The sequence below is a fragment of the Haliotis rubra genome, unplaced genomic scaffold (assembly GCF_003918875.1).
Source record: "Haliotis rubra isolate DU_JTF1 unplaced genomic scaffold, ASM391887v1 Scf1130, whole genome shotgun sequence".
Classification (NCBI taxonomy): Eukaryota; Metazoa; Mollusca; class Gastropoda; order Lepetellida; family Haliotidae; genus Haliotis; species Haliotis rubra.
Window position 1 is genome coordinate 112,653 of NW_025765038.1, and position 72,089 is coordinate 184,741.

Here is a 72,089-nt window from a genome sequence, read left to right on the forward strand (position 1 = left end):
CACAAGGTGAGATATAGCATGTATGAAAGATATGCACACACCACAAGGTGAGATATATCATGTATGAAAGATATGCACACCCACCACAAGATGAGATATATCATGTATGAAAGATATGCACACACCACAAGATGAGATATAGCATGTATGAAAGATATGCACACACCACAAGGTGAGATATATCATGTATGAAAGATATGCACACACCACAAGTATGAGATATATAGCATGTATGAAAGATATGCACACACCACAAGATGAGATATATCATGTATGAAAGATATGCACCCACCACAAGATGAGATATATCATGTATGAAGATATGCACACACCCACAAGGTGAGATATATCATGTATGAAAGATATGCACACACACCACAAGATGAGATATAGCATGTATGAAAGATATGCACACACCACAAGATGAGATATATCATGTATGAAAGATATGCACACACCACAAGGTGAGATATATCATGTATGAAAGATATGCACACACCACAAGGTGAGATATATCATGTATGAAAGATATGCACCCACCACAAGATGAGATATAGCATGTATGAAAGATATGCACCCACCACAAGGTGAGATATATCATGTATGAAAGATATGCACCCACCACAAGGTGAGATATATCATGTATGAAAGATATGCACACACCACAAGGTGAGATATATCATGTATGAAAGATATGCACACACCACAAGATGAGATATAGCATGTATGAAAGATATGCACACACCACAAGGTGAGATATATCATGTATGAAAGATATGCAGCCACCACAAGGTGAGATATAGCATGTATGAAAGATATGCACACACCACAAGGTGAGATATATCATGTATGAAAGATATGCACACACCACAAAGGATATCAGATATATGCACCCACCACAATGAGATATATCATGTAAAGATATGCACACACCACAAGGATGAGATATAGCATGTATGAAGATATGCACCCACCACAAGGTGAGATATATCATGTATGAAAGATATGCACCCACCACAAGGTGAGATATATCATGTATGAAAGATATGCACCCACACCACAAGATGAGATATAGCATGTATGAAAGATATGCACCCACCACAAGGTGAGATATAGCATGTATGAAAGATATGCACCCACCACAAGATGATATATCATGATATATGCATGATATATCATGAAAGATATGCACCCACCACAAGGTGAGATATAGCATGTATGAAAGATATGCACCCACCACAAGGTGAGATATAGCATGTATGAAAGATATGCACACACCACAAGGTGAGATATATCATGTATGAAAGATATGCACCCACCACAAGGTGAGATATATCATGTATGAAGACCGCCTCCGTGGTGTAGTGGTTAGAGCGTCCGCCCGGAGAGCGGAAGGTCGCGCGTTCGATCCCCGACCGCGTCATACCAAAAGACGTTAAAATACGGTACTTGTTGGTCCTTGCCTGGCGCTCGGCATTAATGGGTACAACAAGGACTGGTCGGCTCGGACTCAGTATAATGTGTCAGAGTGGGGTATTCATGCTTCACTGCGGCATGGTATCTCAGTCCCTGGTCCCTGCCTGGCGTTCGGCATTAATGGGTACAACAAGGACTGGTCGGCCCCGGAGTCAGTATAATGTGTCTGAGTGGGGTATTCATGCTTCACTGCGGCATGGTATCTCAGTGGGCTAGCACTATAAAACCAGCTTCAGTCTGGGCAAGTACAAGCAGCCGCACATACACATACACTCGCATGCACGTCGTCATATGAGCGAAATATTCTCAAGCACGACGTTAAACCCAATTTTACCTTACCTATCATGTATGAAAGATATGCACACAACACAAGGTGAGATATATCATGTGGGAAAGAGCATCTATAAAACATGATATAGGATATAAAATGTGTCACAAAAGACGTAGTTATATGAGTGAGCGAGTCGTGTTTTTACGCCTCTCTTAATACTATTCCAGGAATATCATCTCGGGGATAGTAGTTAGTAAGTTTTATGAATCATTTAGTATGATGTGTAACGAATACAGCAACAGGGATAATATGTGAAGTAAAATATGCACAGTATGGACTGGGATGCATAAACATATATAAAACATCAAGTAAGGCTATAAAACAAGAATAGAGTTATATAACGAATGAAGTAAGATGCATAAAACATGAAGTAAGATGCATAAAGTGCGAAGTAAAATATAAAAAGTATGAAGTCAGATATATTATACATGAAGTAGGGTGTATAACGTAATGTCTGACAGTCTATGTGGTGAGATGTGAATGTTCTTTATTTGTACTAAAATGTGAAAGCAGGTATCACATCGGAAGGATTCTGCTGTTTGGTATCGGACATGACTCTCAGTGCCAATGCTTCTCAAGACAATCTACATGCCAGATCTTCAATAGTTGTCACAGCTGATGATATCCTAATCGATCTGCTGTGTTAACACTAAGTCTTTTGACAAGCGTCGAGTTGGTCCTTTAGAAACAATTTAAGGTAATTTTATTCAGTACTAAAGAATGCAGATTAAAATCTACACGACAACAATTACCTTTTGTGCTGTCTCTTTAAAGTCGGAAACCAAAACCGATGGGAATAAAAAGCGACATTTTTGTTGCTGCAAGTCTGAAACGTGAGCTGCATGCTATGGTGTACTCAGACAGATAGGCAGAGGGACATAACAATACTTGTGTTTCAAGATGAGCAAACATGTAATTAGCTGCTATCTGAAAGTGGAACCTATTAACGACACGCTTAGCCATTACCCAAGAGCTGGCGTATACACGCGGAGTGAGAGCTGTCAACGCCATGCAAGGTACAGATCTATGAAGAGGCTAGCATTGCAATGGTTGACCAGCCCGTGTGGTTGTGGTCAGACCAGCGAGCTCAACCCGTCCAGCTCTGACCGAGGTCTGCATGTTTGCCTGACCGGACATCGAACAAATGGGCAGTTCCTTCCTGTATGTCTTTCATCCAAAGAGTACAAGCTAAACGGGTAACTTTTTCAGAGGTTGTGAACGCACGTGTATGAAGGAACCAGAAAGAGTCGACCCTTGTCCGGGTTACGATCCGTGAGCTGACAACACTATATAGGTGCTCCTGGCCAATTTGTAGAACGTGCATCACGTTTACATTTCCGTCTGATATGAAAACAGCACACTGTGAAATCACTACACTATTGTTCAAAGTGACTTTCAATCAAACTCACTTACTCCATGAATATAACGGTTGCAGCAGTGCCATGGGAGGCCAGCTTGATTCAGATGCTTCTGTAATGAGAGGCTGTCACGTCAATCCCGTCACTTCCGGGAGACCATTGGCTGCAACCTTGGCCGTGTGCGTCTTTTTCCCGCGTTTCCGAGTGTCCTATTTGTCACGGACCCCCGCCACTCTCCCCACTCTTCCAATTTCCTCATCATTATCAGTTCTTTTCGCAGTCCAGTGACCACCCCTCCACCGCCCCATCACTCACTCCGCCCGAGAACCTAACACCGCCATCACGTGACCTGTCGCCTCTCATCTACCCTCAACGGACAAGGTGTGAGTTTCAACAATTTTCGCAGTTATCCGATTCTGCGCATTAAGATGTCAGACGGAACTTCCCCCAGTGATCTCATAACACGAGTTAAGCTGTGACAGTTTGTAAAACACAGAGACATTCACTTCCTTCTACCATTTCCTCATCGTCTTTCTTTCTTCTACCATTTCCCCTCCTAATCAACTTTCTCACTCTCCCTGTCCAGAATGTCCTTGGCTTTCCCAGTGCCTTTCTCTCTTCATGTCTTTCAGCAAAAAGAGAACAACTATTTCTGTTTCATACGTTTTCAACTGAAACTTCCAGCGTAGCGTTATGCTTGTGATCAACGCCATTCTCAAGTCTCTGGTCTGCCTGTTCCATTCACCCAATCTCTCTATCCCTTCTTCCTCGCTTTCCCTCGCCCAATCTCTTTGTCCCTTCTACCTCGCTTTCCCTCACCCAGTCTCTCTATCCTTTATTCCGTGCTTTCCCTCACCCAGTCTCTCTATCCTTTATTCCGTGCTTTCCCTCACCCAGTCTCTCTATCCTTTATTCCGTGCTTTCCCTCACCCAGTCTCTCTATCCTTTATTCCGTGCTTTCCCTCACCCAGTCTCTCTATCCTTTATTCCGTGCTTTCCCTCACCCAGTCTCTCTATCCCTTCGTCCTCGCTTTATCCTTACCCAATCTCGTTGTCCCTTCGTCCTCGCTTTCCCTCACCCAATCGGTCTACCCCTATCCCCTCTTCTACTCCACTATTCTCTCTATCCCTTCTTCTACACCACTAGTTTCTCTATGCCTTCTTCCCCTCTATCCTCACAATCCCCTCTTCTACTCCACTATCCTCACTATCCCCTCTTCTACCTCAATTTGCTCACCATCCCCTCTTCTACTCCACTATCCTCACTATCCCCTCTTCTACTCCACTATCCTCACAATCCCCTTTTCTACTCCAATATCCTCACTATCCCCTCTTCTACTCCACTATCCTCACTATCCCGCTTCTACTCCACTTTGCTCACAATCCCCTCTTCTACTCCGCTATCCCCTCTTCTACTCCACTATCCTCACAATCCCCTTTTCTACTCCAATATCCTCACTATCCCCTCTTCTTCTCCACTATCCTCACTATCCCGCTTCTACTCCACTATCCTCACTATCCCTGCTTATACTCCACTATCCTCACTATCCCCGCTTATACTCCACTATCCTCACTATCCCCTCTTTTACCCCTCTATCCTCACTATCCCCTCTTCCACTCCACTATTCTCACTATCCCTCTCTTCTACTCCACTATTCTCACTATCCCCTCTTCTACTCCACTATTCTCACTATCCCCTTTTCTACTCTATGCTCACTTCTCTCCTCTACTCTATGCTCACTATCCCCTCTTCTACTCCTCTATTCTCACTATCGCCTCTTCTACTCCTCTATGCTCACTATCCCCTCTTCTACTCTATTGTCACTATCCCCTCTTCTACTCCTCTATGCTCACTATCCCCTCTCCTAATCCACTGTTCTCATTAGCCCTCTTCTACTCCACTAGTCTCACTATCCCTTCTTCTACTCTATGCTCACTATCCCCTCTTCTCGTCTTCTATGCTCTCTATCCCCTCTTATACTCCTCTATGCTCACTATCCCCTCATCTACTCCTCTCTGCTCACTATCGCCTCTTCCACTCTACTAGTCTTTTTATCCCCTCTTCCCCTCGCTCCTCGTAATCTACGACAAAACAGTTTCGTGACGTAATTAAGATATTTGTTCAATGTTATGTTTCTTTATGATTTTTCAGCTTCATTGTGACAGATACCACAAACAATTTCCAGTTGAACATGATACGTATTTCCCCTGCATTCTCCCAGCCGGAAATATCCTCCAAGTCTGTGTGCTCTCTGACAGTACCGTAGACAATGCAAGGCAGTTTTTTTTAAAGTTTGACTAGAATATTTTCAAATATATTGTCAAAAAATTACAGCCTGTCATGGACGGTCTAAAACTTTGCAAAAAACAATGATGCCTAAAACTAAATAATCAAAACGTCTGTTCAAACCTTATTTTTGGAATTCACTTTTTATTGAATAATCTTTAGTGTGATGGCCACTTCACTCGATACAGGTTTTACTCAGCCAAACGTTCACTGCGAATTTGCAACCAAATTGCGCTATTTGCCCATTTCCAAACTTTTCTATTGGTTTGCGGCATGCGAGGCCATTGCTCCCTCTTTCCGCGCCATTTCGCTTCAATTTCCGGCGAGTCACAGCGAAAGTGTTGAGCTATTTAGACAACTTCCTCTGCCGATTCATCCCTGAATGCCGACTCTTTGCCTCCAAGAGATTTAAGATTCGCTCAGCTACTGTATCCTGTGGCGGTAATTAATCCATACACAAGGTATTTGCCCCGCAATTAACAAGACAAAAGATCTGTAATACCTTAAGGAGGCGAGATGAGATCATCTAAGTGCCTCCTGTATTCTTCATGCAGGCGACCCTCACTCCTTTTCCTGGAGCAGGGATCTGCGCGCTCCCCTTGACCATTTCCAGGCACGCCAACAGCACCGCAGGATACTACCACTATGAACAACGGCGTCCTCGCGGTACCCGCACTGTCCGTTAGTCGGGTAACTGTCCAAGTAGTCTGTTACCGTGTGGTGTAGCAGGAAGTATCTAGCCGCTCTGTCATGTAGTCTGTTACCCTGTGGTGTAGCAGGGAGTATCTAGCCTCTCTCTCATGTAGTCTGTTACCCTGTGATGTATATATACACCAACAATAGTTTGTTGTCAGACATATACTACATATACACCAACAGTATTTAGCTGTCAGACATATACTATTTATCACCAACAATAGTTAGTTGTCAGACATATACTATTTATACACCAACATTAGTTAGTTGTCAGACATATACTATGTATACACCAACAATAGTTAGTTGTCAGACATACACTATATATACACCAACAATAGTTAGTTGTCAGACATATACTATGTATACACCAACAATAGTTAGTTGTCAGACATACACTATATATACTCCAACAGTAGTTAGCTGTCAGACATATACTATGTATACACCAACAATAGTTAGTTGTCAGACATGTACTATATATACACCAATAGTAGTTAGTTGGCAGACATATACTATATATACACCAACAGTAGTTAGTTGTCAGACATATACTATGTATACACCAACAGTAGTTAGCTGTCAGACATATACTATATATACACCAACAGTAGTTAGTTGTCAGACAGACACTATATATACACCAAAAATAGTTAGTTGTCAGACATACACTATATATACACCAAAACAGTAGTTAGTTGTCAGACATATACTATCTATATACAAACAATAGTTAGTTGTCAGACATACACTATATATACACCAACAATAGTTAGTTGTCAGACATATACTATGTATACACCAACGGTAGTTAGTTGTCAGACATACACTATATATACACCAATAATAGTTAGTTGTCAGACATATACTATGTATACACCAACAATAGTTAGTTGTCAGACATTTACTATGTATGCACCAACAGTAGTTAGTTGTCAGACATATACTATATATACACCAACAATAGTTAGTTGTCAGACATATACTATGTATACACCAACAGTAGTTAGTTGTCAGACATATACTATGTATACACCAACAATAGTTAGTTGTCAGACATATACTATGTATACACCAACAATAGTTAGTTGTCAGACGTATACTATATATACACCAACAATAGTTAGTTGTGAGACATATGCTATCTATATACAAACAATAGTTAGTTGTGAGACACATACTATCTATATACAAACAATAGTTACCTGTCAGACATATACTATATATACACCAACAATAGCTGGTTGTCAGACAGACACTATGTATATATAAACAATAGTTGGTTGTCAGACGTATACTATATATACACCAACAGTAGTTAGTTGTGAGACATATGCTATCTATATACAAACAATAGTTAGTTGTGAGACACATACTATCTATATACAAACAATAGTTACCTGTCAGACATATACTATATATACACCAACAATAGTTGGTTGTCAGACAGACACTATGTATATATAAACAATAGTTAGTTGTCAGACATATACTATGTATACACCAACAATAGTTAGTTGTCAGACATATACTATATATACACCAACAATATTTATACACAAACAATAGTTGTCTGTCATATACTATCTATATACAAACAATAGTTAGTTGTCAGACATATACTATATATACACCAACAATAGTTGGTTGTCAGACAGACACTATGTATAATAGTTGTTGATTGTCACACATACATGTGCGGTGTGTACACAGACACCCTTGACAGTTCAGCATACGTTGTGCTCGCACGGCAGTTGTTACCATGAAGACGGCTGCTAATTGTTCACGTCATGGTAAAACGATCAAGCAGTAAAATTTCAATCCAATTCTCCTGAGACATTCCCTGCGTCCCTACAGTCATGCAATATTCAGACCATCGAGGTCAGCTTAGTCTGTTATTTGTCTATGTCCGGGGATACATAGGACTGTCGACATCTCCACTATCGGTGTTTAAAGTTTAATAGTAAGCTCAGTCGACGAGGGACGGCACTAAACACTGTTATCACTTCGTGCACACCAATCATTTATGCCGCTATTCATAATATGCCGCGTGGAACGCTACAGTGTTTTGACGCAATCTAAGTTCTTCTCGCGATCGGACGTGTGAATAGCATGGAATATCCGAGGCCGATTAGACGATACAAAAGAGCTTTAGTTAGTGATCATAGGGAGGTTAATATTTCATATGGGCGATGTGACATCGATTCGATTTATATGAGTGAACAATGAGTGAGAAGCCAAGTGTATAACGGACGAGGGCCCATGGGGGATACAGAAAACCCCACACAATACACAACACTTTTAAACATTTTTAAAGATGCAAGACAAAATAGCGAGCTACCGACTGACGCACCGGTGTGACTATTACTGGAATTTGCCGCTAGATTAGTTGGATCCCCTACTACCTTAACGGTGCCCGACCCCAGTCGCTGCAAGGTTTCCTAATAGTCTAGTTCTAATGGCAACACTCTATGCCAGCTATTGACTTACATTAGGGCATTACTAGCACCTCTGCGTCCACATTACAGGGTGTCCACATACATTGGTGTGTAATAGCGCGTGGTCTGCAGGACAAAAGCACGTGCGACACGTGCTAAATGACAGTATCGCGCGCCGTAGAGTTTGTTGTCATCCATTTGACGTCGAGGTGTTATAATCAGTTTTATGTTTGTATGAATATACGACAGGAGTCATATGGAACGTAGAACGTAGACTATGTTTCAAATCTCCATGATCCTTCCATTTGTCTGAAACATGACATTGTGAAGCATGACGCTAATGTATGAGTTCTTGTGAGACATCATGTGTAAGTTATTGTGAATCATTACGTTATTGTGTGAGTTAATATGAGTGAGTGAGTGAGTTTAGTTGTACGCCGTTTTAGGAATATACCAGCAATATCACGGCGGGGGACACCAGAAATGGGCTTCACACAGTGTACCCATGTAGGGAATCGAACCCGGGTCTTCGGCGTGACGAGCGAACGCTTTAACCACTAGGCTACCCCACCGCCCTGAGTTGATATGAAACATTACTTATTTGTATGAGTTATTGTGAAACATCATGTGTAAGTTGTTGTGAAACATTACGTTATTGTGTGAGATAATATGAAACATTCTTTATTTGTATGAGTTATATTGAATCATGTATAAGTTATGAAATACACAATGCCATTTTAGAAAGTGGTCAAATATAACATGTGTTATGTTTGGGATTACACTTTCTCAGTAAAGTACAGATTCTAGTACTTTTTTGGGTTGAGTCCCATCCGGGATTCGAATCTGTACTTTACTGAGAAAGTGTAATCCCAAATATAACATATGTTATAATTGACCACTTTCTAAAATGGCATTGTGTATTTCATAGCTTTCGGCCGTGGGAGCCGTGCTAATTAACACTTATCTGAGGGCTACACAGAGTCCGCAGTCTAGACTACCAGTTGTCCGACTTCCATTTTTGTGGAAGCCGCGGTGGCTGAGCGGTCTAGGCATCTGACTTTGTGTGCTGGCGATAAGGTGCCTGACTCTGAGGGTGTGGGTTCGAATCCGGGAAGGGACTCAACCCCCAAAAGTACTAGAATCTGTACTTTACTGAGTGTAATCCCAAATATAACATATAACATATGTTACATGTGTAAGTTATTGCGAAACATTACGTTATTGTATAAGTTCATATCAAACATTATGTAATTGTACAAATCACTGTGTAACATTATGTAATTGTACAAGTCACTGTGTAACATTATGTAATTGTACAAGTCACTGTGTAACATTATGTAATTGTACAAGACATTGTGTAACATTATGTAATTGTACAAGTCATTGTGTAACATTATGTAATTGTACAAGTCACTGTGTAACATTATGTAATTGTACAAGTCATTGTGTAACATTATGCAATTACATATGTTATTGTGATACATTGCGTTATTGTGAAACGTTACTTATTGTATGAGTTATGTGAAACAATATGTGTGGGTTATTGTGAAACATTACGTAATTATGAGTTAATATAAAACATATGTAATTTCTGAAGTCATTCTGATGCATTATGACATCGTGAAATTCATTGTGATACAATATATAATTGCATAAGTTGCTGTGAAACATTATATCTTAGTATAAGTCATTGTGCCGCTTGGGTACAATGTGTGAAGCCCATTTCTGGTGTCCCCCGCCGTGATGTTGCTGGAATATTGCTAAAAGCGGCGTAAAACTAAACTCAGTCAGTCAGTCAGTCAGTCATTGTGATGCATAATGTAATTGAATAAATAGTGAATTTATAAGTCACTGTGATACATTATCTCACAGTATACATTATTGTGAAACTACATGTAGTTTTTGTGAAAGATTATGTAACTGTATAAGTTATTGTGACACATATATAATTGTGTTAGTCATTCTGGTGCATTATGTAATTTTGTGAAATATTATGTAATTGAATAATTTTGAAACGTTATATAATAGTATGGGTTATTGTGAAACGTTGCACAATTGTATAAGTCATTGCGATACATGATGTACATGTAAAGCTGTTGTGAAACATTTTTGCTAATTTTAACAGTCAAGTCAAGTTCCTTACATTGTTTCTCTACAATAATTAGTTCTCATGAATGTAAAATACCCAATGCAAGCATTGGTAAGGAAGTTTCTATTTAAGAATCAAGTGTTTTCGAAATCCTCTAGAATAACCAAACACTAAATAAGTGACGTATGGAACATTCCAGAGTAACTGTGCAAGTGCATGTCTACATCTATTATCTTATTTCATAACATCAAGACCAGTGGTTGTGTGAAGATCACGTTTTTAGTCAAAATATCAATTCTAGGCCTATTTTGTAAATTTTACCTCTGTTAGATGAATAATGTCCTCATTGACTTCATTGTTATCACCGCTGTTTTTGTATTTCATACTGCGATTGCAATTATACTGCAACAGTACATACTGTTTTGTAACGCCATTGTAATTACTTTGCAGTAGTTATTGTTTTGGTAACTAAATTATGGATGCAATAGTTTGTTATGCATAATTACTTTGTTGTTTAGTTAGTTCACACTGAATTTGTTAGCGAAAAAATAATTCTTGTTTTAGGTATCTTTGAGGTGTAGAATCGACACATAGCAATGTTAACAGTTGCGTTATCATTTTTTTTGTAGTAGTCCTTATATTCCTACTGCCGGGGCACTGCCAGCACTACTCGAATGCCTACTTCTTAGACACTATCGGCAGTGCTCTTATGCCTAATTTTAAGGCACTGTCAGCAGTACTCACATGCCTACTTCTGAGACACTGTCGGCAGTACTCTTGTGCCTACATCTGAGACACTGTCGGCAGTACGCATATGCCTACTTCTGAGACACTATCGGCAGTACTCTTGTGCCTAATTTTAAGACACTGTCAGCAGTACTCACATGCCTACTTCTGAGACACTGTCGGCAGTACTCACATGCCTACTTCTGAGACACTGCGATACTTATATAGAAACGTCTGAGGCACTATAAACAAAACCGCATAAAAGACGAGAATATATTGATGTGTACATCTATATTATTGTAAGAATATACATCATCCTCTGATAAAGGAGTAAGAATTTACCCATGTACAGATGTTGACATTTATAAATTCTAAGCTTTTACCAAATCACTGTTTACACTACTGAATCATAGTTCTCTCTACTGAATCATTGTTCATACGACTAGATAATTCTTTGCACTACTGAATAATTGTTCAAAATACTGAATCATTGTTTACAGTACTGGTTATTTTTCAAACTACATGATTATTGTCTATACTAATAAATCATTAATCTCACTACTGGATCACTGTTCGTACTACTGAACCATTGCTCGCAGTACTGAATCATTGTTCTTAGTACTTGGTCATTGTTCTCACTACTGGATCACTGTTCGTACTACTGAACAATTGTTCGCAGTACTGAATCATTGTTCTTAGTACTTGGTCATTGTTCTCACTACTGGATCACTGTTCGTACTACTGAACCATTGTTTGCAGTACTGAATCATTGTTCTTAGTACTTGGTCATTGTTCTCACTACTGGATCACTGTTCGTACTACTGAACCATTGTTTGCAGTACTGAATCATTGTTCTTAGTACTTGGTCATTGTTCTCACTACTGGATCACTGTTCGTTCTACTGAGCCATTGTTCGCAGTAGTGAATCATTGTTTACAGTACTTGGTCATTGTTCTCACTACTGGATCACTGTTCGTACTACTGAACCATTGTTCGCAGTAGTGAATCATTGTTCTTAGTACTTGGTCATTGTTCTCACTACTGGATCACAGTTCGTACTACTGAACCATTGTTCGCAGTACTGAATCATTGTTCTTAGTACTTGGTCATTGTTCTCACTACTGGATCACTGTTAACACTCCTCAATCATTCTTTACACTACTGGGCCATTGTTTTCACGCCTAGACCAATGTTTGCACTAACGAATCATTGTTCTCACTTCTAGATCATTCATTGTACAAAAGGACTCACTACTGGACCATTGTCCAAACTAATCCGTCAATGATCACACTACTAGGTCATTGTTCTCACTATCGAGTCATTGTTTATCACTACTAGATCATTGTTCTCACTACCGAATCATTGTTCTCACTGCTAGATCACTGTTGTCACTACCGAATCATTGTTCTCAATGCTAGATCATTGTTCTCACTACCGAATCATTGTTCTCACTGCTAGATCATTGTTCTCACTACCGAATCATTGTTCTCATTGCTAGATCATTGTTCTCACTACCGAGTCATTGTTCTCACTGCTAGATCATTGTTCTCACTACCGAATCATTGTTCTCACTGCTAGATCATTGTTCTCACTACCGAGTCATTGTTCTCACAGCTAGATCATTGTTCTCACTACCGAGTCATTGTTCTCACTGTTAGGTCATTGTTCTCACTACCGAATCATTGTTCTCACTGCTAGTTCATTGTTCTCACTACCGAATCATTGTTCTCACTGCTAGATCATTGTTCTCACTACCGATTCATTGTTCTCACTACCGAATCATTGTTCTCACTGCTAGATCATTGTTCTCACTACCGAATCATTGTTCTCACTACCGATTCATTGTTCTCACTGCTAGATCATTGTTCTCACTACCGAATCATTGTTCTCACTACCGAATCATTGTTCTCACTGCTAGATCATTGTTCTCACTACCGAAACGTTGTTCTCATTGCTAGATCATTGTTCTCACTACCGAATCATTGTTCTCACTGGTAGACCATTGTTCTCACTACCGAATCATTGTTCTCATTGCTAGATCATTGTTCTCACTACCGAGTCATTGTTCTCACTGTTAGGTCATTGTTCTCACTACCGAGTCATTGTTCTCACTGCTAGATCATTGTTCACTTTGCTAGATAACTGTTGACACTACTGCATGATTGTACAACCCACTTCATCAGTTTCCCAGTACTGGATCAGTGTACTCATTACAGGATCATTGTACACACTAGTGTTGGGAATTGGTTAAAATCTCATAATTGATGATTGGTTCATTACTACCGATCAATCATCGAAAATAATTGGTTAGCATCATTTATGAAATTTGTTAATGCACATAAAAATAAGGTAAAAAACAAGTAGTTCTTTGGGGTTTTTTGGCAAAATTTCACATCTTTAAAGGATGACTAGTATGTTAGGAACATAAATTTCTTGGAATCTTTAAGAAAAATTTAATCGTGACTTGAAACGAGCTTGTAGTGCTTACGAAATGTAACAGACAAAACCAACCTTGTGAAAAATATTGTTAATGAAAACAAGTGTTCCAGAATTGTTTGTGTTCGATTATGAGAAATTGTGATCGATTGCTTGGTCGTTTAGTCACTACGACCAATCTAGTACACACAACAGTGTTGTACACTTTTCCTGGACAAGGTATCATGGTCAGCGCGAGAGCGTTCTTCTGCTGATCCACGTGTGACCACCCAGCTGACCCCCCTGTAGAGGCTTATTGGTATTTTACCCTCCTCAGGGCGACAATCTTTTCACCTGCATGGCTGATCACGCTCGAAACTTAATGAAAACCAGGTAACATCAAGCTGGTAGATGAGACTAAGTCCTCTGGCCGCAGTTTAGTTCCTGGGTAGAGCCCGCACTCCTTGACGCCGTTATAAACATCCTGGAGGTTACCTGGTACTTTGGAGGAGAGACATTCACCTGCCACCCTCACTGACTACCACTTCCAGTTATACCTATGTAGACCAACCCACCCTTCTGGAGACTCTTGTTCTATTCCTAACATCAATACATCAACACTGCATGTCCTTCAGCAGGACACACATGGACCTATTCCACCGAAGAGCTGATTATCTGTCATGTTTAATTTCAAGTTTTATTATAATGTGTTTATTATGTTTCCACGCTGTCACCAGCAGAACCCGGACAAGGGAGTCCTGGGATATTCATCCCGTGTTATACGTAAATGAAAACCAACTATTAAATGCGATCAGGAACAGTGTAAGGTTTGCTGCCACGGAGGAGCTGATAAACTTCAGACAGACAGACAGACAGACAGAGAGAGAGAGAGAGACACACACACACACCGCCTCCGCCAGAGCAAAAAATAAAATCTTCAATGTGGTCTTCAGTCATTTTCAAGGGGGGGTCAAACCCCTTCCCCACTGGATCCGCCCATGTCGGTACATATCAAAAATAGTGCTTATTCCCAGTTTCGTTATTTGTGTATAAAATATAGTTAGCTACCAACAGTAATTAATTTTAACTTCGTTTCCTTTACTTTACCTAAGTCCTTCATCACTTTCATCACTCTACCCAAGTTGCAGCTACCGTTTCACACCAGCAGACGACACCCACACCCATCACCCCTACCCATGCTGCAGCTACCGTTTCACACGACACCAGCAGATGACACCCACACCCATCACCCCTATCCAAGTTACAGCTACCGTTTCACACGACACCAGCAGACGACACCCACACCCATCCCCCCTACCCAAGATGCAGCTACCGTTTCACACGACACCAGCAGATGACACCCACACCCATCCCCCCTACCCAAGTTGCAGCTACCGTTTCACACGACACCAGCAGACGACACCCACACCCATCCCCCCTACCCTAGTTGGAGTTACCGTTTCACACGACACCAGCAGATGACACCCACACCCATCCCCCTACCCAAGTTGCAGCTACCGTTTCACACCAGCAGACGACACCCACACCCATCCCCCTACCCATGTTGCAGCTACCGTTTCACACGACACCAGCAGACGACACCCACACCCATCCCCCCTACCCAAGTTGCAGCTACCGTTTCACACGACACCAGCAGACGACACCCACACCCATCCCCCCTACCCAAGTTGCAGCTACCGTTTCACACGACACCAGCAGACGACACCCACACCCACCCACCTACCCAAGTTGCAGCTACCGTTTCACTCCAGCAGACGACACCCACACCCATTCCCGCCATATCTACATTCATCCAGCTACCGTCATCCCCCATCCTTACCCTCACCCAACCGCTCCTATTCCATCCCATTTTCACCCTCACCCCACTATACCTTCAACCACGGGCCCCCGCCCATTCCTTTATCAACGCCACTCTCACCCCGCCACCTTCACTCATACCCCTAGCTTCACCTTCATCCCTCCATCTCCACCCTCACCCTAACACCACCATCTGTATCTTCCTCCCGCCACCCTCACCCAGACCACGTGACAGTAGTTGAGGCCTCCCACTCTGAGGTATCAGGGTGATCATGTTAACTTGTGACACAAAGATACAGTCAGTCAATGCAATCCGCCCATGAAAAGCTCTTGGTATTGATACTAAGCTCTTGCCTGTGTCCTCACAACACATCTCATTGCCCTTGATTGACATTTCAATAAAAGATTAACCTCATCGAAAGGGCTGCTCACTGTATGAAATTTGGATTTAGCAAGAGGAAAGAATGGCCTGAGCAGCAGAGCCCAGAGCCTGAGGCCATGCAGCAGATTGGCCCGTAACGGTTCACAATCACTCTCCACAACGAGCAACTCCTAACGTAAGCACAGGGCTCAATGAAAATGCAATTATTTTGTACAAAGAAAGCGCATCTAACTGGTGTGGAAGAGTCCCATCGTTGATCTGGGCTGCGCTACTGGGTACCACGTCTCATTGTCTCCAATCAGATTTCTCCTCAACACAAACCAAAAGTCGTCAGAATAACATTCTCCTTCATCGGTGAAACTGACGGAACTGCTGCCGATTGACTCGTGCGTAATATGTATGCCTCAGTATGTATGTGATGAGAGGTGGATCTGTTTGATAATAGCTGGATCTGTAATGTGTGAGGTGGTTCTCTGTGGTGTGAGGTGGATCTCTGTGGTGGGAGGTGGATCTCTGTGGTGGGAGGTGGATCTGTTTGATAATAGTTGGATCTGTCATGTGTGAGGTGGTTCTCTGTGATGGGAGGTGGTTCTCTGTGATTCTCTGTGATGGGAGGTGGTTCTCTTGTGATTCTCTGTGATAGGAGGTGGTTCTCTGTGATTCTCTGTGATAGGAGGTGGTTCTCTGTGATTCTCTGTGATAGGAGGTGAGGTGATTCTCTGTGATAGGAGGTGGTTCTCTGTGGTGGGAGGTGGTTCTCTGAGGTTGGAGGTGGTTCTCTGTGATTCTCTGTGATAGGAGGTGGTTCTCTGGGATGGGAGGTGGTTCTCTGTGGTGGGAGGTGGTTCTCTGTGATTCTTTGTGATAGGAGGTGGTTCTCTGTGATGGGAGGTGGTTCTCTGTGATGGGAGGTGGTTCTCTGTGATGGGAGGTGGTTCTCTGTGATGGGAGGTGGTTCTCTGTGGTGGGAGGTGGTTCTCTGTGATGGGAGGTGGTTCTCTGGGATGGGAGGTGGTTCTCTGGGATGGGAGGTGGTTCTCTGTGGTGGGAGGTGGTTCTCTGTGATTCTTTGTGATAGGAGGTGGTTCTCTGTGATGGGAGGTGGTTCTCTGTGATGGGAGGTGGTTCTCTGTAGTGGGAAGTGAGTCTGTTTAATAGGGCATGAAATCTTAGTGACAGTATGTGAATGTGTGCGGTGGGAGGTAGATGTGTCTGGTCGGAGGTGGATGTGTGTGACGGGAACTGTATATGTCTGGTGGTAGGTGAATGTGTGTGATAGCTAGTGGTGGGAAGTTGATCTGTGTGGTCGGAGATAGATAGTGTGTGATGGTAGGTGGATCTGTTGGATGAGAGGTGGATCTGTAGGATGAGAGGTGGATCTGTGTGGTGGTGGAGGTGGATCTGTAGGATGAGAGGTGGATCTGTGTGTGGTGGTAGGTGGATCTGTAGGATGAGAGGTGGATATGTGTGTGATGGTAGGTGGATCTGTTGGGATGAGACGTGGATCTGTAGGATGAGAGGTGGATATGTGTGTGATGGTAGGTAGATCTGTAGGATGAGAGGTGGATCTGTGTGTGATGGTAGGTGGATCTGTTGGATGAGACGTGGATATGTAGGATGAGACGTGGATCTGTATGATGAGAGGTGGATCTGTAGGATGAGAGATGGATCTGTAGGATGAGAGGTGGATCTGTAGGATGAGAGGTGGATCTGTGGGATGAGAGGTGGATGTATGTGTGGTGGTAGGTGGATCTGTGGGATGAGAGGTTGATGTATGTGTGGTGGTAGGTGGATCTGTATGATGAGAGGTGGATCTGTAGGATGAGAGATGGATCTGTAGGATGAGAGGTGGATCTGTAGGATGAGAGGTGGATATGTGTGTGGTGGTAGGTGGATCTGTAGGATGAGAGATTGATCTGTATGATGAGAGGTGGATCTGTAGGATGAGAGGTGGATCTATGTGTGGTGGTAGGTGGATCTGTAGGATGAGAGGTGGATGTATGTGTGGTGGTAGGTGGATCTGTGGGATGAGAGGTGGATGTATGTGTGGTGGTAGGTGGATCTGTAGGATGAGAGGTGGATGTATGTGTGGTGGTAGGTGGATCTGTGGGATGAGAGGTGGATGCATGTGTGCTGGTAGGTGGATCTGCGGGATGAGAGGTGGATGTATGTGTGGTGGTAGGTGGATCTGTGGGATGAGAGGTGGATCTATGTGTGGTGGTAGGTGGATCTGTGGGATGAGAGGTGGATGCATGTGTGGTGGTAGGTTGATCTGTGGGATGAGAGGTGGATGTATGTGTGGTGGCAGGTGGATCTGCAGGATGAGACGTGGATATGTGTGTGATGGTAGGTGGATCTGTAGGATGAGAGGTGGATCTGTAGGATGAGAGGTGGATCTGTAGGATGAGCGGTAGATCTATGTGTGATGGTAGGTGGATCTGTAGGATGAGAGATGGATCTGTAGGATGAGAGGTAAATCTATGTGTGATGGTAGGTGGATCTGTAGGATGAGAGATGGATCTGTGGGATGAGAGGTGGATGTATGTGTGGTAGTAGGTGGATCTGTGGGATTAGAGGTGGATATGTATGTGGTGAGAGGCGGGGGATGGGAGGTGGATCCGTTTTGGGAGGAGGGTCTGTGTGGTTGGAGGTGGATCTGTGTATGGTGGTAAATCGGCTTCTGGTGTGAAAGTGTGTTTGTGTCTTGTGGGAGATGGACGTATTTGTTTTACCTGTGTTTGGTGTCGTGGACCCGACGTCGGCCGAACGTTTGATGTTAAGTGAGTCGCTTTTCACCCTGGAATAGTACCCTAAGCATTAACAGTTTTAGCAGAATTTCTGCATGTAAGTGTAATAAGTTATAGAATGAGAGATAAGATCATCTCTGTTTAAGTTTGCGTTTATTCTGATAAAATGTAGATTTCAACATTTTTCATACAAATAATATCAGTGACGATCCAGGGGTATCAGTGGGGTGAGGGAGCACACGGATCGAAGTGAATTGTTTGGAGTATCAGTAGGTATGGCAGAACAGGAACTGCAGGCAGAAGGTGAAGGGCTGGGGAGGGAGGAGAAAAGTTGCAGGATGACAGAAGTTACAGGAAGGATAGAAGAACTTGCAGGATCTGTGTGTGGTGGTGGGCGGATCTGTAGGATCCTCAGAGTCAGGCACCTAATCAGTTAGGTGCCTGACTCTGAGGGTGTGGGTTCGAATCCCGGATGGGACTCAACCCAAAAGTACTAGAATCTGTACTTTACTAAGAAAGTGTAATCCCAAATATAACATATGTTACTATCTAAGTGAATTGATTGAATGTCTCCGGATCACCACAGCCGCGATAGGAACTCGAGTTTCATTCTGCCGTACACAACAATCCCCACTTGTTTAATTGTTTCGATATCAATTAAAAAGTTCCCCATTGTTTTCTTGAGCACATTAAAGACTGTATACCACACTGGCGGCCATGCAGACAGTCAGCAAGATGTCATAAATATTTCACACACTGCAGCACACGCTGGGGACGCCTATATTGATCCGCCGACAGTCGCAACACTGGAACGTTGGCAATTTGTATGTGTTTTGATTATGGCAAATTATTTATTAATCACTGCCTTATGCCATGATCCAAATGTTGTTTTTCAACACTTTGTGTTATTTAGGAGCTGTTAACAAAGAGGTCAAGTGATGGTGATAGTCGAGATGGAACACAGCTTTCACGTTGACAGTTACACGGGAAGAAGTGCATCTGTGTGCAACCAGGCTTTGATGAGCAGTTCCCATATATTTGTAATACATAGCTACTTAGACGTGCATACTGGCAGAGACGATAGATATTGTGTTCGTGATGAATGTAGATGTGTTTACTGGTAGAGACGATAGACATTGTGTTAATGGTGAATATAGTTGTGTTTACTGGTAGAGACAATAGATATTGTGTTCGTGATTAATGTAGATGTGTTTACTGGTAGAGACGATATATATTGTGTTCGTGGTGAATGTAGATGTGCTTACTGGTAGAGACGATAGATAATGTGTTAATGGTGAATATAGTTGTGTTTACTGGTAGAGACGATAGATATTGTGTTCGTGATGAATGTAGATGTGTTTACTGGTAGAGACGATATATATTGTGTTCGTGATGAATGTAGCTGTGTTTACAGGTAGAGACGATATATATTGTGTTCGTGGTGAATGTAGATATGTTTACTGGTAGAGACGATAGACATTGTGTTAATGGTGAATATAGTTGTGTTTACTGGTAGAGACAATAGATATTGTGTTCGTGATTAATGTAGATGTGTTTACAGGTAGAGACGATATATATTGTGTTCGTGGTGAATGTAGATATGTTTACTGGTAGAGACGATAGACATTGTGTTAATGGTGAATATAGTTGTGTTTACTGGTAGAGACAATAGATATTGTGTTCGTGATGAATGTAGATGTGTTTACTGGTAGAGACGATAGACATTGTGTTAATGGTGAATATAGTTGTGTTTACTGGTAGAGACGATAGATATTGTGTTCGTGTTAATGTAGATGTGTTTACTGGTAGAGATGATATATGTGGTTTAGATATGTTTACTGGTAGAGACGATAGATAATGTGTTAATGGTGAATATATTGTGTTTATGTAGACAATAGATATTGTGTTTTTGAAGGTAGAGACTGGTAGAGACGATATATATTGTGTTCGTGATTAATGTAGCTGTGTTTACATTTAGAGACGATAGATATTGTGTTTGTGGTGAATGTAGATATGTTTACTGGTAGAGACGATAGACATTGTGTTAATGGTGAATATAGTTGTGTTTACTGGTAGAGACAATAGATATTGTGTTCGTGATTAATGAAGCTTTGTTTACAGGTAGAGACGATAGATATTGTGTTTGTGGTGAATGTAGATATGTTTACTGGTAGAGACAATAGATATTGTGTTCGTGATTAATGAAGCTTTGTTTACAGGTAGAGACGATAGATATTGTGTTTGTGATGAATGTAGATGTGTTTACTGGTAGAGACGATATATATTGTGTTCGTGATTAATGTAGCTGTGTTTACATTTAGAGACGATAGATATTGTGTTTGTGGTGAATGTAGATATGTTTACTGGTAGAGACGATAGATATTGTGTTTGTGGTGAATGTAGATATGTTTACTGGTAGAGACGATAGACATTGTGTTAATGGTGAATATAGTTGTGTTTACTGGTAGAGACAATAGATATTGTGTTCGTGGTTAATGTAGATGTGTTTACTGGTAGAGACTATATATATATTGTGTTCGTGATGAATGTAGATGTGTTTACAGGTAGAGACGATAGATATTGTGTTCGTGATGAATGTAGATATGTTTACAGGTAGAGACGATAGATATTGTGTTGGTGGATGAATGTAGATATGTCTACAGGCAGAGGCGATAGATATTGTGTTGATGGTGAATGTGGATGTGTTTACAGGTAGAGACAATAGATATTGTGTTCGTGATGAATGTAGATGTGTTTACTGGTAGATACGATAGATATTGTGTTAATGGTGAATATAGTTGTGTTTACTGATAGAGACGATAGATATTGTGTTCGTGGTGAATGTAGCTGTGTTTCCAGGTAGAGACAATAGATATTGTGTTGATGATGAATGTAGATGTGTTTACTGGTAGAGACGATAGATATTGTGTTCGTGGTGAATGTAGATGTGTTTACAATTAGAGACGATATATATTGTGTTCGTGATGAATGTAGATGTGTTTACTGGTAGAGACGATAGATATTGTGTTCGTGGTGAATGTAGATGTATTTATTACCTACAAGGGCGAAAATATCGGGGTTCATGTTTTTCATACGATGCCCTAGGGCAAAATATCACTTTGTCATGGTGACGTGACGTCATGAACAATGCTATTACGTCACGTTTCTTCTGTGACGTTGCGTTCTACATGCGGCGACGGCGCGTAGCCAGCCTATGTTTGAAAGTAGATTTGGGTTTATTTTCCTCAATTTGACGACTTCGGTAATAAACAGAATATTATATTCGTGCCCATGTCATACTATGTTTACGACACTCGTGCTTAAATATCGGTAAAACCTGCAGCTTTAGATGTCATTGGTGAAGTGCGCGTGTGCGCGGGTATGCGAGTTCGTGAGGTTGTGCGTATGCGAGTATCCGTGCGTAGTCCTCCGTGTGGTCTGAGAGGGCCTATGAGATCCTGGCACCAAAAAACATGCTTCTTCTATTGGCGTCTCCAAACATTCGCCATTGTTTCCTACTTGAGTCATTTACTTGGCCAGACCAACATGCTGGACGTGCGCTAATGTGCTGGTGTTTCCGACCTGTCGTGTTGTTGGCAGATCAGTCGCGGAGAATAATGTTCAGATTACGTCGACTTCCCTCCTCCTTCCACAAAACGACAGTCGACGTGTCCCCGCCTCGCTCCACGCGTTTGTCAATACACACTAGTCCCGCCCACGCCCTCAGTAGCCACACCCCGTGTTGAGTGATTGGCTCAATGCGTGTCAATACAGTTGTTATTGACACACATGGGCAGGTCGGGGCGAATAACACGCTAAAGCATGATAGATGTCCCACCGCTCGACGCGCATAGTCGAGATAATTTGCAAACAAATCGAAATTGCAGTGATCGGTGCTGAAGAGTATTGATTACCACGGACTGTGACAATTTGCGCCCAGTAAGTAGCGAGAGCGCCGCCCAATAGGACTCGTATCAGCCGCTGCCTCATTATCGCAGCAGAACAAGCACAAGACAGGATAAACTGAACGGCAGTGGTTGGCTGATAGCTGATTAAATCTGATTATCAAAACTAGTGTTTCTGGCTGGAATGAAGTCGTTTTACAACCCAGTCACAGACCGATGACCGCCACCTGGAACCTTCCGTAAGATTTTCACACAACGCTGGAGTTTCGAAGTGAGAGATTTCTGTATTTCTTGAGGAAAAACAATTTGTTGTGTGTTCTTTGAACTGAAGTATTGGCCATCTGCCTCCTTCTCTTTAACCGTGACATTGTACATCTACTGGAGTTTGTAACTGTACCTCAACCATGTCCGACTCTAAGTCAAGTGTCGCCTTCAACCACAGCGACAGCGAGGGCGACGTGGTAGGTGATGACAAATGTGAAAGTCCTTCAACAACAACAGGGGCAGATAACTCTGAGGACAGAGAGTCACCGAGGGGTGGTGTAAAATATTCGCCACCCAACATCAAACCCTCGTTTCTTATATCAGACATTTTGTCAGACAAAGGCCCCCCGAGGTCAGACACAGTGTTCCCATCAGTAGCTCCCCATCTGTACCGACATCGGACCGACCCAGCACCAGAACTACCGCACCCAGACTACTTCGTCAGACAACCGGAGGATGATGACAACGACGACAAACTAAGTGATTGTAAGTATATACCAACAGTTATACACTCGCAGTATAGTGTGACAGTTATGCACGAGTATAGCATAGGCTGATAGTTATACACGTATAGATCCCAACTACGGGATAGCCCATACCATGAACCAGGATTATCAGCAGTAGTAACTCTGATGACCCCAAGAAACAAACAAAACAAAATTATATCAATTCTACAGGACACATGTTTTAATGAGGTGCCCCACTCCTTGACACCTCGCAATCCACTTTCCTTGGAGGCCAAACACGGAATGGTTTCAGTCACACTGTCACACACCCGACATCAGTCGAACCAGGAATACCACGCGTCGTGTTGTCGTGGACTCATCCATATTACTGTGCCGTCACCACCGAATTATTTCACCATGCAAAGGAGACGTACATACTAGAGGGAGCATGTTCGTGCGTGAAAGTCCTTAAAAAGAAGAAAACAAATCCGTAACCACATAATATCGTCTACAAAAAAAACTTAACACATCGGAAAAATAATTTAATACTTCTACTTTATGGTATGAATACATGTCACTTTTACAGGAACCAACTTGTTTATTGTTTATTCAGGGCTACTGCTCCTTGGTGTACTGGGTGAAGGGGAACACCGTTAACAACCAATAAACAATGTGTGGCCAAGAAGCAATGGGTCATGTATTTATGTTCCTCCAACTTCTCAACTTTAGATATTGATCGGCTTTTTAAATCCTAAATTATTAATTGTTGATCAGCTTTGAATGTGTGCTTGTATGTTCAAGGCTGGTCAACCTGTCTTCCTGCAATTACAATGCGCTTCAGTCTCTTAGTATTGTTTTCTTTGAATAATAAATTAAAACCAGATCTATTTTGTGAACAAAGAAATTGTCAACGCAGTGTGTAGAATAGGGTACAAAGACTGCATGCAAAAATATTGTTCGTAATTGCTTTCTGCTTTCATTCCTTTTTAAAAAAATATTATTATGACACCTTAAATTCCTTGTTATATAAAACACGAACAAAAATCTGATAAATGTTGTTTCAATGATAACCATTCGTGCCATTATTCATAGAAAACGACCAACATAGAAATACAAGCAATCTTCCAATCTGAATTAATTTCACAAATATTTATTTTCGACAAGATTCTGAGATACCTTTCATGTGTTATTCACAATTATTCCGGTTCAACAATCTCTTTTATAAATAAATCATCGTAAACCTTGACTGACGTTTGGATACTATTCACATTATTGTGTATTGTGTAGTATCGTACAATTGTATTGAGTAGTATTGTATAATTGTATCTAGTAGTATTGTACAAATTACCTACGATCTTTCCGCTTTGTGTAACAATGTTGGGTGAGACGGCACGGGTGTGTCGGGAACAGAGGCTCGTAGGTTTCGGCATTTGTTCCTTCCATTTGATGCGCGGAAATATATGTTCAAACGAAAATTAAAATAATAAAAAATAAAGATGTAATAAACACACAAAATACTGAGAAAGAGAATTAATTTACGTATGCGTTTTAAGCTAAATTATTCCGCATCTGAAGTTCAACGTTGGGAGGTAATTTTGAACGTATAACAGAAATATAGTTTTAATATTTTCTGTAAACAAGCAGGCAACAAATAAGCGTATCCCCCGGGCGTCACCCGATTGTTTGAACCAGTTTTTTCTGCAGATGATTGTAGCAGTGTTTGGTGTTGTAATTGTACTCTGCAATCCATACAAGTACAATAGATGAGTCTTTTAAAAATCAGAATTGTAAACTGCTGTAAAGTTTCGATTCATTTCTGTTATTAGCGTCCAACCATCGTATGAATGTCGTTGTCTTCCATGTCGGTTTAATGCCGGTTGATACAAGTTGTGTATTATTTAAGCATTAAGTGGATATGGCTTGTGTGAGTATTCATCCATATTCTCAGCGGAGCGCGTGATATAACGGTGTAGTATGCATCTGTGTTCTACAAGCCACTTTTCACACAGAGAAATCGGTAGCGCCGCGCAGTTAACAAAGAACAGTTTTAACATACATTAGACGTAATACCAGTTTCCGATGATGAACGTATAAATTATTTGCACTCCTTAAACCTTAGATAAAACTCTCCATCCACCCGCATCCACGCCATCTATGTTTAATGTGCTTGTCATTGTGCCGAAGCCAGACCGTGGTTTCCGTCAGGGAAATACACTATTTTCGTGATCTCCAAGTACTGCCACACCACTGCAAAACAACGGCTAGTTTCACGCAGCAATATTTGTATACCGGTTAAAATTAATTATTAAAGAATTCCCGTAGAATCCTGCTTTGATCAGCAATGCACTGGTAGTTTGAATCTGCGGGTGTGCAACTCTTTTTCTACTTGACTGCCTCATACCTTGGCATGGTTTATCTGTCAATTAATGAATCTTTCAAAGCGAACCTACCCCCTGTGAGAGACCCTGTTATTTTATATAATTATTTTCAATAATAAAAGATGGAGGGTGCGATAAAATACATATGTGCCAACCGTAATCTCAAAATGTTTGTATTAAGTATAAAATAAATAAATAAATAAATAAATAAATAAATAAATAAATAAATAAATAAATAAATAAATAAATAAATAAATAAATAAATAAATAAATAAATAAATAAAAAGAGGTTCTACAACAAAATATGAACCGTCTATTTTACAGAGAAATTTTCTCTCCCTCCAGAACTGAAGCAAGCACGTCCCTCCCCCACCAAACTTAGAGGTTGTGTCTATGCCCCCGCATGCCAACATACTATTTCCTATCCATTTGTCGACAGATCCTAAGTTGCCAACTCGAGGAAATGATTGGCGATATTCAAGTCAAACGACCCTGTAAGTTGACAAATCGCCGAGCAGTTGTTGAGGAAAGCCAATGCTAACTGATCTATCGCGTGCAGAACCGGCACATATCACACTACCCCACATCGCGCCGGTGTGACTGAGCCCCCGGAACCCGATACGTACCCGTGAGGGTCCCCTCGCACCCAGGGTGGACCAGCTACCCGCGGCCGTCATGGATTCCCTTGTTTTGGGTTTTTTCTGGTTAACGTCAGCTTTATATCGTACAAACCTACACTCGACAGGGTTAGAGCCGTGACCGTGGGTACAGCTATATAGGAGGGGGTGGGGTAGTGTGGGACTTAGCAGGAAAGGGAACAGTTGTAAGGTTCGGAGCAACATGATGAGTTAAATGGTGTACTGGGGACCCGTTGGGGGGTGGGGTGGGATGGGTTTAATGGTGTCCTGGGGACCCGGGGTGGGGTGGGGTGGGATGGGTTTAATGGTGTCCTGGCGACCCGGTGGGGGTGGGGTGGGATGGGTTTAATGGTGTCCTGGCGACCCGGTGGGGGTGGGGTGGGGGTTTAATGGTGTCCTGGCGACCCGGTCGGGGTGGGGTGGGATGGGTTTAATAGTGTCCTGGCGACCCGGTGGGGGTGGGTGGGATGGGTTTAATGGTGTCCTGGCGACCCCAGTGGGGGTGGCGTGGGATGGGTTTAATGGTGTGCTGGCGACCCGGTGGGGGTGGGGTGGGATGGTGTCCTTAATGGTGTCCTGGCGACCCGGTGGGGGTGGGGGGTGGGATGGGTGGGGTTTAGGGGATGGGTGTCCTGGCGACCCGGTTGTTGGATCTCTGTGGATGAAGGGAAGAAGTGGGGTGGGCGGGATGGGGTTCAGGGTTTAAGCTCTAGAAATACCGTTCACGATGTGGGTGGGGAAGGGGAGCAGGGGCGGGTTTACAGGGCTTATCAGCACCATCTGTCCTCGGTCAGTGTGACTGATGACTGTGTTGGTAACCAGTGCTGATTGTGTCTGGTGAAGGACTTTCTAACACGAAGTGCCCCCCTGCACGACACACGTGACCCGTCCACATTCCGCTATGACGCCCTGCACGGGCTTCACAACGTTCCACCTGTAACATTAGATCTCGTCACATATTTTATGGCAGATTTTAGAAAGACTGAATATTGCCAGACCCTACATGAGGGAGACGCCGGACCCTCCCTACCCACGCCCTCCCTACAGCCGCCTCCCTACCCACGCCCTCCCTACAACCGCCTCCCTACCCACGCCGTGGACAACACCCATCAAGGTGTTTATTATTGGTCTTATCGGATCTTATCGAAATAATTCGTTAGCTACAATTTTATGGAGTAACCTAGCCCTAGTCAGGTGAATGGATGGCACGCTCGAGGCACATGGTTATACCCTGTAAGACTCTGGTTCAATCAGAAATCAGAACTTTTCAAATTACTTTGATTAAAAACATGCCATTAAACTCTTGTATAACGTATATATCCTCATAACTTGAAATGGTATTGGTACAACTTTGTCGACACATAGATACAGGTGATGATATTTGTACAACTTTGTCTACATATAGATACAAGTGATGATATTGGTACTAGTATGTCCACATATAGATACAAGTGATGATATTGGTACAACTTTGTCGACACATAGATACAGGTGATGATATTTGTACAACTTTGTCTACATATAGATACAAGTGATGATATTTGTACAACTTTGTCTACATGTAGATACAAGTGATGATATTTGTACAACTTTGTCCACATGTAGATACAAGTGATGATGTTTGTACAACTTTGTCCACACATAGATACAAGTGATGATATTTGTACAACTTTGTCCACATGTAGATACAAGTGATGATGTTTGTACAACTTTGTCCACAAAAATAACAAGTGATGATATTGGTTATACCCTGTAAGACTTTGGTTCCATGAGAAATCAGAACGTTTCAAATGACTTTGATTAAAAACATGCCATTAAACCTCTTGTATAACGTATATATCCTCATAACTTGAATGGTATTGGTACAACTTTGTCGACACATAGATACAATTGATGATATCGGTACTAGTATGTCCACATATAGATACAAGTGATGATATTGGTACAACTTTGTCTACATATAGATACAAGTGATGATATTGGTACCAGTTTATCCACACATAGATACAAGTGATGATATTGGTACAACTTTGTCCACATATAGATACAAGTGATGATATTGGTACAACTTTGTCTACATATAGATACAAGGGATGATATTGGTACAACTTTGTCCACACACAGAAGCAAGTGATGATATTGGTACCAGTTTATCCACACATAGATACAAGTGATGATATTGGTACAACTTTGTCCACATATAGATACAAGTGATGATATTTGTACAACTTTGTCTACATATAGATACAAGTGATGATATGGGTACAACTTGTCCACATATAGATACAAGTGATGATATTGGTACAACTTTGTTCACACATAGATACAAGTGATGATATTGGTACAACTTTGTCCACACATAGATACAGGTGATGATATTTGTACAACTTTGTCCACACATAGATACAAGTGATGATATTTGTACAACTTTGTCCACATACAGATGCAAGTGATGATGTCGGTACAACTTTGTCCACACATATATTGGTCCTAGTATGTCCACACATAGAAGCAAGTGATGATATTGGTACCAGTTTGTCCACATAGTGATAACTTGAAATTAGATTGGTACTAATTTGTCGAAATATCGAAATCCTTTGTCCATTTTAGCTTACAATGTTTTCATATTTTTCATAAATCTATTGATAAGCAGTTACATTTACACGTGGAAGGATGCACCCTGTGGGCTGCAACAATAACGTACTTGTTCAGTCCCCACAATGACGGAATACGTATCCCATTCCGGTGTTTGTGGGTGCTGTATCGGGCGTGGCCAAACTCAATAAGGATGTTGGAAACCTGACGTCGCGTGGTCCTCATAGGTATTGCTAATTCTTGCTGATTGTGGGCAGTAATACTAGTGATACGCGTGATAAGGTTTTGACCATGACATGCCGTATCACTTGCGTTGACTCACTTTCCTCAGAAATGTCAACAATTTCTACTAAGTCTTCCTTATTGTCCGTGTTGAAATATTGGCGGGCTGTGGGTGTAGACAGTATGTGAGGGCTTTGTTCTCAAGTCTTCTAATTGCTGGCAACACGAGAGATGCGGGCAGATATAGTCGACTACAGCCTGCACAATGAGTTTTGTTAAGCGTTATCTTGAGGACAAGACAGCGCGGCTCCAAACTCTCCACTCTCCACCGGCCGCTAACGTGCATGAAAATAGGATAGAACTCGAAACCTGTTATCTTTCCAAATTTAAATGTCTATTACCTCCTAAACATGTAATCGGATCTGTGTAAAACGTTTTGTCAGCGCGTTAAATGCTGTCTTTAACTACCCTCCCGCCTTTGACTCGCTATCCCAGCCATCTACAACGATGAAATCAGATAAGTTGAGTAGAAGTACGAGAACAGTTGAAAGAAGTCGCCCCAGATCGACTCGCCACACGGTGTGCAGCTAATCGCCTAAACCCGATAATCCGTGAATCTCTTTGTGGTGTAAGAGGTCTCCCCGCTTCCCTCATTGCGCTGCGTTGTGTGCCTCGATGACGGCAGAGGGATCCCTTTACCTGGACTAGCTCTCTGACAGGTGTGTTAATTACTGGACAGGTGTCGTGTTCAGGTGTGACTGGTGAATCTGTTTATCGTTACGACCACACCAATTAGAGGCCGTTAAACTAATGAGACTATAAACAGACACAGTTGATATGGATTTAATTTCCTTCAGAGCTCCTGGTACAATTGCAAATATTACCATTAACGCAACACGGCAGTAGAAGGCAGTAAGCAGATACAGGGTCAGGTGCTGTTATGGGCGATGTTTATCCCGAGTACAACGACGTTGACAGGATACACGACCTTCAATAGTGAGTTTAGTTTTACGCCACAATCAGCAATATTCCAGCTAGATGGCGGCGGTCTGTAAATAATCGAGTCTGGACCAGACAATCCAGTGATCAACAGCATGAGCATCGATCTACGCAAATGGGAACCGATGACATGTGTCAACCAAGTCAGCGAGCCTGACCACCCGATCCCGTTAGTCGCCTCTTACGACAAGCATGGGTTGCTGAAGACCAGTTCTAACCCGGATCTTCACGGGTCCCCTTCAATACATCCGGGTGGATGCGTACCTCGCATTGTCGTCACCCCTACCTCCCCTGTAGGCATATGGCCAGTGGTGTCGTCAGTGATGTGGTGGGACATTATCATTTGGGTGCATCCTCTCAAGGATCAATCTTGAAGTCATGAAAATAGTTCGTCCTTCGACATCCACACCACGAGCATGCAGGTTACTGTTCAGTATCACCACTTCCATCACCAGGTGACCGTATATTTGTAACACGAGCACTTTGTGTAAGCCAAGGTGGTTGACTGAGGCAAGTGGGTTGAAAGTCTGTTTAACAGTAACTCGTCTCAGAACATAGATGTTTTATCAGGTTCCCCTATACGCCCCCTTCTTAGTCTGTAAACCAATAGGGCTGCGCAATATAACCGGTTTACCGGTATTTACCGGTTCAGACATGAAAACGATACGTATTGCGATACGCTGATCGAAAACCGGTATTTTGACTTGCAATCGGAAAACTTCGTAACACTTGGAAATCTTCGGGAATTTCCTTTTTTCATTTGTGTCAAATATTATTCACATTTTTATTTTATCATGAATAAAAGTTGTTATTAAAGCTGAATCAAGCATGGTAATTTGGTTGTGTTTTTGCTCTATAAATCAAGCATTAACTCGATTATAAGTACTTTTTTGTTTAAAAATACTTCATGCAATATATCGCAATATGAAAATTCCCTGCAATACCCACCCCTATAAACCATCATTCCACACATGCCTACAGCAGCAGGGACGGTCGTGTAAGGACGTCAGTATTACATAGTACTAGTACAAGAAGTAACTGAGAAATCTTTCTTCTCGCGGATATTTGGAAGAAATAATTTGTTTTCGAAAATGATTAAAAGAACAGTTTTCGTCAAATATATGTCCAGAAGTATTGTCTTAACAAATATTTTAGCATCTGCTTGAATTTATTTTATGGATCCTTTTCTAAACATGAAACGAATACTAGTATTAGTTTCTACAGAATATTTGGAATTATATTGGTCTTGTTTACATAAATAGGAATTTACAGACAACTGGAAAGTGCTACAATCTACAATCCCATGTTTAGCAAAGCCTTCAAACATCCGAGCTTAGCGACATTTCCCCGCAGTGGAGAGGTGTACACAAGCAAGATGAAATGACTTTTATACACCATACTTCAGCAATATAGTCTACGATTTCTTGTGCCACCCAGACTTAAAACTTTAGTACTGGAATAATAATTTGTTAAACCGAACCAGTTACGACATATATCGCAATAAATTAGTGATTTTTATGGAACAAAATTGTTCCAGAAAATGTTTGAAAAAATACTTAGGCTGCAGACAGTTGAAGAAAAGAAATTAACTGTTATAATGTACATAGTTGCAAGAGGTATTTATTTTAAAAAATCGGGTCACAGTTTTAATTAGAAAACGTAATTGTTTTTGCAGCTGTAGAAGAAAGACTATCTTATCGCAATACAAACTCCCAGACTCGCCGGTCTCCACCCCCCTCATAGACTAACAACTAGTCTCTGAAATGAACATATTTTACTGAAAAAAGTTCATAGTTAAAAAAATAAAATATAATGAAAAGGAGCCCTGATACTTTCTTCATTTTCAGAAGCTGAGGAAATCTAGACTTGCCACATTTTCTAGACTTGCGTGGGCTTTCTTGGATATATTTGCTTCAGGGTCTGTACGACAGACTACCCCCCACCCCCCACCCCTCACTACACATCAAGTTGGCGGTGTGTTAGTATCAACGAGTTACCATTGTCTTGATGGAGCGTGTTACTGTGTTCATGTGAACCAGCTTGAGGGCAGGGCGTGTAGGGTAGGGCGTGTGGGTCAAACCTTAAATGAGTAATGTATATTTATACAAACATCGTGGCTGTAAATTGAAACTATTGACTGGTGATGAAGCTGCTGACATCTAAACACTGTATTTGTATCTAACATCCTAACTTGATAAACACCTGCTCTGTTGTGAGATAAATATTCACTGGATCCGTCCATCCTGCTTCAATATATTACGCTGGTCGGCGACCACTATTTAAAAAAAATTCTGATCAATTTATTCTACGATCGGGAAGACACTGTTTGATTTGTTAAAGCTTTATTTGAACTGTAATATATGGAATGAAGTGATTTTGTTTTCAGTTTTACTTATTGAGTTTTTACCTGGCCACACAGGCCGCTCATGTCTTTCAGTATCTTGCCATAAATGACATGTGTGTTATAACATTATTTGTCTGTTTCAACAAACCTCCCTTCCCCACACCACGAAACATCAGGACGTTAACGCACAACAATAACCATGCCGCCCAGAGACGTTCTAATGTCAGATAAATTTATAAAGTTCCTTAACAAGGAATTAGCATCAGGTATAACCATTCCGACTCTATGATGAGCGGGTGTTAAAACAGACTGCCTCCTATGGATTCGCTGGACTTATTTCTTAATAAAACCCACCCACATACGTATAAATACACAATAAATAAATGCCCAGGACATTTTAACAATAGATAGGATCAGGGGTTCTTACATGCATACATAAATATATACAGGCATATATATATTTATTGATATAAAATAAATATATTCGTACACATAATTACAACATAGAACAAATTTATGGATAACAACTTCTTTTTATTCGTGAGTGTGACGTTTCGATACAGGCTTCCATGCCTGTCCTTTGTTTACTCTCTGGCTTCATCAGCTTTCTGCCTGGCCAATTATGTTAATTATGTTGTTTTCTTTGTTACATTGTTACATCCAGTATATATATACTTCCCCCTTCTTCATGTTCCATTATGCTTGACAACGGTACAAGAATCTGTGTCGAAACGTCGCACTCACGAATAAAAAGAAGTTGTTATCCATAAAGTTTGTTCTATATTGTACTTCCCAACTTCTATAATGCCACTCAAAGAAGTCACATAATATATACATTGGACTTCAGTATTCGACAGAAAGTTTAAAAGTACTGCATCTCAACATTTGTAAAACCAGATCAGATGTTTTTGAAGTTATATGATACAAAATATTTGTGTTCCATGTTTAGTTTTCCACTGACTGAGTAACATGTCTGTTCCAGCATTGCACGAGACGGACGCTTCGGGGTGCCACGACCACGCCCACGACAACCCTAACTGCCCCTCCAAGTCCAAGAAGCCCCGCAAGGCCCGCACGGCTTTCACTGACCACCAGCTGAGCTGTCTGGAGAAAAGCTTTGAGAGACAGAAATACCTCAGTGTCCAGGACAGGATGGAACTGGCGGCCAAACTCAACCTCACGGACACCCAGGTGAAGACGTGGTACCAGAACAGAAGGTGAGACAAAGTTCAGAGTTCTCTCACTGTGACTGGACATGTGGGAGAGACATATCTCAGCTTAAAGGCCCCCATTCCCCCCGTGACAGACACATATATCAGCTTAGAACACTCTCACTGTGACTGTGGACGAGACATATCTCATCTTATAGGCCCCCATTTCCCCGGTGGGCGAGACATATCTCAGCTTAGAACACTCTCATTGTGACTGTGGACGAGACATATCTCAGCTTAAAACACTCTCACTTTGACTGTGGACGAGACATATCTCAGCTTAGAACACTCTCACTGTGACTGTGGACGAGACATATCTCAGCTTAGAGGCACTCTCATGTGACTGTGGGACGAGACATATCTCAGCTTAGAACACTCTCACTGTGACTGTGGACGAGACATATCTCAGCTCAGCTTGACTGTAAGAGAGACCCCAGCTCAGAACACTCTCCCCTGTAGACGAGACATATCTCAGCTTAGAACACTTCTCTCACTGTGACTGTGGACGAGACATATCTCAGCTCAGAACACTCTCACTGTGACTGTGGACGAGACATATCTCAGCTCAGAACACTCTCACTGTGACAGTATAGACGAGACATATCTCAGCTTATAGGCCCCCATTTCCCCGGTGGGCGAGACAGTGGATCCCATACCTGTGACGTTGATACATACCGTAGCTACAACTTATCACAACCTCACTCTGTGTGAGGTGAGGCATGTGCATGTTGGCGGATACGCACCACCACGAATATTTTCCACTGACGGTAGAAAATTGGGAGCAATGCAAACCGTTGTTCACATAATACTGACTGACTGACTGAGTATGGTTTTACGCCGTTTTTAGCAATATTTCAGCAATATCACGGCGGGGGACACCAGAAATGGGCTTCACAAATTGTACCCATGTGGGGAATCGAACCCGGGCCTTCGGCTTGACGAGCAAACGCTTTAACCACTAGGCTACCCCACCGCCCCCTGTTCACATAATAAACCCGTATACACCTAGCATACTATTCAAATTATAAAATGCCCATTTCTGGTGTCCCCCGCCGTGATATTGCTGGAATATTGCTGAAGGCGGCGTAAAACTCGACTCACTCACTCAAATGATAATATTATTCAAATAATAATAATACAATAATAATAATTAGCCTAACCAGCCTGACCGTGCATGTGTCGTTCGAACTGCCGTTTTCGCTTATAACTGAATCCTAATCTGAAAATATTTATGACAACATTGTGAAGGGCATGCTAGAACACCCAATATACTATTCAAATAATTCCTGTATTACCACTTTAACAAGTATAATCATAATGATCATAACAATGATGACCACACTGTGGAGAGCATGTTAAATACATGATCCAACATGCGACACGAGCGTCGTGAGAAATCAGCCAACCACTCTCCGCGCTCTTCTCACCCGGGCGACCTAATGATGGAAATGATTATTATGATGATTATGATAATTATGATGACGATGCTGTACAGAGACGTGGCGAGTTAATCACGTGACTGTGGACCAGGTGTTCCCCTAAGCTGGAGTGCTGGCAGCAATATATGCAGGGGCATGTGGATAAATATTTTCATCATCTTAAGATCGGTCTAGGTGTTCCCCGGCCAGGAACAGTGAGAGCCATGTGTTGCCTGTGGCGAGACAGTTACTGAAGTCTCCTTCAGACAATCGGGAGGTTTAATCACGGTTTAGACGTTATGTTACCTCCAATATTGACTTAGCTTACTATTTGTAGGGGAGAAAAGTGTCCCCATTGCAGCCGTGTCGAGCCAGCGAAGAGAGCAGGCTTAATGTTATTCCACAGATGCACCATCTTTGATGCTACATAAAGACCGAGGGAAAACATTCTGTTTAAATAGGCGGTCTCGTTTAGCAAAGATAGCGTCATGTGTGGTACCCTCGGAGATACACACGGTGTTAAACACCTATACAGCTCTCAGTTGTACTCTAATATATATATATCCCCTTGACGGACTCAAGTAGCTTCACACTTAACCGTCCCCCAACCTCCCTGTCTCCCCTGTCGCTTTCCCCCCTCCCCTCAAGCTGCAGCGGCGACAGCCCCGACACCCCACAGCCCGGGTGAATCAGTTCGAGTGGACTATACTCCATGATACCCGTCTACCCGCTGATACCCTATAATATAAATAATGTGAGTTACATTAATGAGTGTAACATTGGTTGCCGAGGCGTGTACGTAGATTGAGCGCAGTAGGCTGTTGGTGTGTACGTAGATTGAGCGCAGTAGGCTGTTGGTGTAGTAGGCTGTTGGTGTGTACGTAGATTGAGCGCAGTAGGCTGTTGGTGTGTACGTAGATTGAGCGCAGTAGGCTGTTGGTGTGTACGTAGATTGAGCGCAGTAGGCTGTTGGTGTGTACGTGGATTGAGCGCAGTAGGCTGTTGGTGGGTACGTGGATTGAGTGTAGTAAGCTGTTGGTGTGTATGTGGATTGAGTGCAGTAGGCTGTTGGTGGGTACGTGGATTGAGTGTAGTAAGCTGTTGGTGTGTATGTGGATTGAGTGCAGTAGGCTGTTGGTGTGTATGTGGATTGAGTGCAGTAGGCTGTTGGTGGGTACATGGATTGAGTGCAGTAGGCTGGTGTGGGTCCATGGATTGAGTGCAGTAGGCTGTTGGTGGGTACGTGGATTGAGTGCAGTAGGCTGGTGTGGGTCCATGGATTGAGTGCAGTAGGCTTTTGGTGGGTACGTGGATTGAGTGCAGTAGGCTGTTGGTGTGTACGTGGATTGAGTGCAGTAGGCTGTTGGTGGGTACGAGGATTCAGTGTAGTAAGCTGTTGGTGTGTATGTGGATTGAGTGCAGTAGGCTGTTGGTGGGGACGTGGATTCAGTGTAGTAAGCTGTTGGTGGGTACGTGGATTGAGTGCAGTAGCCTGGTGTGTGTATGTAGACTGAGTGTACTAGGCTGTTGGTGTGTATGTAGAGTGAGTGCAGTAGGCTGTTAGTGTGTACGTGGGCTCAGTTCAGTATGTGTATAGGAGATCACCCCACACCGCAGCCCCCACATCCCACACCCCTACTGATACCATCTTCGCAGCCTCAAGCCTCTCCCCTCTCCCCTCGCCTCCCACCACCACCAGTGTGACGGAGGAGCTCGGTGGCCAAACGTCGAGCCAGATGATAAGCCCAGCAGCACATGCGGGCACTTGCTTCTAACGACCTCACATCAACTGTTAAAGAAGGAAATTTACTTTTAAGCATTTCAGACAATTCTAATTGTAAGAATCTCTCCGTGTTTCTAAACGCTATGCGATTCCTCTGTTGTTTCCACGAGCCCTTCACGTCCACTATTTATTCATACCCCTTCTACCCCTGCTGGGCAAATTAGTCAGTTTGTCGGCACAGCCAACACTCACTGGTCGGGGATTGGCAAAATTAACGACTAGTATTTAACGATAATGTAATAGCATTTAATTATTCCATGCACTGGTGATAACATCTCTCCTTGTCGACTTGAGATGCGCGATCCCGGCCCCTGCTCCACGCTCCACCGACCACTGATGGGTTGTCTCCCTTGATGCGTGTAGTGATCAGCGCCCCACAACCTGGCCCGACATATGGGGCAATATAAACAGATACAAGACATGTCGGGGTGGGGTAGGGGTGGAACTAGGGGAGGGGTGGCACCTCACTATTTCTCAACCTGCTTTAACATGTATGAGAACACAGGCAGCAATGAAGTACAAGGATGGACTGCTTGAGGGTGGGGCGGGTAGAGAGAGCGTGTTAAAACCCTGGAGTGACAGACGTTTGCCTCCAGGATATAAAACAAGAGGTCAAAGGTGAAATGCATCTTGTCACGGCACGAACGTTGAGTACACGAGCAGCTTGTCACTCGGGCTATCCTCTGCAGAACAAGGCGCAGAAGCAGCAATAACAATGATACTAATAATAACAACAAAGATGATGACGCAATGAATTTATTTACTTATTAAAGGGGCATTTTCGCAGTTGGGAAGTACAATCATGATATTTTTTTATGAATACCAACTCTGTATCGAAACGCGCCCAAACGAAATAAAGGAAGTTGTTATTCATCAAAAATTGTAATTATGGAATTTAATTACCCTGTCCTACACATTGTCAGTGGATGCCCAGTTTTGACACAAATACGGCATACTCGGACCCAGAGGTCCATCCATGGTACGACCCCGAATAGGTGGAGGGCGTCATGGAGATTCTCTGCTATAGTGCCGTAATGCTGTCTCAGACGGATCTAAGCTAACTGACCTTGTTCTCTTTTATAAAACTAATGAAATTGGTTTGAACATGGAGTGATCGGTTCCTTGTGACAGTGGTGGGACTGACAATACTCAGACTACTACATGTCACGTTTACATGTGTGTGTGTGTGTGTGTGTGTGTGTGTGTGTGTGTGTGTGTGGTATTCGAGTTTACTGTCACAGCCCTCTCAGGGGCGAAGCTACCATTATGAAAAAATGTCCGTTCTTACACATGATTGCTGCTAAAAAGGTTGGGCAAGCCCTCAATACGATCTAAATATAAGCTTTGCAACCTATCGGGCTTACACGAAAAAATTGGCTTGCTACGCGCCTGATTCTGACATGTTGGTAATACAGAAGGCTGCAGTGTTAAGGGTGTCCACACATTCTCTGAAAGGGTTTTGGTTGGACAGCGCTACCTGGGAGAAAACCCTCTCGCTGTCTGGGCTGGGTGAAAAGTGGACATGGGTCTTGAACTGATGATAACCAGCATGACGGTGCCAGGATCACCCGAACCATCTTTGCTTCAACCATTTATGTAGATCAGTAAATAATGATAAAACAGCAGCAATATAATAGTAAGAATACTCATGACGTACAACTGTTAGATAAAGAAGCGACACTGGGATTACTGCTAGACTGGCGACTTGTTTACAACTTTAACTAGCAATGTCAACAAACAGGGGTAACACAAACACCACCATAGATGATATTGGTCGAGTGGCGTGGTAGTCTACACAATGTGGCAACAGCAGCAACGACGATGACTATCTTATTCATAACAGCACATGTATAGCGACTACTACAACTACTACTACCACCACCACGACTACCACTACTACTACAACTACTGAAACTACTACTACCACCACCACTACATCTACTGCAACTACTACCACCACCACCACCACTACATCTACTGCAACTACTACTACCACCACTACATCTACTGCAACTACTACTACCACCACTACATCTACTGCAACTACTACTACCACCACCACGACTACCACTACTACTACAACTACTGAAACTACTACTACCACCACCACTACATCTACTGCAACTACTACCACCACCACCACCACTACATCTACTGCAACTACTACTACCACCACTACATCTACTGCAACTACTACTACCACCACTACATCTACTGCAACTACTACTACCACCACCACCACTACATCTACTACAACTACTACTACCACCACCACCACTACATCTACTGCAACTACTACTACCACCACCACCACTACATCTACTGCAACTACTACTACCATCACTACATCTACTGCAACTACTACTACCATCACTACATCTACTGCAACTACTACTACCACCACCACCACTACATCTACTGCAACTACTACCACCACCACCATCACTACATCTACTGCAACTACTACTACCACCACCATCACTACATCTACTGCAACTACTACTACCACCACCACCACTACATCTACTGCAACTACTACTACCACCACCATCACTACATCTACTGCAACTACTACTACTACCACCATCACTACATCTACTGCAACTACTACTACCACCACCACCAATACATCTACTGCAACTACTACTACCACCACTACATCTACTGCAATTACTACCACCACCACTACTACTACTATGACCATAACCAGACGACGACGATGACGATGTGCAAGTCTGTTGGACAAAATTAGTGTTCGTCATTAGATTCTCAGTGGAATTAAAAAACATTCTAATGAACAGAATAATGCGTCTGTACATTACACAGGCCTGATCGTTAGCCACCAATCACATTTCCAGTCTTCCAATTCGTTCGCTGTAAACTAAGTACAATGACTTCACGTGCTATTGTTGCCAACAAAACAGACTCAGCCATTGTCCCAATACAGCAAAAGTGAGTGTTTAGTTTCCAATCACTTATTAATTTTCTGTTAAAGTAGCAGCATCGATCGCGTCTCTTTTGTTTAAGTTTTCAATTTTTCGCTAGATTGTATTTGTCGGCCATTGTTGAGGTGTGTGTGGGTAAGTGGTGTGTTCCGTGCCGCATGTCTATGATGCTAACAGGGAGAGAGGAGACCGTCCCTCCAGTCCCATATTACAGTTGCCGTGAAGTGTTTAGATGCAGTTTGTGACGTCCTTGTCGCCGCCCGAACAAATTCATGACATCTTCACGCATCGACAAGCGAATTTGGCCACATCTCGCTCGCCCAGTGACGAGGGAGCGACGTTAAATGAAGGGGAAAGTCACGCTATTTGTATGTCGTCCTGAGATCGCGATACTAAACCAGGGATAGGGATCAGCTTCATTAAAAGTAATGAGGAGAAATGGGAAAGTGATAGCTGTTCTATCATCCGTAGCGTTGTTTAGCACATTGTTTGCTTGCCTTAAGAGATATTTCTCGCCCTGCCGCCCCGCAGCAGACTCTGGTGATCTGACGGGCCAGCTTCTGCATTACGAGGCCGCTGGGGTCTTGAGCTCAATTCTCTCGCTCCCGGCGCTGTCAACACAGGCGCCACCACGGCCTCAATGACCAGAACCCGCCTTGCATACAACCAGGAATACTTTAAACCGATACTTGATCACCATAACATTAAAACGTCGCGGCTTCGTTAAGGACCGTTTGTCTTCGGCAGTTTCCGGAGCTGACGCCGCTGACTGTTTCTATTAAACATAAATAAAGCAGGGGATATACAGTTGGAATATAAATAGGTGCTAAGGTATCGTCTCACCGCGCGTACATCACACTACTGACAAATTACGTGTAAATAGTGTGTCAGTGTCCCCTCATTTACATAATCCATAGAGTCAGACTAATAGGTAGCTATTACACCCGGACAATGAAGTGGAGACGGCAATGTACGGGGTAAACCATCTAACAAACAGACAGGTAGTCTCTCTCACAGTCCCTGAAACACATTATTTCCCCTACTGCCTAGCCCTACCTGCAATGCTAAAGCCCTAAATGAAACATCTACATTGCCTCAGTTCTGAATTTCCCATCTGATTTCTGGCTCCTTTTCAGTTTAAATGGGTTTATTTGTTACTATCAATACTACTATAGTATATATTCAGAGACTAAGCGTTAGTCTAACAGATAGGTACCACTGCACCAAGTGTCTGACAAATAGCATCTTCTGAAATTATTTGTCCTTTGTAACTGAGATATGCCGTGGAATGAACTTAACATTGTCCTTTTTGTGTAATGTTTGCTGTGCACTGAGTTTAACGCTGTCCTTTGTGTGTGGCGTAAACTGTGTGCTGAGTTTAATACGGTCCTCTGTGTGTGAGGTATACTGTGTGTGAGGTAAACTGTGTGTGACGTATACTGTGTGTGACGTATGCCATGTACTGAGTTTAACACGGTCCTCTGTGTGTGACGTATGCCATGTACTGAGTTTAACACGGTCCTCTGTGTGTGACGTATGCCATGTACTGAGTTTAACACGGTTCTGTGTGTGACGTATGTCGTATGTTCAGTTTAACACTGTCCCCTGGGTGTGATGTATACTGTGTGTTGAGTTTAACACTGTCCCCTGGGTGTGATGTATACTGTGTGTTTAGTTGAACCCTGCACTATGTATCTAACGTATGCCATGTACTGAGTTTAAAACTGTCTGTCATCTGATTCCAGAACCAAGTGGAAGCGACAGACAGCCGTCGGCCTGGAACTCCTGGCGGAAGCTGGCAACTATGCCGCCGTACAGCGCATGCTCCAGTCTAGTCCCTACTGGTCCTCCTACCCTCACACGTCCACCATTCTCTCCAATATGGACGCCCTCTACTACAGACATGGCGTCGGAGCCCTTCCGGTCAACAGACCTATAATCCCGCGCATGCTCATCCATGGACTGCAGCAACACGTGAGCCATCTACCCCCACCTCACTAACCGGAAGCAGCCAGAAGACTTGTCACATTCCCAATACGGGTAGCTGTGATACAGACACAGGTCGATCCATGACCTTTAGTGCAGGGAAAATGACCTTGACCTTCAGTGCAGGGATATTAACCTTGACCTTAAGTGCAGGGATACTGACCTTGACCTTAAAGTGCTGAAGAAAATATTAGCCATCCATTGAAACACTTACAGTTTCCCTGGCAACAGAGGAGTTTACTGAACTACAACGTTACGTTTCATGTTCTTCGCTCGGATCATTGGAAGCTGCAGCAAACTTCGCCCTGGTGTCTTCACGTTGTTCCAACGTCATGAGGAACCTCTGCACGAACTGACGATCAGTCGTTTAGCTGGACGTACACGTGAAGTCTTATGTACAAGGCGGTGTACCAGTGGCCACAGACAGTTGGTGTGCTGCCAGGGACATCCTGGTCAACACTTATTCCGGGGTACTTGTCAGTTACATGCAGCGAATCTCCAGGGACCTGTCCGGTTTATACAGGTAATATTCCTGTCGACTAAAGACTTGGCTGCACGGACAGGGTGCTGCTGACGGAATCATTGTGTTTACACGTTAGTGGGAGACTCGATGTATATATCCGAGAGGAACGCTGTATTTATATGCACACACTATTTATGCGTAATTGAAAAGTACGTATAATATATTGACGTTATGTTCAGTATTAATAATTTCCATGAAACCACGACTATTTTCTGTTGAGATTTACAGAGCCTTCCACTGCCTGCTTCAATGTACAGACCAAACACTTACCACACGGCAACGTTTAAACATGGTCCTTAAATGTTCGTTTACCTAAAATGTGTTTATTTATATTGTAAGAACAAGGAATTACTACGCCAGGCGACAGCGGAAGTCACGTGGGGAGATCGCATGTGTGCCTCACAAAGAAAGCCAAACACATGAGTTTCTTCTGTTACGACACGTGGTCATATCACGTGACACACAATGTGGTTTGTGAATAAAGATGAAAGTTTCTTGAAATCAGTTTTCTTTATTCTTGTCATCATGCCGTTGTCTGCCATTGTGCTCGCGTCACGTCTCGTCTCAGTTACACTAACAAGCCATGAATGGCCGCTCTCAGTCCGCACTGCCGACAGAATAGCTGTTAGCTGCTTCCAATCAGGTTTGGCCAATTGATGCTAGTTCCAAATTTAAATGATAATTTAATTGTCTAAACGATCATGTCCGACTAGAACTAGAGATTAGTATTGTTATTCTTTTGTGCTTCGGTTTATTGAAGGCATTCTCGATTTAAACTGGATTGATTCGTTAATTCATAGCCAATTTATTGGCTAAATTATGAACCTTTTAAATCAATCTAGCTCAGGAATCGAGAACAAAATTTAGCCCGAGCAAGTGCAAATTCGATTTCTAACAAAAAGACTCTGTATAGCCCAATTTTGCCATTTGAATGAGAAGTTTGTTTCCCTGTCGGCTAATTTACTCAATTTGCTTTAGAAAACGCGCTTGTGAGAGCAACGGAAGCCGCGATATCCATGAGAATACGAGACTAACGATCAGACTTGTTGTCTTAATTATTGCATTTCGGAGCAAGTCGAGCGAGCGTCAGAAGGAGCTGCGCTGTAATGGAGACTGATTATTGCCGAAATTGTCCCTGAATCAGCTTCGCAGATCTCTTTACTTGATCTCATTACAGAGTAATGGAAAGGATATAGGCGCATTTGTAGCTAATGCGTATTTATACAGTGCAAGCATGGAGTTGAATTAATGAGGGCCGCGAGAGACTGGGGGTAACACAAGCCTATTGTCGGGCAGGGGATGGCCGGAGCTGGTCGACTCAATCACATGCCATCTTAGTCAGGGGCTGAAGCTTCTTTCCTGTTTAAATGCTCCCCTAATCTTCACCCTCAAATGGCCAGCCAGGCTCGACACGCAACTCTGAGGGGCAATCGTCACTGCAGCCGTTGTCAGCAATTGTTCGAGGACACACGGCATCAGCGGCTGGGGGCTAGGGTGGGGGGTGGGGGCAGGCCTTGCTTTCACACAAAACATATCTGCATTCACGTTTAATCCGCCTCTCACTCAACACTAAACGGCAAGGTAAGATAGTTGCTAAAGATTAAAATTGACACGAATTCATTAGAGTTACTCAAACTGCCATGGTCATCCAATTATCACAAACAGTTACCCTTTCAAAACCATCCACATGACATGTGAAGGTGGTGATGTAACCATGGCATCAACACAATTCTAAGTCCAGAATGTTACAAATCTCTTGTTCCGATATAGAATTATGCAGTCTGTCAGACCCTGGTTCAGACACAGTTTTATATGCAGTCCGCCAGTCTCTTGTTCCGATATAGAATTATACAGTCTGTCAAAACCTGGTTCAGACACAGTTTTATATGCAGTCCGCCAGTCTCTTGTTCCGATATAGAATTATACAGTCTGTCAGACACTGGTTCAGACACAGTTTTATATGCAGTCCGTGAGTCTCTTGTTCGGATATGGTATTATACAGTCTGCCAGACCCTGGTTCAGACACAGTTTTATATGCAGTCCGTCAGTCTCTTGTTCCGATATAGAATTATACAGTCTGTCAGAACCTGGTTCAGACACAGTTTTATATGTAGTCCGTCAGTCTCTTGTTCCGATATAGAATTATACAGTCTGTCAGAAGCTGGTTCAGACACAGTTTTATATGCAGTCCGTCAGTCTCTTGTTCCGATATAGAATTATACAGTCAGTCAGACCCTGGTTCAGACACAGTTTTATATCCAGCCCGTCAGTCTGTTGTTCCGATATGGTATTATACAGTCTGCCAGACCCTGGTTCAGACATAGTTTTATATGCAGTCCGTCAGTCTCTTGTTCCGATATGGTATTATACAGTCTGCCAGACACTGGTTCAGACACAGTTTTATATGCAGTCCGTCAGTCCCTTGTTCCGATATAGAATTATACAGTCTGTCAGACACTGGTTCAGACACAGTTTTATATGCAGTCCGTCAGTTTCTTGTTCCGATATAGAATTATACAGTCTGCCAGACACTGGTTCAGACACAGTTTTATATGCAGTCCGTCAGTCTCTTGTTCCGATATGGTATTATACAGTCTGCCAGACTCTGGTTCAGACACAGTTTTATATGCAGTCCGTCAGTCTCTTGTTCCGATATAGAATTATACAGTCTCCCAGACACTGGTTCAGACACAGTTTTATATGCAGTCCGTCAGTCTCTTGTTCCGATATGGTATTATACAGTCTGCCAGACACTGGTTCAGACACAGTTTTATATGCAGTCCGTCAGTCTCTTGTTCCGATATAGAATTATACAGTCTGATCGACCCTGGTTCAGACACAGTTTTATATCCAGCCCGTCAGTCTGTTGTTCCGATATGGTATTATACAGTCTGCCAGACCCTGGTTCAGACATAGTTTTATATGCAGTCCGTCAGTCTCTTGTTCCGATATGGTATTATACAGTCTGCCAGACACTGGTTCAGACACAGTTTTATATGCAGTCCGTCAGTCTCTTGTTCCGATATAGAATTATACAGTCTGCCAGACACTGGTTCAGACACAGTTTTATATGCAGTCCGTCAGTCTCTTGTTCCGATATGGTATTATACAGTCTGTCAGACCCTGGTTCAGACACAGTTTTATATCCAGCCCGTCAGTCTGTTGTTCCGATATGGTATTATACAGTCTGCCAGACCCTGGTTCAGACATAGTTTAATATGCAGTCCGTCAGTCTCTTGTTCCGATATGGTATTATACAGTCTGCCAGACACTGGTTCAGACACAGTTTTATATGCAGTCCGTCAGTCTCTTGTTCCGATATAGAATTATACAGTCTGCCAGACCCTGGTTCAGACACAGTTTTATATGCAGTCCGTCAGTCTCCTGTTCCGATATGGTATTATACAGTTTGCCAGACTCTGGTTCAGACACAGTTTTATATGCAGTTCGTCAGTCTCTTGTTCCGATATAGAATTATACAGTCTGCCAGACACTGGTTCAGACACAGTTTTATATGCAGTCCGTCAGTCTCTTGTTCCGATATAGAATTATACAGTCTGTCAGACCCTGGTTCAGACACAGATGTATATGCAGTCCGTCAGTCTCTTGTTCCGATATGGTATTATACAGTCTGTCAGACCCTGGTTCAGACACAGTTTTATATGCAGTCCGTCAGTCCCTTGTTCCGATATAGAATTATACAGTCTGCCAGACACTGGTTCAGACACAGTCGATATGCAGTCCGTCAGTCTGTTGTTACGATATGGTATTATACAGTCTGTCAGACACTGGTTCAGACTCAGTTTTGTATGCAGTCCGTCAGTCTCTTGTTCCGATATGGTATTATACAGTCTGTCAGACCCTGGTTCAGACACAGTTTTATATGCAGTCCGTCAGTCTGTTGTTACGATATGGTATTATACAGTCTGTCAGAAGCTGGTTCAGACACAGTTTTATATGCAGTCCGTCAGTCTCTTGTTCCGATATAGAATTATACAGTCTGTCAGACCCTGGTTCAGACACAGTTTTATATGCAGTCCGTCAGTCTCTTGTTCCGATATGGTATTATACAGTCTGCCAGACACTGGTTCAGACACAGTTTTATATGCAGTCCGTCAGTCTCTTGTTCCGATATGGTATTATACAGTCTGCCAGACACTGGTTCAGACACAGTTTTATTGGTAAGACTTTTGGTTTGTTGGACGTGTGAATTGTTGTGAAACTAATGAAATCTGACGCGGATGTCTCCCTCAAGACTTTGTGGGGCTGATTGCATGAATGTATCGTTAGCTTTTCTTTGGTCACATCCACAATATCGTCATGTGTAAATATATATCCGTGCACTTGCTGCGTGCGACACTATATACTCAAATAGAAACATTCATTCACTGTTATGACACTAATTACTGCAGCACTATAGTCGATTAATCTCGCCCGACGGCCTCGTCTTGTCTTCCCTCCTTAGCGTGGTGCGAGCACGGGTCAGAGGCCATCAATTGATGACAAATTATCAGCCTTATTTGATTTAAGTAACACATCTTCAATTAGCACATAATTCCTGAATTAATCGTATAAATGGGAAGGCAGATCGCAGGAAATTAACTTGCAATGGGGTAAACGAGCACCCTGGCTCACCACCACGCAATAAATGAGCAATCTGGACACGCCGAGAAAAGCATGAATTTGTAGGAGTTGCGGTAATGAGAGTGTCACATTGAGTTGTATTCATACACATAAATGAATTTGTTTACCATAATCATTGCCTTCAAGCATAAGTGGCGTGAATTCAGGGAAACAGAGGCAATGGTGAGTAGACTGTGGGAAAGGGGCTCTTCTGTTAAGGGCACACATCTTGAGCCACCACAAGAAATGCCAGTAATTACTATAATTAGGGCAGACGTGATCGGCGTTCCGGCAAGAAATTTAAAACAAAAGCAAAAACTGTATTAAAAGGAAAAATGGCCTTTTACATCCGGCGATGTTTGTTGATTTGTGAATAGAATCACTATGAAGTAAATTGGATTATTTCCATCAGAGCTAGCGCCTGTCTGTGTCTCTGTTTGGGTAGGCAATGATGCCTCTGTAATTTTCTGACATTTTCTTGAAAGAGCTATGTTATCATTTCTAGCCCAACTGCTGAGACTAGACACACTACAAGGCCCATATCTACTGGATTATCGAGATTAAGTATAACCAGAATCAGATGTAGAGATAATGTATCCGGTCGGTTTCAACATATATTGTCATACCATTTCCATTTCACTCACTCCACTCTCAAAGTCATTCACTCACTCACACTGTCACACACTCCACTCTCAAAGTCATTCACTCACTCACAGTGTCACTCACTCCACTCTCAAAGTCATTTGCCCATTCACACTGTCACTCACACACTCTCAAAGTCATTCGCTCACTCACACTGTCACCCACTAGGAACACAGAATGTCCTCGTTGGAAGGAATCGATAGACTAAACGAACGTTTAGAACTGAAATTAGTCAATTTGTACACTGAAATCATAGGTCATCATGCAAAGTGATTTAGAGTAATTAATCAGATTTCTTAATCTATTTAGCAAACATTGCAAGCACGGGTTTAAAGGCAGCGTTAATGGAGTATTGAGAATGAGAGTTTTCATTGAGTGAGAGGTTTCATCTAGCTAACACAACGCTGGAAATTACACCAAACACGTTTCAATTTGTCCAAGTGTGAGGGACACTACCAATATGGAATATGTAGAGTAATTCACTCAAATATTTTGCTATATCGATTTGGTCTTTTCAGCAGACGAGGGTTTTCCATTTCGCTGGCACATTAATCGAGCATGGTGGCTTTATTCCGGGGCCGAGGTATGTGACAAAATGGCAATATTTTCACGAAAGAGCTCCCTCTAAAAGCTCCTTCCGACTCATAATACGGCAATGAGTGGGTAAAAAATCTGCACAAAAGAATGAAATTATCATCCATCATAATATCCAAGTGCTTGTGATAGTTTATTGTTTATTTATTCTACAGCCACACAAACCGTATCGGCAGCGGGGGAAGGGGGTAGAATATTGTGCTCGACAGTGAGAGCTCTCATAGCTGGATACTGACTCCGCTCGTATAAACATTTATCTATAAATTTGTCAGTAATCAAGAAAAAATATATGTACAATTTATTTCAGTTTTGTAGTCAGACGGTATATAGGCTGTCAAGTATGTAGGTCTGTGTGTTGGTCACAATACAGGGTGTCTGTAGCACAAACATCAGTTATAACATTTATTTATCTTCAATGATGGTATTGTATCCTTTTTTCCTCTTTGAAGTTGTGTTTTCGTTGCTCTCTCTCTCTCTCTCTCTCTCTCTCTATCTCGCTCTCTCTCTTTCATTCTCTCTCTGTCCATCTCTCTGTCTCTCTAGTTCTCTCTCAGTCTCTCTCTGTCCCTCTGTCTGTCTCTCTCTCTCTCTCTCTCTCTTTCTTTTATCTGTCCCTCTCTCTGTCTCTATTTTTCTCTCTCTCTGTGTCTCTCTCTGTCTCTCTCTCTGTCCCTCTGCTGTCTCTCTGTCTCTCTCTCTGTCTCTCTCTCTCTCTCTCTCTCTCTCCTCTCTCTCTCTCTCTCTCTCTCTCTCTCTCTCCCTCTCTCTCTCTCTCTGTGTGATAAAGTCAGTAAATAATTATCTCACTGTCGTTAGGCATTCAATGTTATTTGCATCATATTTTTCAATGCCAACACAGCCATCCCGGGCGTTAACACAAAATTTAATTGGAGTTCCGTGTCTGAAGTAGTGTGTTTTATACACGTGAGAGCCCCGCGGTTTTACGGGGCTTGTTTATTCGCCTGCAGCAGGCCGCCGGTGCTGGGTTAGGATATATATACCCAGTACAGCGAAATTAATTCTGGCATATGGTATAAGGTATATGAGTATCCACTAATCCTGTATAGACATCATCAGCAAAATCATTTCACAGATCTCCTCACAACTAACAAAGTCTTCGTTTAAATATTGTATGGTTTATTATATAAACATTTCAACACGTTGCTGCTACAATGTGACAGTTAGATTTAAGTACACACATGTAGCTTTGTAAATCAGCTGGTTAGTTTTGAACGCCACTAAAACTGTGATCATTAGTCAAATAATTCTGTCGCGTTAAGTAAACTAATTCTTAATACTTCTAAAATTGTGAAGATATAAATTAGTTATTCACTTGCAAATATTTCTAAAGATTGAGGTCATGTGAATTAAGTAAATATGCCAAAATGTAAGAAAACAATATATCCGCATTGCCAATTTTATTTATTCATTTCTTAGCATTTCCCATAAAAATGGGGTCATTTGATTTGTATTTCAATGGAGTTAAATAATTGCCTTTTCTTCCTACAACAAGTTTGCCTCTTTAATAGGACTGATGATATATTTTGCCACTGAACCAAGCCTTCTGTGCTATCTAACCAAATCTTCAGCTATATAATGTTCCTGGTTTGTTGCATTAGATTTGTATATGATTTACTTCTAATGTAAAATCGTGATTGCTACAAGTTTAACAGGCTGATATAATCCTCTCGATGTTTCAACAAATTATCTTGTAAATCGTATTATGAATAAAATTTCTAAATGACAATTGCAATGCAAATTTAATCTAAAAATTGTTTTGTAAACTTCATTGTAAAATCGTGGTGTAAATTATACTGCAAAACGCAATGTAAATATTTATAAATATTTTAGCTTTCATTTTAAAATTGGGGTGTAAATTAAAATGTAAAAAATAATGTAAATATATTGTGTGAACGAGGCCACCATATTCAGGTGAGTATTGCAGTGGTTGCAATTGTCCGTGGTTGCCCGTTCCGATCGAACTGTCCTCGCTTTCAAGGCATTTTGCATGAACATTGCATTTTTCCTTTTCCTTTTTCTGCACAGTTGGGAGATGTTGTTGATTATGTTCCAATTCCCTTCATACAACATACGTACGTAATAGATATGTTTGGCTGTAACAGACATTGTAAAACTAATATTCCTGCGTCACAACTTTTCTTTCATTGCAGAATTCAATTGTGTACTCCGTATGCTACAAATGCATGTATTTTTACTAACATGTTCTCTCTAATTCCTAAATGTGCTAGAATCATTACAAACAGGAATATTCGTCAAAACCCATCTGAACTTCACGTGAGAGGACACACATTTACTTAATATTAAATGCATGTGTGTATACAGGCCTGCTATACGTTCACAGAAATATATATAAAATTTACCGGAATTCAGATGTTGATGAAATATTTCCAAGAAGCCATCATTTGATTTGTTAAATAGAAAATATATAACTATTTCCGTATCTGATATTTCAAAATGTCCTTGGAGTTTCTGTCACTTTCTATTTCGTGTTCCGTGTGTATGGGTGTATTGCTGTCTTCATTAAGTTCGGCCTCCACGGACACTGCTGGACACTGGTAGACACTGCAAAGACACTGCTGCCATGGTTACTCTTTCGTCGAAAACCTCTGAGATTTGGTCTAAAACTTAAAAATAATTGGATGGAAATTAGATAAACACACCCAGGATTTTAATGATTTTCACATGTTATCCTGTTACTGAAAACACATGTATTTTATAAACTGTAACGTGGGCTGTTCTACGCCACCACCACCACCATCACAACCACCACAACTACACAGACGGGTAGGGACTCAATCCGGTCACTGGAGTCCAGTCTGTTCCATGTAGCCGTGGGTAGTTCTCAACATGAAACATTGTCCCGGCTGCGCGTCCCGTCCACCAGTCTTTCAGGCACACACGCTGTCAGCTCTCAGCGGTTACATCGGTAAGGCGGTAGAGTGCCCGACCCATGTATTTGCCATCTAAATAAACGACCGATATGTACAGACGAGGAAATGTGGCGACCCTAACTGGTTGTGTACACACTTGTAGCCATTATATAGACGTTCAAATCTGTATAGTTTCCAGCATAACTCATTAGTTCCATTGCCCTGTGGTCGTTACAACAATAATTTCACTCTCTTGTGGTCGTTACAAACACTGGCTTCCTTTTCGTGCAGTCGTGACGATCACTGATTGCCCTGTCGTCATTACAGGAACTGCAGCTAATCATTTAAAGCACCCATTTCATGGTTTCGGAGTTATTTAACAGAATGGATGAATGAATGTGCGTATTTGCCCTACATAACACTGAGTTACATTGGAATTACATAGTTACACATTTAATTTCACAATATAGTAATGAACAGGTTACTTATGTACAGACGCCAGGCATTGACCGTACTTCACATTACCTGTATAGACGCCAGGCATTGACCACATTCCCTGTATAAGGCAAACCGATTGTCCAAAACGTTTTACAATCTGCACCATTCTCCATCATGTTCACACTCTGCAAATGGCGTGAGTCTATTTTGTTGAATCATGTTGACCAAATTTACAATTTGTCTGGACTCTGCACAACCGTCTTCGATACAAGGTCAACTAAGAGGCAACGAGTATCTTACTAGCTGGACAACGAGCACACCCAACTCCCGGTTAATGCCTCTAACTAGAATCTCTCTTATCCGATCGTTGACTGTGTAAATTCTTCATTTACTTGACCGCTCCTCTTATAGTTGTCTGTGTTGATCCATCATTTGCTAGGACAGTCGTTGTCAGGTTATTCACTGTGTTTAGTGTTTGGTTACAAGGGTACTTATTGTCTTGCAGCTGATTATGTTATGTGACTAGACTATTCCTGATCTTGTAGTTGACTGTGTGCATTGGTCTGATACTAGGATACCCGTCTGCTTACACTTGATGGTTGACTGTATGGAGTAATCAGTTAGTAGACAAATTAATCTCAATCAGTTGACGGTGTTGACTTCTCTGTTACTGGCCTACTCCTGTTTGGTAATTGGTTGATTGCTGTTATGAGAGTACTCTGGGTTTTGTAGTGGACAGTGTTAATTATTCAGTTACAAGAATACCCGTTATCTGCTAGTTGAATTTGTTATTAGTGCAGTTACAAGACTTTTACATTTCTTGTTGACCGTGTTGATTGTTTAGTGACCAGAACACCTCCTAACAGCCAGCTAACTGTCTGTGTGTTTCAGTTACAAGGATACCAATTCCCTCAAAACTGCCTGGGTTGATTCTTCAGCTTCCTGGATACCCAAGTTGTAGTTGACCGAGTTGATGATTGACTCACAGCCTGGTTGCTGAGTGTGTTGTTTGTTCAGTTACAAGGGTACCCGTTGTCGCTTCTTACCCGTATTTATTGTACAGTTCTTGGATTACTCCTTCTCTTGTATTTGGCTGAGTTAATTGTTCACATACGAGGATATTCCTTGTCCGGTATTTGACTCTTTAATTGTTTAATTACTAGGATATTTTACTAATTTTAAATGGATATCTGTGATATACTAGTAGTTTTACTGTTCTTCGTCAACAGGCTTTTAATTTCTATTTACTGATATATGATATGATAATTAATTGTTTTCGTCACGATATGGCTGTAATATTGCCGATGTGACGATAAATAATAATTCACTCACTCACTACTAGGATATCTATTTTTATTGTCGAATGTTTGATTGCTCAACTAAAAGCATACATTGTCCCTGTTCAGTCTATAAATTATTCCTTTTCATGTAGCTGCCCGTGGTGATTGTAAAAAAGCTGCTTTTTTTTTCTTGTATTCGACTGTATTGATTCTGTTCAGTTACTGGAATGCCCGTTGTCTGGTTTTACCTGTGTTTCCTGTTCAGTTATCTGCTGAACCTACTCCGATACCTACTGTCTTGTGGTTGACTGTGCTGGTTGTTAAGCTACTGGGATACCTATTGTCTTGTGGCTGACTGTGCTGGTTGTTAAGCTACTGGGATACCTATTGTCTTGTGGTTGACTGTGCTGTTTGTGAAGCTACTGGTATACCTATTATCTTGTGGTTGACTGTGCTGAATGTTAAGCTTCTGGTATACCCATTGTCTTGTGGTTGACTGTGCTGGTTGTTAGGTCACTGGTATACCAATTGTCTTGTGGTTGAATGTGCAGGTTGTTAGGTCACTGGTATACCCATTCTCTTGTGGTTGAATGTGCTGTCTGTTAGGTCACTGGTATACCTATTGTCTTGTGGTTGAATGTGCAGGTTGTTAGGTCACTGGTATACCCACTCTCTTGTGGTTGACTGTGCTGGTTGTTAAGCTACTGGGATGCCTATTGTCTTATGGTTGAATGTGCAAGTTGTTAGGTCACTGGTATACCCATTGTCATGTGGTTGACTGTGCTGGTTGTTAGGACACTGGTATAACCAGTGTCATGTGGTTGACTGTGCTGGTTGTTAAGCTACTGGGATGCCTATTGTCTTGTGGTTGACTGTGCTGATTGTTAGGTCACTGGGATACCCATTGTCTTGTGGGTGACTGTACAGATTGTTAGGTCACTCAGATACCCATTGTCTTGTGGTTGACTGTGTTCGTTGTTAAACTACTGGGATACCCATTGTCTTGTGGTTGACTGTGCCGGTTTATAAGCTACTGGGATGCCTATTGTCTTGTGGCTGAATGTGCTGGTTGTTTAGCTACTGGGATACCTATTGTCTTGTGGTTGACTGTGCCGGTTGTTAAGCTACTGGAATGCCTATTGTCTTGTGGTTGACTGTGCTGGTTGTTAGGTCACTGGTATACCCATACTTTTTTCTTGTATTCGACTGTATTGATTCTGTTCAGTTACTGGAATTCCCGTTGTCTGGTTTTGCCCGATTGACTGTGCTGATTGTTAAGTCACTGGTATACCCATTGTCTTGTGGTTGAATATGCAGGTTGTTAGGTCACTGGTATACCCATTCTCTTGTGGTTGACAGTGCTGGTTTTTAAGCTACTGGGATGCCTATTGTCTTGTGGTTGACTGTACTGATTGTTAAACTACTGGGATACCCATTGTCTTGTGGCTGACTGTGCTGATTGTTAAGCTACTGGTATACACATTGTCATGTGGTTGACTGTGCTGGTTGTTAAGCTACTAGGATATCCATTGTCTTGTGGTTGACTGTGCTGGTTGTTAAGCTACTGGTATACCCATTTTCATATGGTCTACTGTGCTGGTTATTAAGCTACTGGTATACCCATTGTCATGTGGTTGACTGTATTGAATATTATTCTACTGGGATACATATTGTCTTGTGGCTGACTGTGATGGTTATTAAGCTACTGGGATACCCATGTCTTGTGGTTGACTGTGCTTGTTGTCAAGTCAATGGTATATCCATTGTCTTGTGGTTGACAGTGTTGGTTGTTAAGCTACTGGGATAGCTATTGCCTTGTCGTTGACTGTGCGGGTTGTTAAGCTACTGGGATGCCTACTGTCTTGTGGTTGACTGTGCGGGTTGTTAAGCTACTGGGATGCCTATTGTCTTGTGGTTGACTGTGCGGGTTGTTAAGCTACTGGGATAGCTATTGTCTTGTGGTTGACTGTGCGGGTTGTTAAGCTACTGGGATGCCTATTGTCTTGTGGTTGTCTGTGCTGGTTGTTAAGCTACTGGGATGCCTATTGTCTTGTCGTTGACTGTGCTGCTTGTTAAGCTACTGGGATACCTATTGTCTTGTGGTTGACTGTGCTGGTTGTTAAGCTACTGGGATACCTATTGTCTTGTGGTTGACTGTGCAGGTTGTTTAGCTACTGGGATGCCTATTGTCTTGTGGTTGACTGTGCTGATTACTAGGTCACTGGGATACCCATTGTCTTGTGGGTGACTGTACTGATTGTTAGGTCACTCAGATACCCATTGTCTTGTGGTTGACTGTGTTCGTTGTTAAGCTACTGGAATACCCATTGTCTTGTGGTTGACTGTGCTGGTTGTTAAGCTACTGGTATACCCATTGTCTTGTGGTTGACTGTGCTGATTGTTAAGCTACTGGGATACCCATTGTCTTGTGGCTGACTGTGCTGGTTGCTAAGCTACTGGGATAGCTATTGTCTTGTGGCTGACTGTGCTGGTTGTTAAGCTACTGGGATGCCTATTGTCTTGTGGTTGACTGTGTTGGTTGTTAAGCTACTGGGATGCCTATTATCTTGTCGCTGACTGTGCGGGTTGTTAAGCTACTGGGATACCTATTGTCTTGTGGTTGACTGTGCTGGTTGTTAAGCTACTGGGATACCCATTGTCTTGTGGGTGACTGTACTGATTGTTTGGTCACTGGTATACCAATCCTCTTGTGGTTGAATGTGCTGTCTGTTAGGTCACTGGTATACCTATTGTCTTGTGGTTGAATGTGCAGGTTGTTAGGTCACTGGTATACCCATTGTCATGTGGTTGACTGTGCTGGTTGTTAGGACACTGGTTTAACCAGTGTCATGTGGTTGACTGTGCTGGTTGTTAAGCTACTGGGATGCCTATTGTCTTGTGGTTGACTGTGCTGATTGTTAGGTCACTCAGATACCCATTGTCTTGTGGTTGACTGTGTTCGTTGTTAAACTACTGGGATACCCATTGTCTTGTGGTTGCCTGTGCCGGTTTTTAAGCTACTGGGATGGCGATTGTCTTGTGGTTGACTGTGCTGGTTGTTAGGTCACTGGTATACCCATTATTTTTTCTTGTATTCGACTGTATTGATTCTGTTCAGTTACTGGAATTCCCGTTGTCTGGTTTTGCCCGGTTGACTGTGCTGATTGCTAGGTCACTGGTATACCCATTGTCTTGTGGTTGAATGTGCAGGTTGTTAGGTCACTGGTATACCCATTGTCATGTGGTTGACTGTGCTGATTGCTAGGTCACTGGTATACCCATTGTCTTGTGGTTGAATGTGCAGGTTGTTAGGTCACTGGTATACCCATTCTCTTGTGGTTGAATGTACTGTCTGTTAGGTCACTGGTATACCTATTGTCTTGTCGTTGAATGTGCAGGTTGTTAGGTCACTGGTATACCCATTCTCTTGTGGTTGACTGTGCTGGTTGTTAAGCTACTGGGATGCCTATTGTCTTGTGGTTGAATGTGCAGGTTGTTAGGTCAATGGAATACCCATTGTCATGTGGTTGACTGTGCTGGTTGTTAGGACACTGGTATAACCAGTGTCATGTGGTTGACTGTTCTGGTTTTTAAGCTACTGGTATACCTATTGTCTTGTAGTTGACTGTGCTGGTTGTTTAGGTACTGGGATGCCTATTGTCTTGTGGTTGACTGTGCTGATTGTTAAGCTACTGGGATACCCATTGTCTTGTGGGTGACTGTACTGATTGTTAGGTCACTGGTATACCCATCCCCTTGTCGTTGAATGTGCTGTCTGTTAGGTCACTGGTATACCTATTGTCTTGTGGTTGAATGTGCTGTCTGTTAGGTCACTGGTATACCCATTCTCTTGTGGTTGACTGTACTGGTTGTTAAGCTACTGGGATACCTATTGTCTTGTAGTTGACTGTGCTGGTTGTTAAGCTACTGGGATACCTATTGTCTTGTGGCTGACTGTGCTGGTTGCTAAGCTACTGGGATAGCTATTGTCTTGTGGCTGACTGTGCTGGTTGTTAAGCTACTGGGATGACTATTGTCTTGTGGTTGACTGTGTTGGTTGTTAAGCTACTGGGATGCCTATTATCTTGTCGCTGACTTTGCGGGTTGTTAAGCTACTGGGATACCTATTGTCTAGTCGTTGAATGTGCTGGTTGTTAAGCTACTGCGATACCTATTGTCTTGTGGTTGACTGTGCTGGTTTTTAGGTCACTGGGATACCCATTGTCTTGTGGGTGACTGTGCTGATTGTTAGGTCACTGGTATACCCATTGTCTTGTGGTTGACTGTGCTGGTTGTTAAGCTACTGGGATACCCATTGTCTTGTGGTTGACTGTGCTGGTTGTTAAGCTATTGGGTTACCTATTGTCTAGTGGTTGACTGTGCTGGTTGTTTAGCTACTGAGATACATATTGTCTTATGGTTGACTGTTCTGGTTGTTAAGCTACTGGGATGGCGATTGTCTTGTGGTTGACTGTGCTGGTTGTTATGTCACTGGTATACCCATTCTTTTTTCTTGTATTCGACTGTATTGATTCTGTTCAGTTACTGGAATTCCCGTTGTCTGGTTTTGCCCGGTTGACTCTACTGATTGTTTGGTCACTGGTATACCAATTCTCTTGTGGTTGAATGTGCTGTCTGTTAGGTCACTGGTATACCTATTGTCTTGTGGTTGAATGTGCAGGTTGTTAGGTCACTGGTATACCCATTCTCTTGTGGTTGACTGTGCTGGTTGTTAAGCTACTGGGATGCCTATTGTCTTATGGTTGAATGTGCAGGTTGTTAGGTCAATGGTATACCCATTGTCATGTGGTTGACTGTGCTGGTTGTTAGGACACTGGTTTAACCAGTGTCATGTGGTTGACTGTGCTGGTTGTTAAGCTACTGGGATGCCTATTGTCTTGTGGTTGACTGTGCTGATTGTTAGGTCACTGGGATACCCATTGTCTTGTGGGTGACTGTACAGATTGTTAGGTCACTCAGATACCCATTGTCTTGTGGTTGACTGTGTTCGTTGTTAAACTACTGGGATACCCATTGTCTTGTGGTTGCCTGTGCCGGTTTTTAAGCTACTGGGATGCCTATTGTCTTGTGGTTGACTGTGCTGGTTGTTAGGTCACTGGTATACCCATTATTTTTTCTTGTATTCGACTGTATTGATTCTGTTCAGTTACTGGAATTCCCGTTGTCTAGTTTTGCCCGGTTGACTGTGCTGATTGCTAGGTCACTGGTATACCCATTGTCTTGTGGTTGAATGTGCAGGTTGTTAGGTCACTGGTATACCCATTCTCTTGTGGTTGAATGTACTGTCTGTTAGGTCACTGGTATACCTATTGTCTTGTGGTTGAATGTGCAGGTTGTTAGGTCACTGGTATACCCATTCTCTTGTGGTTGACTGTGCTGGTTGTTAAGCTACTGGGATGCCTATTGTCTTATGGTTGACTGTGCAGGTTGTTAGGTCAATGGTATACCCATTGTCATGTGGTTGACTGTGCTTGTTGTTAGGACACTGGTATAACCAGTGTCATGTGGTTGACTGTTCTGGTTTTTAAGCTACTGGTATACCTATTGTCTTGTAGTTGACTGTGCTGGTTGTTTAGGTACTGGGATGCCTATTGTCTTGTGGTTGACTGTGCTGATTGTTAAGCTACTGGGATACCCATTGTCTTGTGGGTGACTGTACTGATTGTTAGGTCACTGGTATACCCATCCCCTTGTCGTTGAATGTGCTGTCTGTTAGGTCACTGGTATACCTATTGTCTTGTGGTTGAATGTGCTGTCTGTTAGGTCACTGGTATACCCATTCTCTTGTGGTTGACTGTGCTGGTTGTTAAGCTACTGGGATGCCTATTATCTTGTGGTTGAATGTGCAGGTTGTTAGGTCACTGGTATACCCATTGTCATGTGGTTGACTGTGCTGGTTGTTAGGACACTGGTATAACCAGTGTCATGTGGTTGACTGTGCTGGTTGTTAAGCTACTGGGATACCTATTATCTTGTGGTTGACTGTGCTGGTTGTTAAGCTACTGGGATGCCTATTGTCTTGTGGTTGACTGTGCTGATTGTTAGGTCACTGGGATACCCATTGTCTTGTGGGTGACTGTACTGATTGTTAGGTCACTCAGATACCCATTGTCTTGTGGTTGACTGTGTTGGTTGTTAAACTACTGGGATACCCATTGTCTTGTGGTTGACTGTGCTGGTTTTTAAGCTACTAGGATACCCATTGTCTCGTGGCTGACTGTGCTGGTTGTTAAGCTACTGGTATACCCATTTTCATAAGGTTTACTGTGCGGGTTGTTAAGCTACTGGTATACCCATTGTCATGTGGTTGACTGTGTTGAATATTATGCTACTGGGATACATTTTTTCTTGTGGCTGACTGTGATGGTTATTAAGCTACTGGAATACACATGTCTTGTGGTTGACTGTGCTGGTTGTCAAGTGATTGGTTTACCCATTGTCATGTGATTTACTGTGCTTGTTGTCAAGTCAATGGTATATCCATTGTCTTGTGGTTGACTGTGCTGGGTGTTAAGCTACTGGGATAGCTATTGTCTTGTCGTTGACTGTGCGGGTTGTTAAGCTACTGGGATGCCCATTGTCTTGTCGTTGACTATGCGGGTTGTTAAGCTACTGGGATACCTATTGTCTTGTGGTTGACTGTGCGGGTTGTTAAGGTACTGGGGTGCCTATTGTCTTGTCGTTGACTGTGTTGGTTGTTAAGCTACTGGGATATCTATTGTCTTGTGGTTGACTGTGCTGATTGTTAGGTCACTGAGATACCCATTGTCTTGTGGTTGACTGTGTTGGTTGTTAAGCTACTGGCATACCCATTGTCTTGTGGTTGACTGTGCTGGTTTTAAGATACTGGGATACCTTTTGTCTTGTGGTTGACTGTGCTGATTTTTAAGCTACTGGGATACCCATTGTCTTGTGGCTGACAGTGCTGGTTGTTAAGCTACTGGTATACACATCGTTTTGTGGCTGACTGTGCTGATTGTTGAGATACTGGTATACCCATTGTCTTGTTGCTGACTGTGCTGCTTCTCAAGCTACTGGTTTTCCCATTATCATGTGGTTGACTGTGCTGGTTGTTAAGCTACTGGGATGCCCATTGTCTTGTCGTTGACTATACGGGTTGTTAAGCTACTGGGATACCTATTGTCTTGTGGTTGACTGTGCTGGTTGTTAAGGTACTGGGGTGCCTATTATCTTGTCGTTGACTGTGTTGGTTGTTAAGCTACTGGGATACCTATTGTCTTGTGGTTGACTGTGCTGATTGTTAGGTCACTGAGATACCCATTGTCTTGTGGTTGACTGTGCTGGTTTTAAGATGCTGGGATACCTTTTGTCTTGTGGTTGACTGTGCTGATTTTTAAGCTACTGGGATACCCAGTGTCTTGTGGCTGACAGTGCTGGTTGTTAAGCTACTGGTATACACATCGTTTTGTGGCTGACTGTGCTGATTGTTGAGATACTGGTATACCCATTGTCTTGTTGCTGACTGTGCTGCTTTTTAAGCTACTGGTTTTCCCTTTATCATGTGGTTGACTGTGCTGGTTGTTAAGCTCCTAGTATACACGTCGTCATGTGGTTGACTGTGCTGCTTGTTGAGCTACTAGGATACCCATTGTCATGTGGCTGACTGTACTGATTGTTAAGCTACTGGTATACCCATTGTCACGTTGTTGACTGGGCTGCTTGTTACGCTACTGGGATACCCATTGTCATGTGGCTGACTGTGCTGATTGTTAGGTCACTGGGATACCCATTGCCATGTGGTTGACTGTGCTGGTTGTGAAGCTACTGGTATACACATTGTCATGTGGTTGACTGTGCTGCTTGTTACGCTACTGGTATAGCCATTGTCTTGTGGCTGACTGTGCTGTTTGTTAAGCTACTGGGATACCCATTGTCATGTGGTTGACTGTGCTGCTTGTAACGCTACTGGGATACCCATTGTCTTGTGGCTGACTGTGCTGGTTGTAAAGCTACTGGTATACCCATTGTCTTGTGGCTGACTGTGGTGTTTGTTAAGCTGCTGGGATACCCATTGTCATGTGGCTGACTGTGTTGGTTGTTAGGTCACTGGGATACCCACTGTCTTGTGGCTGACTGTGCTGATTTTTTTAGATCACTGGGAGACCCATTGTCCTGTGGTTGACTGTGCTGATAGTTAGGTCACTGGGATACCCATTGTCATGTGGTTGACTGTGCTGATTGTTAAGCTTCTGGGATACCCATTGTCTTGTGTTTGACTGTGCTGATTGTTAAGCTACTGGGATGTCCATTGTCTTGTTGTTGACTGTGCTGATAGTTAGGTCTCTGGGATACCCATTGTCGTGTGGCTGACTGTGTTGGTTGTTAGGTCACTGGGATACCCATTGTCATGTGGTTGACTGTGTTGATTATTATTCTACTGGGATATCCATTGTCTTGTGGTTGACTGTGCTGATTGTTAAGCTTCTGGTATACCCATTGTCTTGTCTTTGACTGTGCTGATTGTTAAGCTACTGGTATACCCATTGTCATGTGGTTAACTCTGTTGAATATTATGCTACTGGGATACATATTGTCTTGTGGCTGACTGCGCTGGTTGTCAAGTGAGTGGTTTACCCATTGTCATGTGGTTGACTGTGTTGTTGTTAGGTCACTGGGATACCCACTGTCTTGTGGCTGACTATGCTGATTGCTAGGTCTCTGGGATACCCATTGTCTTGTGGTTGACTGTGCTGATAGTTAGGTCACTGGGATAGCCATTGTCATGTTGTTGACTGTGTTGATTATTATTCTATTGGGATACCCATTGTCTTATGGGTGACTGTCTTGATAGTTAAGGTTCTGTGGTTGACTGTGCTGATTGTTAGGTCACTGGGATACCCATTAACATGTGGTTGACTGTGCTGGTTGTTAAGTTACTTTTAATAATAAGTAAACAATAATAGTATATTTGTATTGCGCCTTTTCCACACTTGAATATTAACTGTGTTTATTGTTTAGTTACTGGGATAGCCATGGTCTTGTGGTTGATGGTGTGGACTGTGACATTTAGTATGTGAAGACGCATCACAGACATCTAGACAAGAAGGACTAGGCCAGGAAGCTACCAATTATGAGATTCAACGAGCAGATGATATGTATCCTTTAACTGAACAATCAACACAATCAACTGCCATACAATGGGAATCCTAGAAACTGAATAACAAACACAGAGACTTAGCTACCGGCCGAAAGATACAGCCAGAGAAAGGATCCGCCTGGGAGGAAATACTTGGTAAAGGGTCCACCTGAAGTTAATATTTGACTCCGGGTCCATCTATCGGAACTAACGCCAAGTTAAAGGAAGAGCCAGAGAAGGGATCCATATGAAGGGAACACTAGAATATGGATTCAACTAAAGAAACACAGACCATAGTGATTGTTGGTTTATACAGTAAAATGTAAATGAAAACCCAAAACCACAGTGGTTGTTTTCACAACCACCAGAAGGTAAAATGTTTATACATACCCTTTGACATCTAATTTTGTGATATATTAAACGTTCCTTCCCGATGAACCTCTAATTTCTGTTAAGTGTCGATTTCCAAGTTGAAACAAAAATGTAACCAGACATTTGTCCTTAACATAATTCAGTGTGGAATCAACAACAAAGAAATGTTGTGCAATTAATAATTGTAGTCTACAATTAACGAAGTTTATACATAAATATTGATTACCACAAAGGAATTGCAAAAACGGCGTCAGTACAAATAGAGTTTCAATATTATACAAAAGCGGTGATGATATTATTCACCAAACCTTCAGCAGTGGTCAGACGTCCAAGTTGGGATAAAGTGTGGACAGTAATTCTCACTCAACTGCTGGACTTCAAGACCGAGGCAGAACATGGGTCCCCCTTGAGAAATAGCAGACAAGAATCCGATCTAAAGAGAGTACAGACCCATGGATACGCCTGAAGAAAGTACAGACCATGGACCCGCCTGAAGAAAGTACAGACCATGGACCCGCCTGAAGAGAGTACAGACCATGGATCCGCCTAAAGAAAGTATAAACCCATGGATCCGCCTGAAGAAGTACAGACCATGAATCCGCGTGAAGAAGGTACGGACCCATGGATCCGCCTTGAAGAAAGTACAGACCATGGATCCGCCTGAAGAAAGTACAGACCATGGATCCGCCTCAAGAAAGGACAGACCATGGATCCGCCTGAAAAAAGCACATCGAACATTGTTACGATGGATATAAAGATAACCATTTGCAAACGAACATTCAAGACAGCTTGGTCCTGCATGTCTATGAATCCTGGGGTACATGCCCTCGTGTAATTAATCCGAAATACCGTTCGACTGACAACATCTCATATCTTAATCATGCCCTCTGTTGTTTCCATACTTTTTTATTCAGGTAATTATCTGTCGTTGAAGGTTGAAGGCCTCGGCATTGTGGTTGTTTAAACTCGCCAATGTCCAGGCTCCTTCCACGGCAATGTCCCACTCTTATCTGTCACAAGCCAAGCTGATTTCACTGAATATTTCATAGGTTGCTGGAGCAATCTCCCTATACACGATATGTTGTGGGGTAAACATTACTCACTCTCCGTAATACCCTACACCAAACCAATAAGAGGAACATTCGCGGCGATTGGTTGCAAATACTAGCTTCTCAAATTTCAATTTCTGAAACCCTTGGTAACACCTAGATCTTAATTTGTTAACCATGATCAAATAATTAGTGTCTTGTTCTGATAGCGGGACGAGAGAATTGGACCCTGTTTAATGATGGAAACAAATAAGTGTATTAATGTTTAATGAAGAGGTTTTATTACAGACGTTAGCACAAGAGTTCCGTCCGGATACTATCGCGGCAGTCCAGACCAGGTATCATGTCCCGACAGTATAACAATGACCATATACATTGGTAGACACGTGATGTACCGTCAGTATAACACTGAGCATATACACAGGTACACACGTGATGTACCGTCAGTATAACTGAGTATATCGTGATATACCGTCAGTATACACAGGTATACACTGGTACACACGTGATGTACCGTCAGTATAACACTGAGTATATACACTGGTACACACGTGATGTACCGTCAGTATAACATTCGGCATATACACAGGTACACACGTGATGTACCGTCAGTATAACACTGAGTATATAAACCTGTACACGTCAAGTATAACGACAGTATATACCGTCAGTGATGTACCGTCAGTATATAATATATACACTGGTACACACGTGATATACCGTCAGTATAAAACTGAGAATATACACTGAATATGATAACCGTCTGTATAACACTGAATATATAAACCGTACCGTCAGTATGACAAACAGTATATACACTGCTACACACGTGATGTACCGTCAGTATAACATTCAGTATATATACTTGGTACAACACGTGACGTACCGTCAGTATAACACTCGAGCATATACACTGGTACACACGTGACGTACCGTCAGTATCAGAATATACACTTACAATGATGTATCAGTATAACACTGGTATAAACACACGTGATGTACCGTCAGTATAAAACTGAGAATATACACTGGTACACACGTGATGTACCGTCAGTATAACACTGGAATATATAAACCAGTATATAGAATGGTACACACGTGATGTACCGTCAGTATAACACTGAGTCAGTATATAAACTGGTACACACGTGACGTACCGTCAGTATAACAACTCAGTATATACACTGGTACACACGTGATGTACCGTCAGTATAACACTGAGACACTGGTAAACACGTGGTACCGTCAGTACTCGGTATATCAGGTACACGTACGTCCTCAGTATAATACTCAGTATATACACTGGTACACACGTGATGTACCGTCAGTATAACACTGAGTATATACACTGGTACACACGTGATGTACCGTCAGTATAACACTGAGTATATACACTGGTACACTCGTGACGTACCGTCAGTATAACACTGAGTATATACACTGGTACCGTCAGTATAACACTCGGCATATACGTGATGTACCGTCAGTATAACACTCAGTATATACACTGGTACACACGTGATGTACCGTCAGTATAACACTGAGTATATACACTGGTACACACGTGATGTACCGTCAGTATAACAATCAGTATATACACTTGTACACACGTGACGTACCGTCAGTATAACAATCAGTATATACACAGGTCCACACGTGATGTACCGTCAGTATAACACTCAGTATATACACAGGTACACGCGTGATGTACCGTCAGTATAACAATCACTGGTACACACGTGATATAACGTCAGTATAACATTGAGTATATACACTGGTACACACGTGATGTACCGTCAGTATAACACTGAGTATATACACTGGTACACACGTGATGTACCGTCAGTATAGTATATATCAGTACGTGATGTACCGTCAGTATAACAGGTACACACTTGATGTACCGTCAGTATAACAATCAGTATATACACTGGTACACACGTGATGTACCGTCAGTATAACACTGAGAACATACACTGGTACCCACGTGACGTACCCTCAGTATAACACTCAGTATATACACAGGTACACACATGATATACCGTCAGTATAACACTGAGTATATACACTGGTACAGACGCGATGTACCGTCAGTATAACAAACAGTATATACACTGGTACATACGTGATGTACCGTCAGTATAACAATCGGTATGTACACTGGTACACACGTGAGGTACCGTCAGTATAACACTCAGTATATACACAGATATACACGTGTGTACCGTCAATATAATACTCAGTATATACACTGGTACACACGTGATGCACCGTCAGTATTACACTGAGGATGTACACATGTACATACGTGATGTACCGCAGAACTGAGGTTATCAACACTTAACATGTTGCTAAGAACTGAGAAAACGTTACTACGACACCGTGTAATGCACGATACATATAATGTCTCACTATATTAGACTTTGGAAGTCAATCCAGTAATGTGGAAGAATAGTTTTATAATGCATTATCGATCTCGAAAGAGCCCTCAACCTCTATTACGCATCGATTTCCAAACTGAAACAATAGGTTAACCCTGATTTCTATTTTAAAAGGACTTGCGAGTGAAACCAACAAACTGCAGAGCTATTTCATACAATTAAAACCATGACATATTATAATTAATAAATTTCACAAATCAAACCACGGTACAGTACATAATACAATGGCAGTATGAACTACATGATGTACAATGTATAAACTATAATTGTAGTGGTAATAACTCTACAGTGCACCTAGCAGTAACAGTGGTCAACCTTCCTTAACAGGCCAAGTCCGCATATCCAGATTGAAAACACTATCTTCTACGTCACTTGGTCTAGATATAACGTGGAATTATGTACCGGCCGATAATTGATAGAGGGTTTTGCATCCGGTTGTTCATCAAACCCCCCATCGAAAACATGTTTTGGGAGGTCAATGGGATGTGAACAAAACTTGTGACAAATTTTTGTCCCATTTTCTTTTTGGCCTAATTTGGTGGCTCAATTTTGCAAAACCTACCATGGATGTCAAATGACTGCCAAACCAAATCAGAAACTATCAGCCTCACCCTTGAAACCCATTCCAGTTTTTGAAGAACCTTTCAGCATCGCCATCAATGACTGTTGCATTTGGTCCTCAGACAATCAGTACATGCTTACTTCGGTTTCCAGAGGCTATTCTTGTACCGGAAATTATATATGGCTCAGGCCATTATCAAAGCTATGTTGAAGATCTTCACTATGTTTGGTTTGCCTTAGTCAACACAGACAACTCAAGGCTTTGAGTTCATGCCAGGATAGTCCAGGAGGCTATGTATCAGTTAGACATACCTCAGGTCCAGTGCATATAATCTCTCAGGGAGCTTCAGATAGATTCCACCATTCTTAGGCATATGATAAGGACTTCCTGTTTTGACATAGAAATGTATTGGGATGAAGACATTCATTTGCTGTTGTTTGCTGTGAGACAGCCATTTCAGGAAGCCTTGGGTTGCAGTCCGTTTGACCTTGTCTTTGGCCATACTGTTAGTGGACTTTTAAAACACTATAACAGTACAATACAACAAGAAGTCTCAAGAGAGAAATTTCAACCCTGTCAATAAAGTGTTAGTGTCTTTGCTTATCCCTGGTCCACCATTATGTGCTAGATACCATGGACCATATGTTATGATAAGAAAGTCAGTGATACTGACTATGTTGTGCTAAAACCAGACTGTCAAATAAGGCACATCTTTGTCACGTCAACACCATTAGAAAGTATCATGAAAGAAATGAAAATGTACCTACTCAGAGTGTTGCCACTGTTGCTTCTGTAGATAATGTATACGATTGTGATATTAATGAGAGATGTGACTTGGTAAATTTTGATGGTATTGCTGACTATACTACTGACATTGTGCCCATGTGGGGAATCGAACCCGGGTCTTCGGCGTGACGAGCGAACGCTTTAACCACTAGGCTACCCCACCGCCCCGCTGACTATACTAGCCCTTTAGACTTTAGCTACATTAGATGTCAAGCTGGGTCATTTAAATTGCCACGCAAGTGTAAGATTTAGTTATTGTTTCCAGACCTACCCGGCCACACCGATCTAGTGTTCTAGTGTGTCATGATGTAGATGTAGGTGATGCTGTGCTTGAGAAACCACATCAATACATGCTGGACAATGGCAGTATTGACCTAAGTTTGAATGACCAGAGTTCACCTTGTATTCCTGTGCATCGACAGAATCGATCAAGCGAAGTATGTCAGCAAGTTTGACTTAATGAAGGGGTACTGGCAAATTCAAGTGATAGCACCTGCCGAGTGGGTTACAGCTTTTGTAAATGGACTCCACTTTATAAGTATTAAGTTATCCCATTTGGGTGCAAGAGCGTTCCAGCCACCTTCCAGCGTGGGAGCTGGCGTCCATATTGATGATACCATCACCCATTCCAAGGAATTGGAGGAACACCTGCAGATAATCCGTGCCTTGTACGGGGATTTCCCGTATTTAAGCCCACTCGGAACTACGCCCATGGGCTTAAAAACGGGATATTTTCCCCTTATTAAGCCCATGGGCCTAAATTAAGATTTCAAATTTTATTGTTTAGAGTGACGTCCCTTTGCAAAAGCACATGGCGAACATCAGCATATATAACGTTTGTACTGCAGTTAGAGTTTTTCACGTGTACAGAATGTTTCGGAGTCCCAAGAGAGGTCAGATACTCCATCTATACTCAAATAGACTATCTCAATCAATATGACTCAAACGCAGTCGCAATTAAATATGATAACATCATTATTAGAGCTCATTCCATTTTACTGTGTCTTGGAATAATTTTCTTCAGTTACAAGCATTTCCCGAATTTAAGCCCTGTGCTTAATTATGGGGTTTATATTTGTTAACGAGAGGGGTCATTTTCCGTTATTAAGCCCAGGGTTTAAATACGGGAAATCCCAGTACGAAAGACCCACTGAAGCCAAGCTAACTGAATTTAGCAATTCAATTCAATATTTCCGACAAACCATCATTGGTGGTACATATATAATGGAACTCGTCGGCTATTGCCGGTGAATTACAATGATTACAATTTCTATTTATTCTTGATAATTTTTCCAGGGTCAATCTCTACTGGTAATAGGGCTGGCACGGGTAGGAAAAAATTGAATCGAGTACCCGCATGTACTTACCCGAATCGAAATCGAGTACCCGGAAATGTAAGTAATAAAGCGCCTCTGTCAACTTTCTGAATATTCAATCACGAGTTGACGGATATGTTTATACAAACCTTGAAAGGATGGCAATAAGACACTGAAACTGAACGTAGGCTATTTCATTTACGTCTGTTTAACAAATATAGAGAGTAACACCGTTGATGCATTCCTCGTTAAAACACAGGACTTTTCGTTACGGCTGTTACTGTAACTTGACTCCTCACTGTTCATGCTCAGATATATACAGTCGTTAATAATGACCTCCATTAATCGGACAATACCAGTGATTCAAATGTGTGTTACGTCAATAAGGAAAAAGACAAGTTATTATTTACCCTTGCCATTACAGAGTTCTCTCCTTTTCCGGGTACTCGATTCTTAGAAATAGTACTCGATTCCAGCTGTACCTGACCCGGATTCGAGTACCCGAGTACCCGTCCCAGCCCTAACTGGTAAATGATGATTCGATGCTTGAAATGATATAATGGGCCGAGAGACGTAGACAGGTAAAAGGAGGTATTTTTACAACGACGACAGATCTTTCAACAGTTTATAATAATTACCCTTTGAACTCTTATTAATATCTTCCCTCCATTTCTGTATAAAATGAGCTTTAAAAGTTGATTCTACCCTAGGGACTGGCCACTGTTTACAAAGACAACTAGGGTTATCAAATATATACGTTAAGACACAACCGTTTACAATACCTTTACATGAGATGTCCATACATTATTCTTACAGAGATTGAGTGTATTTTCTAATTCAAATCTCATTTAAAGACATTCCTTTTCCGAAAAATCCTTTCGTGCCTGGAGTAGTTAGCGCTTTATAAATTCACTCATTATTATTATTATTATTATTTGAAGAGTTGAACACGCCATGATAACTTATACGGGAGAGATGTGATCATCCTTTTAGCTATTGTAATGTTCACAGGGAAACGATCCAGTTCACCATAAACCATAAAGTTAGAAGTTGATAATCGCAAACCAGTTGCAAACTTAAGAAATTTAAGGTGAAATTGTTCAATGCTCACAGTGTTTACATAACCCCATATTTGGCATGGGGGGAGCGAGTACAGGTACAAGTACAGTTTTATGTCATGTCATAAGTCAAGGTCAGGCTGTAGTAAAAGTGGAATAAATTTCGAAAATTGTCTTCCCCCAAACCAAAAGGAACTTGGGAGATTTCTGGGAATGGCTCGTTTCTACAGTAACTTTAGTCAGAATGTCACGTGTTCTCACATACTTGGCAAAGGAGAGACATTTGTTTAGGACAGCATTTGTCAGGCTGCTTTTGAGAAAGTCAAGTCCATTCTCAATACTTCTCCTGTTCGTCATGCATCAGATTTGAGAAACATTTCAACTTGACCATAGACAGTGTATGAAATAAAGCCCGTCTTACCGCCTGAGACGGGCTAGATTTCTGACGGACGGTCTAAATTTACAGCTAGCCAGCCCGATGGTCTGGTAACATGGTCTATAACACGAGGAACACAAATCATGTGCTATAGCTTGTCTTTGTAGGAATTTGGTTTACACATCATGTTAAAGGCAAACACAACATTATCGCTGTTCTGACTGCAGACATGATTTGAATTTTGTGTAATTTATATCTTATGTATCATGCTTATTATAATTGTTCATTATACCTGGCAAATTGAGTATTTTAATTAGCAAACAATGTACATACTACCTTCAAACTTTCGTAGCAAAGGCACTATAAGTCCCTATGGTCCCTAGTATGGTGATCTACCTTCAGATGTTGGCGACCTATAGCCTATTTTTATATTGTATTGTCCTTATTTGAAATCAAGTTTTAGAGAGAGATGCTAGTTATATTTCTTGATACTGTGATATTCTAGTTGGTTTTACTGTCCTTCATTGACAGGTTTTATAATTTACATGTATTTATGGTGAATTTAAAACTTGCTTTAGTCACGATATGGCTGATATATTGCCGATGTGACTGTAAATCTTAACTCACTCACTCACTCACTCACACTTTTCTTCTCTGAAGAAACGCGGAGAGTGTTATGAGGCAGTATTATACCATGTGCAGCAGTGTTTCACCTGTTATCCATTGTGCCTGTAGACTCAGTAAGGGTCAGTGGTGTGCTATATTTAGACGTAAGAGGCGACTAACGGGATCGGGTGGTCAGGCTCGCTGACTTCGTTGACACATGTCATCGGTTCCCAATCGCACAGATCGATGCTCATGCTGTTGATCACTGGACTGTCTGGTCCAGACTCGATTATTTACAGACCGCCGCCATCCAGCTGGAATATTGCTGAGTGCGGCGTAAAACTAAACTCACTCACTCACTCAATAATCACTGCTTTTTTATTATACTGCTCTGAATTTGAAATACCACTCCATTTTGTAATACCACTGTGATACATTAGCAGTGATTCGTATTGATTTTTTCCAACTTAGTTGATTTAAAAATACAGTTGTTGATTATACCACCTAGCTCTGTTTTTGTCTTTCTGATAGGACTCACACACATGGAACTTAATCAACTGGACACCACACACACACACACGCCGTCGGGAATAGGTGTCAGAACTTTCATACTTCTAGAAATTAGGTGGAAATGTGACTCATAAGATTTCTCGGCATATAGCCTCCGCCGTCGGGAACAGAAAGGTGAATGTTCTCGGTATGATTGCGCCTCCAGACTATCAGACGACCATCCGTAATATGAAGCAGAGACATGCCTTCGTCTGACCAACAGACCCGTCTCTGGTCCGTTCTGGGGCACCTCAGACCAAAAACCTTGAGACGGTGGCCATGTGGGCTGCATTTTCATGACCTGAAATGAGCTATTAAACAATGACTGACTGACTGAGTTTGGTTTTATGCCGCTTTTAGCAATATTCCAGCAACATCACGGCGGGAGACATCAGAAATGGGCTTCACGCATTGTACCCATGTGGGGATTCGAACCCGGGTCTTCGGCGTGACGAGCCAACGCTTTAACCATTAGGCTACCCCACCGCCCTATTAAACAATGGCATCATTGACAAATCATCATCTTCGAAAGCTACATCACTATGATGAAATATATTAGAGGTGCTTAATAAAGTCCCATGTATGTGTTACAGTATGTATAGCAAACACAGAACATGAGATAATAGCCTCAGAATAATAATAGCAAATCACGCCGTGGAGCAGAGAACACACATCATGACACAGATGTAGCCAACAGCATAACAATACACACAGCACAGTACAGCTGACATAACAACCTCTCAAACAAAACAATCAGATTCAAATCACTGGGCTAGCAGCATTGGATTACAAGAAACAAAACACGAGACACAAAGCTAAGGTATCAGTCTCAGAAAACATAAAACAAAGGGGAGGATATTTAGCTCAGTGACCAGCCTCACAATACTTGAAATAAAGAACACTTTAAATGGCTTAGGACCAAGTCTAAGAACATATACAATAAAACACAGATTATGCAACTGGGTACA

At 42.1% G+C, this 72,089-nt stretch overlaps 2 protein-coding genes across 2 annotated transcripts; one reads left to right on the forward strand and one right to left on the reverse strand.

The window, feature by feature from the left end:
- Positions 1–16,570: 16,570 nt before the first annotated feature.
- Positions 16,571–22,753, reverse strand: LOC124291748 (putative protein FAM47C). Its single transcript, XM_046728824.1, has 2 exons — positions 22,678–22,753; positions 16,571–17,163 (listed from the first exon to the last, which is right to left on the reverse strand). The coding sequence occupies exons 1-2, from the start codon at positions 22,751–22,753 to the stop codon at positions 16,571–16,573; spliced, it is 669 nt and encodes a 222-aa protein (XP_046584780.1).
- On the forward strand, positions 22,618–42,921 carry LOC124291716 (barH-like 1 homeobox protein). Its single transcript, XM_046728786.1, has 3 exons — positions 22,618–23,418; positions 33,537–33,771; positions 41,657–42,921. Exons 1-3 carry the CDS (start codon positions 23,073–23,075, stop codon positions 41,910–41,912), a joined length of 837 nt encoding a protein of 278 aa, XP_046584742.1. The 5' UTR covers positions 22,618–23,072; the 3' UTR covers positions 41,913–42,921.
- Positions 42,922–72,089: the final 29,168 nt, after the last annotated feature.

Excerpts from the sequence above, each read along its gene's own strand:
- LOC124291748 (XM_046728824.1), bottom strand. The coding sequence starts at position 22,753 with ATGAGGCAGCGGCTGATACGAGTCCTATTGGGCGGCGCTCTCGCTACT. Across the intron at positions 17,164-22,677 it reads GCAAATTGTCACAGTCCGTG|ACTCACTTCCCACTACAGAG; the intron begins GTAATCAATACT and ends CCTATTAAACAG.
- LOC124291716 (XM_046728786.1), top strand. The coding sequence starts at position 23,073 with ATGTCCGACTCTAAGTCAAGTGTCGCCTTCAACCACAGCGACAGCGAG. Across the intron at positions 23,419-33,536 it reads CGACGACAAACTAAGTGATT|CATTGCACGAGACGGACGCT; the intron begins GTAAGTATATAC and ends TGTCTGTTCCAG. Across the intron at positions 33,772-41,656 it reads ACGTGGTACCAGAACAGAAG|AACCAAGTGGAAGCGACAGA; the intron begins GTGAGACAAAGT and ends ATCTGATTCCAG.